At 36.7% G+C, this 61,724-nt stretch overlaps 3 protein-coding genes across 4 annotated transcripts; 1 reads left to right on the plus strand and 2 right to left on the minus strand.

The window, feature by feature from the left end:
- Positions 1-38,688: 38,688 nt before the first annotated feature.
- LOC109101271 (synaptosomal-associated protein 47-like) lies at positions 38,689-50,535 on the minus strand. Its single transcript, XM_042769695.1, is given in 6 exon segments — positions 38,689-38,976; positions 42,175-42,343; positions 45,158-45,273; positions 48,313-48,814; positions 49,313-49,856; positions 50,321-50,535. Coding segments are annotated over 4 exon segments (1,263 nt in total). The 5' UTR covers positions 49,811-49,856; positions 50,321-50,535; the 3' UTR covers positions 38,689-38,976; positions 42,175-42,196.
- A 162-nt stretch (positions 50,536-50,697) lies between these two features.
- On the plus strand, positions 50,698-56,568 carry LOC109056775 (2-oxoglutarate and iron-dependent oxygenase JMJD4). 2 transcript variants are annotated; one of them, XM_019073962.2, is made up of 6 exons: positions 50,698-51,387; positions 51,757-51,922; positions 52,084-52,179; positions 53,873-54,140; positions 55,870-56,016; positions 56,201-56,568. In XM_019073962.2, exons 1-6 carry the CDS (start codon positions 51,135-51,137, stop codon positions 56,507-56,509), a joined length of 1,239 nt encoding a protein of 412 aa, XP_018929507.1. In that variant the 5' UTR covers positions 50,698-51,134; the 3' UTR covers positions 56,510-56,568. The 2 variants fall into 2 exon arrangements, with proteins under 2 accessions (XP_018929507.1, XP_018929506.1); XM_019073961.2 differs by having other exon boundaries at positions 50,707-51,387; positions 52,084-52,209.
- A 493-nt stretch (positions 56,569-57,061) lies between these two features.
- LOC109056776 (putative transferase CAF17 homolog, mitochondrial) lies at positions 57,062-60,316 on the minus strand. Its single transcript, XM_042769685.1, has 3 exons — positions 59,579-60,316; positions 58,354-58,706; positions 57,062-57,626 (listed from the first exon to the last, which is right to left on the minus strand). Exons 1-3 carry the CDS (start codon positions 59,917-59,919, stop codon positions 57,238-57,240), a joined length of 1,083 nt encoding a protein of 360 aa, XP_042625619.1. The 5' UTR covers positions 59,920-60,316; the 3' UTR covers positions 57,062-57,237.
- Between the last annotated feature and the right edge of the window lie 1,408 nt (positions 60,317-61,724).

A 61,724-nucleotide genomic window follows, 5' to 3' on the forward strand; every position in this document is an offset into this window, starting at 1 on the left:
TGAGTAAAGCGGCATGGTGGTTCAGTAGGTAGCACTGCTGCCTCAATACAAGAAGGCCCGTGGTTTAAATCTTGGCTGAGCAAATAGCAGCTTGGAAAATTGGTGGATGGATATTGAGCATGTCCGATTTCAACTCTTTGACATCCTTTTGTTTTCCTTGACATCCTTGACCTCTGGTATAAAAAATAAAACAAAAAAGCTGCACCTAATGGCACTATTCTTACAAACATTTATCATAGTTACTACAGTAGTACTACTGTACACTGAAAAACATGAAATGACCATGTCATTTTATTTAAAGTACTTTTTTTTTTATAGTAGTTCAATCAAAAATCATGCTAGCTATAGTGTCTAGCTATAGTGACTGCAGAAATTATTGTGAGTTTTTTCCCAGTGCATATTACTACAACTGTGCAGAACATCAAATAATTAAATAAATAAATACATACAATGACAATAATAATTGATAATTATTAATTTAAAACAAAATTTTTCTAAACAAATTACATTTTTGTACACAAGTAAAGTATATTTTGTACACAAATGTTTATGCATTTACATGTTTAAGATTCTTGACATTAGTCACAAATATTATTGCACAGCTCTTTGCTATGGAGCCCCGCACATAGCATACAGGAAAAAAATAGTAGGCTAAATCATGTGCACGATTTACTAATTCGTTCCCTCGATTTATAAATTGTGCACACGATTTACTAATTCGTTCCCTCGATTTGCTAAATCGTGCACACAATTTATAAATCAAGAGTACGAATTAGTAAATTGTGAGCACCATTTAGTAAATTGAGGGAATGAATTAACAAATTGAGGGAACAAAACAGTAATCGCGTGCACGTTTTATTACACTGAGGAAACAAATTAGTAAATCGTGCAAACAATTTATTATTTCTGTACTTTGCAGATGCTGCATGTTGTAAATTCAGTTTACAGTATATCTGTACACTGGTTTAAATTCTATATGCATCTGGCGGTACATGACTGCTAGACCTATGATAATATCAGAGCTCATCAAACTTATTAAAGTATTAAAAAGACCAATATTGATACCAAGTTTTTTATTTTATTTATTTATTGAAATTTGTAATTTAGGCACAGAAATAGTCTAGGAAGACCAATGCTATCAAAGAAAGTAGAGTAAATTTGAAGAAGATCTTTGATTGCATCTTTTGTGTATATACAGATGTTTACAGCATTTTTTTTTTAGCATTCCCATTTACCTTGATGAGAGTGTCACCCTACATGCAGCCTAGCCAAACTTTGAACCCTTAAAATGAACAAATAATCAATACTTACATGAAAATAAAATTAAACATGAAAATAAAATGAATGCACTCAGCATTAATTTTCAAAGTAGAAGGGAATTAGAAACCATGGGATTCACACGCCACAGACAGAACAAATCATCTGTTGGAATATGATTGATTTCATTGAAATCAAGATGCTATTAAAGTTTATTCCTCACACGCCAGTATCACTTCCTTTATGGCAAACACAGTGCCTGTGGGAAATGCCACAGCAGACAGTTTCTCAGCTGCTCTTTCCAACATAAGGTTTTTCAGGAGACAGAAGGAAGGATTTTTTTTTTTTTTTACATAAAAACAACCACTTAATAAATCTAAAAGTGCCAGGAAACCTCATTTTTTAACCTCAATGCATCCATAATGGTCTGATGTCAAATTTGTTTTAAATGCTCTGTGTTTTAAGTGGTGATTTCCCACTGTGTATGTTGGAAATGAGCCTACTGTTCTATGTGTAGAGAGCTGGATATCTACACAAGCAGCTTCTCAATGGTTTCCTTAAGTGGCTTAAGAAAATATAAAACAATGTGAAAAAAAAAGAAGAAAAAAAAATTGGGGAAAGGATGGGCCACTGCATTTATATGGAGTCTCTGACATTAGGGGACAACATTTGCTGTCAAACAGACACCCAAATACGCACTTAGGCAAAGGTCCCTTGCCTGGTTTCCACAACCTATCATGGACAGCCTTGTGTTATCTGCAAAATATAATTCAATTTGATTTTAGAAAGGCTACAATATCATCTGTTTTACTCAATTTTGTCAAATGAAAATGAGTGCCATTTCACCAGAATCTTTCGACTGAAGCAACAGTCATCGACTCGCGTGCAGTCTTAAAGCATGGCAGCCTAATACTCACTCCCTTATCTCAGGGAGCCAAGGTTATTTTAGTAACCGGAGTGTTCCCTTTTGAACAGTCTCTCCTGTTGCATTGCTGATGCTTATGGGGAACGCATCCAATAGCACCATGCTATAAGCAAGTGCAGAACGAAGCCGCTCTGTAAGCTAAGCCCCGAATAGCTCGTATTGAGCTCTTCGTATTCATATTGGTTCCTATAAGTCCAAGCTAACAACGAGACCCAAGTTGCCTAGGCTGAGGACTACATAACAAAACCTTCTCCACTTACAATGGGGAATTTGGTAAACTTAAGTGGACAAAATTCATGCCTGCAGGGCAGGGGCATTCAAGTTAGGACCCTGCTCATCCTCTGAATTGGGAAGAGCTTGAAGGGTGGAGACTCGCGCTCTGAACAGAGTGGAGAGCACTTGAGGCACATAGCCGTGTCTTGGTTTGAGGGCGACTCTACAGCCGTTAGGCCCAAATTCAGACATGAAGCACTGACTGACAGTGCTTGCAGGTCACCCACTCACTTGACAAACACTAACAAAAGGAAGGCGGTTTTAAGTGACAGGTGCCACTCTAGATAAGTCCCCAGTCGGCACAGTATGAATTTTTTTATTGGCAGGTGTTGAATCTTGATGAGTAGGAAATTTATGCCGATTGACTGGTCAGCCATGAGAGAATGATTCACCGTGATGGCTGCCACATATACTTGGAGTGTGGAAGGGATTCAGAGGATGCTCAGCCACATGTCAGCCACATGTTATGTGATTCCTCTGTGATTGCTTTGGGTGCTGCTTTATATGGTGTTGGTCCAGTATTGGCTCAAAGCCCATGTCGCACCCCCCACTTGGCGCCTGGGACATTTTCATCTCAGGGTAACCCTCTGTTGCATAAGAGCTATGGACCCTTGATAAACCTCTCACCTGTTTCAATCAGACATCCCATTGGAACTGGCCTCCAGAAGTAAGGTAGTCATGACAGATGCCTCCAACTCAAGTTGGGGAGCTCTGTATGAGGGCAGAACGGTGTTCACCACCCAATGCCCTTGTCCAGTAGCTCTTGTAAAAAGGTTAGCACATGGGATGCATCACAAGAGGACAGGTCCTTGTTCCATGCTACCACAAGTCAGAAAAGACTAAATGGTATTAGTCATACTCGCATATCATTGTAAAGACTCCCGTCGAGGGGCCAAACATGAAGGCCCCACAGCTCTGGCTGGCAATGCCAAATCATGCCCCTCGCTCATGAGAGTAGGTCTGTCCTCAATAAAATCAGCAAGGGGGCTGCTGATAGCAGCTGAATCAACTTGGGGAACCACATCTGATTCCTCCAGAGTGGGGCTACCAGGTGGACCAAACATCCGACTTCCCTGACTCTTCTAATGAAGCAGGGCAACTGAGAGGGAAGTAATACAGGTGGGCACTGGGCCAATCGTGGGCCAAAGTAAATTGGGCAGTAAAAGTTGTCTTCTGAGGCAATGAGGTCCACCTTTGCCCCCCCAGAGACAGACAAGATCATTTAAACCATTTGGCGATGTAGTCTCCATTCTCCTGGAGCTACATTGCCCCTGGACAGCATGTCTGCTCCCTGGTTCAGTCTGCCTGGCACATAAACTGCTCTCAACAAGAGGATATGTATAATTTATATATTTTATTTTATTTGCATGTTTTATATGTATATTTTATGTGCCCATAAAAGTATGCATCGTGCCAACCTGTAAAGAGAGCGTGACCTGAGACTGTCTGTTTTATAAAGGGTATGGGGCGGGGTCACCTTCACTGAAGAAGGTGATCCACGAGTGAAGCAGGGCAAGACTCATGTTCTTGCAGTGAGAGCGGTCTGTCTCAGTGGTTGCAGCCTCAGCATGGGCATGGCTTAGGCAAGCAGCACGTTTGAATCTGAAGCTGTCAGCGATATGGAATCATCGGTAACAGCATTCTCCTCTGATCCACCTAAAAAGATCAAACCACTTGATGCCAATGAGGGGTCCTGATCCTCACATGTAAAACACACTGGCAGATCAAATTGCTGCAGGGAGAATGAAGCATTCGGGCCCTGTGCCAGCATGAGATCACTCAAGCCTGGTCACTCAGCCTGTGACTTCACTGTTTGTTCCACTGAGGCAGCTGGGAGGGGAGATACGTTAGAACGTTAGAGCGGGAGGGGTGGGGTAACCTTCATTGGAGAAAGCGATTCACAAGTGAAGCAGTGTAAGATTTATGCTCTCGCGATGAGTCTTAGTGAGTGCAGCTTCAGTGTGGGCCTGGCCCAGGCAAGTGGAGCACCCAAATCTGAAGCTGTCAGTGATATGGAATCATCAGTGACAGCATTTTCCTCTGATCTGCCTAAAAGGATCAAACTGCTCATTGCCAACGAGTACCGCTGATCATCACATGTAAAACACACCAGTGGATTAATTAGATTGCTGCGGGAAGAGTGAGCACACGGGACCTTTGCCGGCATGAGATCACTCAAGCTCAGTTACTCAGCCCCATGACTCCACTGTTTCTTTCTCCGAACTAGCTGAGAGGGTAGAAATGGGGCAGCGGGGCTGCCTTCATTGGAGGAGATCCAAAAGTGGAGTAAAAGCATTCTGTTTCAGTGAGTGCAGTCTCTGTGTGGGCAATGTCCCTGCATGAACCACACTCGCAGCGTGACATTTGCAACAATGTTGCTGGGAAATTTGCTCTAATAGATGATGGATAGCCACAGGGGAAGGCTTCTACTGATCTTCCGGTGTCGGGGCTTCTTCTCATGGCAGCAGGCTGAGCTTTTTTTGCTTTAGGTTCTTGCTTCAAAGTCCAGTGAACAGATGCTCTTCATCGCTGAAGGAAAAAAATGGCGCTCCAAGCCAACTATAGCAGTCAGCTCCACCCCTTTTGGCGGGCTGAAGCGCCATTGGTTCATGCAGCTACAGTACATGAACGTGATCAAATCAGGCTTCAGTATCAGAGTAAACAGGAGTTTCCCTATAAGCATCAGTGACGCAACGGGAGAGACTGTTTGAAAGGAAACTCTTGTGCATCACTGAGCAACACCCAGTGGTGATTCTTTTTTGAATGAATCTGTATTTTGAATGAATCAGGTGAACCAATGATTCAATGTCGTATTCATAAAGAAATTTATAAATAAAATTGATAGTTTACTCCAACTTAAATTTGGTTGCCAATGACTTTCATTGTATGAACCAAAATACAGCGATGTTTCTCCAAATTATCTTCTTTTACTCTATGTCCCATAGTTTATATTAGGCTGTTGTAGCCTAAATGTTTACATGTAATAAATTTATGTTGAATCAAATAAAATATTTATTTTAAAGTAGTTTATATATATTATTTTATATAGCTGTTTTTATATATATATATACATATATATATATATATTATGTTGAATCAAATAAAATATTTATTTTAAAGCTGTTTTTTTAATGTTTTAAATTATCTTTTGGGGGTATTTTCACAACCTAAATTGAATTTGTGATTAATTAGATTAATTAATTGCCAAATCAAGTAATTAATTAAACTATATATATATATATATATATATATATATATATATATATATATATATATATATATATAAACAAGATGAAACTATGGACTAAACGCTATTAGTTAATTTAAAATAAGAATTTTAAAACAAAACATGAGCCTTTCAATAACCCAAGTCCCATCTCAACTTACTTTTTCAATAAGAAATACAAGACGTAAAAAAGAAAAGGAAGACAAGAAAATCGAGTAGTTTAATCATTTGTATATCGCATGTAAAATTGATTTACTTCACTACTACAGCAGTATATAGTTATTTTGTTAAATGGATCAGTAAATCTATTAAACTATTTTGTAATCATTTGTTTATTAACTGAATCATTGATTTTCAGGGTTATGTTTAGAAATAGGGGATAGAAAATATACTTAGTGCAGTATAAACACCATTAGGTCCCCGTAAACCACATATACAAGTGTGTGTGTGTGTGTGTGTGTGTGTGTGTGTGAGAGAGACAGAGAAAGAGAGTGAGAGAAACCAAAGTACATTATTGTCATTACATAATTTACATATATATTAGAACATACAACAATGAATCTAAAAGTTGTCATGGCACAGCTGTACTACATTTTGAACTACTTTTGACATTAAACCATTTCTCATAAAGGAAATTTACTCTGAACTTTGAATTACTTGAATATATATACATGCTTAGTCAGTTCAAAGGGGTTCAAAGGGTAAGGGATTTATCTGTTTTGAATTCAAGTTAATTCATTGTTTGAATGATATCGTCAGACATTATTGGTTGGGTGGTGGTGGTGGGTGGTACAAAATGAGCTATTATTCTCAATTACAGGGCGTTCATTGTTTGGATTAGCTCTTATATCAGCTCATAGAGATAGAGCTCAAATGGTTCTATATCTATTAGATGTATCCTTACTTCACAGTAATAACACATCAACATTGTGATTTGGCACTTGGCACGTGGATCAAGTTTCTAGTGTTCAATTGCTGTTCCTTCCAAACAATGTACCTAATGAAAGAATACAGAACATTTTATTATGGCTTTCAAATATTATTAGTAAACATTTGCAGGCTGATAGTATCTGTCAGGACATCCCAGAATGACGAGAACAGGCTGTGGGAAAATGGTACAGAAGTGCTGATCCATCTGCTGATGGTCTGTAATTTCTGTTCCCTGAGCCCTCGCCCCCCCCCCCCATTCCCCTCTTATAGTGTCTCCCAGACAAATCAGAACTCAGGATTCTGCCACTTCCTATTTGCACATAATGACTGGAATGGCGTTCGAGGTCAGCAACAGACCCATCAAGCCCAATTCAGTGACAAGCGTCATTTGACGTCATTACAAAGATGGCAACAAACCAATGACTATCATACCCGGCACTGAGAAAGCAATATTATTGTTCTAACAATAAAAAAATATTCAAAAATTGTCAAGTCAATCCCAGGGTCCTATATGTGCCCCAGATTTATATGTCATGTTAAGAACACATGACTATGTTCCTTAGGCTCAAAGATTCAATTATTATACGATCTTGCATAATTTAGCCATCTGTCAGTACATTCATGAAAAAAAGAAAAAAAAACATACATACATACATACATACATATATATATATATATATATATATATATATATATATACATACATACACACACACACACACACACACACACACACAGTATTTTTTTAGCACCAATTAATGCAGAAAACCAACCAATTTCAGTGGTTCACATACCTTTTCTTGCCTTTTCTTCTTTTCTTGTATTATATACTTCTCTGTTAAAATATATATCTACTCGCCTTACAACAAAAGTAGAAGCAAAATGACTAAACATAAAAAATAAATTCAGTTATATCATCTTTGCAATCTGTCATGATCCCAGCCTGTATTCCCGTCTTGTGTTTTATACTTATTTTGAACTGTATTTCCCCATTGCTTCTGTGCTTTCTTCCTGTTTTAGTTTCCTGTGCTACCCTGTTCGTTGCTCTTGTTTCCCTCATTAGTTGCCATTGCAATTAATTGGCTCCTCCCCTTCTTGATACCTTGTTATCTTGTGTGTGTATAAATACCCCAGTGTTTGCCTTGTTCATTGTCAGTCATTGTTTTCTGTAGATGCCTGTGTTCTCTTGTTTCCTGGTTTTGCTCTTGTTTACTGGTTTCTCGTGTTGGTTTGGTTCTACTTTGTTAAAAAACAAAATTTTTTAAATTTTTGTAAATCTGCATGTGCATCCACCTCATCTCATTTTCATTAACCAGCATTGCAGAACGAGTGATCTGTACATGGATCCAGCAAAGGAAATCTTCGACAGAGGACCAACTCGATCAAGGACTACACTGGACAGTTCTGTGGCCTTTTGAACTGTTTAGACTGGAGTCTGGATTGACTGGATACAGTCTTTAAGGACCTGTATAGTTGTGACCTAAACAGCTCAGCTGTAAATATTATTAATGCCATCAATTTTGCCATACCAGTTTGAGTCAGATTCAGACCCTGAGAATGTTTAGAAACAAGAGGATCATGCAGAACATTGGCAAGCACAAATAAAGGGATTTTGGAACTGGGGTGGAAGAAATGAGTGACACTGGGCCTCATTTACGCAACGAATGTATGACAAGAAATTTGGCGTATGGTCATTTCAATGCAAAACTTGAAATGTATCAATATGGATGCAAGCGGTGGCTACAATCAAATCTCACGTCTGGTCTCAGCTCATGTACGCAAGTTTTTGAGTTACCTGAACTTGAACCTGGTAGTAAATATGGTGGAGAATTGTAGAATGACAGCATTTTGTTTATTTTTATTTTCCTGACCATCAAACGAAGCTCATTTGTCGATCGTTAACCAGAAGGGTTATAATGTTTTTTGTTTTTTTTTTGGTTTTATTCAGGGCTTTAGCTTAATGTGCATGAATAAATGCACCTGCAGTGCTTCTGTGAAAGGATAAAAACAGAAATTAAGTCTATAAAAGGAATAAATAATTAGGATCTCACAAAATATATAATAGGCTATAATATAAATAACAGATTAACAAAAGGAAGAAAAAAAAACACTGTGCAACAAGTATAGGCTACGCTAGTTTTTGTGACACTCAATGAATTTTTTTTCTTATATATCTTAATTTGATTAATTTAATCCATCTGATCACAAAGGCAGCTCACGCACATACAAACAGCATTTGTTCTACCGTTGCCTGACATTTCAGCCATTCATCATCAAACTAAAATGCAGTTAACCAAACATAAAAGTTACACTGTTTATTTTAAAAGGTCCACTGTGAAATCAGCGTGCAGTGCCCAAACAACAATTTTTGCGCACGTGAACGATTTTACACGGATATTAGAACATGAGTATAAAGTATAAAGTCATGTTTAGGCTACATAATGAATAATAGTTATGCAAACAAATGTTACAAATATGGCAAAATGGTAACATTTGGATTCTTGTGGCATGAGACAGACTTGTGAGCCCAATGCCAGGGGGTTTTTAGGGACGTGATATTCAAATAACGTTTGTTTTCTGCCACCACATTTATCAAAGTGAGGTCATTCGTACGATGAGATTTTCTTAAAAAGCGAATATATACTATACCTTTGTAACCTTTCAGATCTTTTTATGCTCAAACTTCAAAATTAAACGCTAACTAAAGCTTCAAAAGTGGAAGAAAAAAAAAAACATAACATGACCCTATTAAGAATTCTGTCTCAACACAATCGTTATTTTGGGTTTTCTGTTTGATGGCACTTACAGTGCAGAAATTAAACGCTGTGGCTTTAAGATTGAAACTGCAGCCTTTGTGTTAGTAGTCCAGACCCTACTCAACTTGATTTTAGGCATTTAATTTTATATGTATTTGGCTTCAGGTTTAGCCCCCTCCGTGGCAAGAGGTGTTAAACAAGTCCAGGAACCCTGATTAACATGACTGATTGTCTTTTAATGAAGATTTTGAAACTTTACTCTTATACATTGAATAAGTGTGTTGGCACTCTTGTTTAGTAAACACGCATTACAGATCACACATTAGATACTGGAACTTTCCCGTAGCGATCACTGCTATGTTTACACTGCCGCCCCTGTGAACAAGCGAGCCACACACAGACCTCTCTTACTTCAGCTGCAAACCCAATTGCTATCACAGCAGCCAAATGCCTGTGCTGACCTGACCATGAACCACAGTATCCCATGAGTCACCTGCGTTATTGGGCGCAACCCTCTCTACCTCAGTCTTTCCCCCAACACTTACAGAGACTCCAAAACAAGAAGACTCCCTCCTCTGTCTAGTGTCAAACCCAATGCTGTCAGGCCTGACTTCCATCTGGAGAGCTTGCAGAAGGTTCTTTCACCTTTCCACACCTCTTGGCCTGATTATTTTTGTTTATTTATGGAGTTAATTGACATGTATGAGAGTTATGACCATGAGGCACTGGGTGGAGTGATGGACAGGGAAAGGTACAAGTGACTCAAACTGCAACATGCAAGAAAGACAAACAAGAATGAGAACTGTTGGAAAACTTGTTTGTGTATTTTCTTTCCCAATTATTGGTTTGTTAGTTTGAATTGGCCCGCCAGTAGTAAGTTTAGGATATATCCAGAGAGAGAAGAACTGTGTCTTAGCATCAGCTGAAATTGTTGGCTTGTTTTCACTGCAAAACCTATACATGTATGTAGGACATAAATACATTCTTTAAAATTCCTTCTTTATGCACTGCAGAAGTATTTGACAATCCATGTCTCTGAAGCAAACCTTTTATCCTTTGTAGGGTCACAGGGATGCTAGAGCACATCCCAGAGAATTTGCATTATTCATAAAATATATTGATTCATCTGTAAATCTGTGGTAAATCATTACCGTCCTCTCTTTGATTAGTGTGCTGTGCATTTTCTGTAATTCATATCAGTACTGGAAGCCTGGGAACTGATGCAATTGGTGTCTCTTTTTTTTTTTAAACAACGGCAAATTTGCCATGATAAATATTTACACAGCAACAACAATTTAGTAAAGATTAACATTCCAAATGTTTCCCTTTACACTGAAATACACAGCAAGCCTGTTTGGGATCATCTGGGCAACATCTTATCACTAACTTGTCTACTAAACACATCGTCTCAAGGGTCTGTAAAGACATGATGAATCATGAACTCTGTGCAAAACTTGTTTGAAATTTTATCATTCTGCTGCACAGCTAATGACAATCTGGTAGCCAGCAAATGATCCCACCCACCTTAAAAGTGGTAAAATGATAAAATAAAATAAACTCAGTAATGATTTTTATTTATTTTATTTTTTAATTTAGTTACTTTAAAATCTGATAAGAGAAAGGCACAGAAATCTTCTTGCATGCTCTGTTCTCTTTAGTATCTGTTAAGGGTATTACATTACATTAATAAACTATGAGTGATGTAGATTTGCATTACAATGCCTTACATATAAATTGTTTAAAAACAATCTTAAAATACTCCTTTACATTTGTGGTGTTTTAATGATAATATCCTTAACATTTACTCTACAGTTTACATGAAACTTGCCAAAGCAAGTCTCCCAATGGCAAAATACTTTTTTATTACTTTATTAATGAGCTGTTTGTTGCAGATATTCAAGTAGAAATGTTATAAAATTAATACATTTTCATGAGGCAATAGTAGCAATAACTCGATGCCTCAGACACATTTAATCAGGATACATTTGAAAATGCTCTCCGTCCATACTAGCGTTTTCAAGCGTTTTCCAAAACTTTCTCATCCACACTGAAACATCGGAAAACGTTATATTCGCTTTACTGTTAATGCGTAAAGCCTCAAACAGCTCACTGGGACAATACAGATGGAGCAGACATAAGTTTTCATGCAATTCCTCTGGCAGGATAATTTTATTTATGAAAATATCTCACCATTCACTGACACATCCAGGTTGCACTCACTCACCATTATATGTGTGATTTAAAATGCAACTGTCTTCATGTTTTGCCAGAAAAAAGCAATCGCGAGTAAATTTTCTGTCATCTTTGCAGGACTATGATATGAAGAGTGTACAAAGTAACATATCTGTAGCAATAGTGTGAAAGGGAATTGCACATAACAGGCAAAATACTGGTATAAACATAGACATCTATCGGTATAATGTGCACCACATGACTAAACATGCATCGTTTTCAAAAGCCTAAATTTTCACAGGCCACACTACAACACGTTTTAAAATGTATCCACTTTGAAAAACTCCAAAAAACCTACTTGAATGACGAGATCTCATATCGATTACAAGTACAGTATGGAGTGCCACAAGACTCAGTACTAGGACCTTGCTTTTCACACTTTACATATTACCCTTGGGAGATATCATCAAGAAACATGGTGTTAGCGTTCACTGTTATGATGATGATTCTCAGCTCTATATTTTTTTGTGGCCTGATGAAACATACATCCGCAAAACTAACGGAATGTATAGTTGATATACAAAACTGGATGACTAGTATTTTCCTACTGCTAAAATTCTGAAAAAAAAAGAGGTTTTAATTATTAGACAAAAAACCTCCTCATTTAATAAGCTAAAACTCTGTCTAGCACTTGATGGCTGCTCTGTTAATTCTTCATCATCAGTTAGGAACTTAGGTGTGCTATTTGATAGCAATCTTTCCGTTGTCTTTCCTTTCCTTTGCCATGTCTCTAGCATTTGTAAAACTTAATTTTTCCATCTTAAAAAACATATTTAAATTATGACCTATGTTCTCATTGTCAAATGCAGAAACATTAATTCTAGGGGTGCAATGGATCTTATATGATCCGTACAGATCAGGCTGCACGGTTCGGCACGCATGTGATTCTAACTTTTAAGTTTAACCATCATAGAGTTAAAGTTTATCATTTGCACATGTTTTTCTTGCCAGTTTACACATTCAAGCAATTTTAACTTGCGTGCTGTTTTCTGTGCGCTCAGCAGCTGGCGCGCACACGCAGAGAGAGAGACACCGCGTGAACACTAAATTGATTCCTCTTTTACATACACACGAAGTTATGTTAAAATAACCATTTTGGCAAGTATTCTAGTAAACACAGTTGGTTATGTCTTAAGTGAACATAAACAGCTGAGAAAAAAATGGTTGTGTGTCAGTATCAGGTCCGTGCATTTGGTCTTAAAGAGACAGCAGCCAATAAATACCTGTTTCTGTCTGCTAATCAAATAACACCACAGCTCTAACAAAGATGAATTTGTTTTTTATTTGTGTAGTGTTCAGTGTTGAGTTTTTTTACACTTAATTATTAAATTTCTGCACCTGAATGCTACACTGACTTTATTTGTAACTGTGTTTTGTTGTATCTATGCTTGTAATTTGTGTAATTGTTCTTGTAACTTTATTAGTTAAGCTAGTAGTTTTTGCTGTGTTATAGAAGTACTCAAAATAACAATCAAGGGTTGTTTGTGGTTTTTTTTTTATTTATTTTTTTTGCTGATCTGAAAAATGATCCAATCCGTGACTCAAAATCAGTAATATGATCCGGACCGTGAATTTTGGTTCATTGCCACTGTTGCCTTTGGCTTGCTAAATTGGGGACGCTTGACTGACTGATTGCACAGACACTATTGGAAGAGAGCTGAAGTGAATGATGGCATTACTGGATCATCAATGAACTGACTTTAGCTGGAAAATTTACTCTTTGTTGTTGTCTTCTTGCATTATTGAACAACAATTTTCCTGTTAGATTGTAAAGCTGCTTTGACACAACCAGTACTGTATAAAGCGCTATATAAATAAAGGTAATAAGTGATAAGAGAAGCATACAAAATTTGCAGAGTGGAAGGTTGCAAAGATTTTAATTGAGAACCACTGATCTAGAACAGTGCTTCTCAATCCTGCCCTGGAGGACCCCCACCACTGCACATTTTGGACGTCTCCAAAGGTAGCCAGTGCAAAGTCTGTAGCATTGGGGTAATATGATCATATTTTCTTGACCTGGTAAGGACTCTAGCCGCTGCATTTTGGACTACCTGTAGCTTGTTTATTGAATATGCAGGACAACCACTTAGCAGTGCATTACAATAGTCCAGTCTAGAGGTCATGAATGCATGAACTAGTTTTTCTGCATCAGAAACAGGTAACATGTTTCGTAGCTTGGCAATGTTTCTAAGATAGAAGAATGCTGTTTTTGTAACATGGGAAATATGATTTTCAAAAGACAAGTTACTGTCTAACATAACACCCAGATTTTTGTCTGTAGAGGAAGTAACAGTACATTCATCTAGTTGCAAATTGTAATCTACGAGATTCTGTGTAATGTTTTTTTGGTCCAATAAGTAATATCTCTGTCTTATCTGAATTTAATAGAAAAGTATTGGTCATCCAATCTTTTACATTTTCAACACACACTTTTAGCTAATTCAGAAGTTTCATCTGGTCTTGTTGAGATATATAGTTGAGTATCATCAGTATAACAGTGGAAACTAATCCCGTATTTTCTAATAATATTACCAAGGGGCAACATGTATATTGAAAATAGCAGAGGACCTAGGACAGATCCTTGTGGCACTCCTATTTTACTGGTGATAAATGAGATGACTCCCCATTTAAATAAACAAAGTGGTAGCGATTGGACAGGTAGGATTCAAACCATCTTAAATTCTGCCCTTGAATACCTGTATAGTTTTGTAATCGTTCTATGAGTATGTCGTGATCTATGGTGTCAAACGCAGCACTAAGATCAAGTAAAACTGGCAATGAGATGCAGCCTTGGTCTGACGCAAGAAGCAAGTCATTTCTAATTTTAACAAGTGCAGTTTCTGTGTTATGGTGGGGCCTGATCTCTTCATAGAGATCTTTTTTTTTTTTTTGCAGGAAGGAGCACAATTGAGCAGACAACTTTTTCTAAAATTTTAGACATAAATGGAAGATTTGAAATGGGTCTGTAATTTGCCAGTTCACTAGGATCTAGTTGTGGTTTCTTAATAAGAGGCTTAATAACTGCCAGCTTGAATGGTTTTGGGACATGACCTAAAGGTAACAACGAGTTAATAATATTCATTCAACTCATTCAACTAATGTAATTTGTCATCAGGGGTATATTTTAACAGCCATAATAGCCATAATATCTATTATAATCTCTGTTCTTAAAGACTTAATTCTGAATCTATAATTTCTTGAAATTCTGTGTTTTGTGAAATTTTATTCATCTCACTGTGTTGTATAAACAGTCTTTTTGGAGTTTGAGTGGAAAAAATGGTGACAGAAAATATTTGAATTGTACTGTATCTGGAAAACGTATATTATTACAGTCTGCAATATATAAGAAGATGTGCAACTCTATAGCCTTTATGTAAACATATAATGTGCTGCATCTGTCCAGTTAATGAGACTTACACCGCAAATATGAAAATAAATATGTTAACCCAAGGTTTTGGAATGTACAGCATGAAACTCTAGTTTATAAACACCCAGGATAAATTGGTAACCCAGATTAAAATATGAGCAGTGTGAAATGTGAAGCTAGATAAATTATGTTACATAACCATACTGAGCAAAACTCATAGGCTTTGTTTAGACAAAGCAGCAAAGGTCTGATTTTTTGGTATATGTTCAACTGAAATGTTTTGTAGTACTTCAGAAAACAATAAACAAAATGAGATTTTTACAAACCAGATTCAAAATCACATTTATGTGTGGTTTGATTAGATTTTTATAAATGAACCGACAAATGATATTCAGAATGTCAAATCTGATTTTAAGTGGCTTTTTTGGGGCATTAAAGACACTACATGTATTCACATCATCCGCATAGAATCAAGATGTCATAATAGCATGAGCAGAGTCAGTATTTCCAGTTTTCTGTCCTCTCTTTCCACAATGACAGCTAACTGGGTTGTTGTAAAGGAAAGCAAAACTTGATGCTGAGTTGATACTTAGGTCATTACTATGGCAACCAGTGTAAATATCAGATACAAATGGCAGTGCAGACAGACAGTGCCATTTTTATTATTTTTTTTTTGGATGGGGGCAATTAACTAATATTTTAGCTTATGTTTGATATATGGTTTAAGCAATGGCCCAAAACCATAAACGTCTGTTGTTGGTGGTTTCCTCAAGATTTGGATGTTAGGTAGTTAACCATTTTTATTTTACTATTAAATCAGTCTGTCATTTGGAAGGATTTGAGAACCACTGGTCTAGAGCAGGGGTGCCCAATCCTGTTACTGGAGATCTATATTCCTGCAGAGTGCAGCGCAAACCCTGCTCTGTAATTATCAAGTGCTCCTGATTCTTAATTAAGGTGACCATACTTCCTCTATTCCCCGGACATGTCCTGGCCAGAATTTCTAAATTGATGGGTTTTGACTTTGTGATGCCATTGTTTTCATAGCTGCCAAAGGTAATGACTGAAAAAGAGGTTTGACCAATAAAGTGCAGGCATAATTAACCAATAGCTTTCGGTCAATGCAATGCATATATATACATAATTTATGAGGACTGTAGAGAGCATAGGTGTGTTTGACTTGAAGCGGAGCTGCTCAGACCGAACTGTGTATGACATCAAAGTACCTCAAGAGCAGAGCAGATGGCTCCTTATGCTTACGAATTGCTCTGGCAGTACTTCAAATCGAACACACCTGACATCAATAGTAAAAAAGCCAAAAATGCAGACATCTTAGGCAGTTTAGAAGTCCTAGCCAGGACATGTCTGGGAAAAAGAGGAAGTATGATCACCCTATCTTAATTAGCTGGATCACGTGTGTGTGATTAGGGTTGGAGCTGAACTTTGACGGAAGGCAGATCTCCAGGAACAGAATTGGACACCCCTGGTCTAGAGTATAAATTTAATGTTGAGATTCATTGAATCTTTTTCTTTTTTGACAAACCAGTCAACATGTTTCCACAACAGTTACAGATAAACTGCTACACTGCCCACCATTGGCAAACCTGCATCATTACAGTCATCAGGCCTTATACCCACCACAAGGCCCAAGGGTGCTCTTACGGGCCTGCATCTGGTGCTCATCAGTGTTGAGAGAACAAATTGCTTGGGGACCATGGAGTTGACATGCATGGCACGTTCCCTACTAACCCCCCTTGCTGAGTGCGACCGCACTCAATGCAGCATTCCCTGAGCGGGGCTGGCAATCTAGTCTGAATTCGTTGGGCAGCAGCTTGGGCTAGGTTATTAGATCCAGATGGGCCCAGGCTCTGTCTTACAAGCTCAGAGTAGAGAGAAAAAACACACACTCTTTCTCATTGGCTTCTCTCAGGCCTTCTCTGGGGGAGCTGAGAGTTGCTGGTCCACCCATTTCCTTTCCTTGCCCTTCCCAGGCATGTCAGAGCGGAGCCTAGCCAAAACAAATCAGACCTGCCGTGGCTTCTGGACAGGTTTTGGCCTTCACCAATATAGAAATTTTACACAGTGTGTAAGGAAAGGTCTACGCTATAGAGGGGGCGAGGGAGCATCCTATGCTAAGAGTTTCCAAGAAATTTAAAAGTTGAAGAAAATAAATAGAATTTTCAAAAGTCAGGGTTGACTGCAACTTTATCTGTTTATATGAGGACTCTCAATGGCTTTGAACAAGAGTGGAGTTTGTAAGCTTTTGAGGAGGTTAATCTATATTTATATCTTAAGTCTTCATTGTGCCCATGTATGTTGCATGTATACAAAAATGTATTGCGGCAAGTTGTTTACATTTGCAGTAAGTCTGTGGAAAAAGAATGTAAAGATTCTTTACTCCAGTTGCATGAGTAGCATTGCTTCCTTGAATTCCTTGAACTAAATTGGTATTCACTCAGAGGCTTTGGCCATACAAATGTTTGTGGTTGACTGTCTGAGGTCTGGTGTTTCCTCCATTTCTCCTGTTTCATTGAAGGCAGATTTTAGTTAAGTCAGGGTAGAATTAACAGGTAAGTGTTTCAGGAGTTGTGTCATAATGAAGAGCCCCTGACGGTTTAGATGTACAGAAAAACAAGACTTTATAATAATTATTTTCACAGTTTACAGTAAAAATTTACTAGCCATGTTTAAATAACAATATGTGCAGGCATACTGTGAAGATTATGGAGATGGAGATCTCATAAAAAATAGGGTAACACTAATGTGTAAAACTCAGATTTAAATTGTATTCCAATCTATTCTATTTATACCACAATCACTCAAACCAATCTAACATAATTTTTGAGATACAGACAGAATGAATGAACGAAGGACCAACCACTGTTGTGGGTACAACAGTGACAGCTCATGAAACCTTGTGGGCATCAAACCGACAACCTTCCAGTTATGTGTTAGAGAGTTACATCCACCTATGAAACTTTTTCAAAAAGAACAAGCATGTGTATTGTGAAAGTAAATAAGGTCAATTCTGACTTTGTGTTGACTTTAAAAGTGACCAGATTTGAGAAGGAAAAACCCTTGAAACAAGTTTAATAGAACACTTTCTCCTATTCCAGCTTAAGCCATTTGCTAGCTCATTCCTCTGAAAACAATGCTACATTTTCATCTCTGAAAATAATTTGTTCAAGTTTATAAAAACAAACTAAAAATGTGTGTGGTGAATACATATAACTGGTAGTTTACATTAAACTGTTTGTATGAAACTATTTTGCGCTATTTTATAAAAATAACCATAACTCCTAAACATCATAAATAGGCATGTGTGAACATGAGACTGGTGTTATAGAATGGTTATAATTTCACAGAAATGTTACTCTATATCCAATTTTTGAATTTCATGTCATAACAGCCAAGATATCAAGACAAGATGTGATGCAAGTATTCATAAGCCACCTAATAATTAAGCAAAACAAAACTCCAGCTGTAGGAATTATGTCAGACACTGATTCACCTAAAACAGTACAGCCCCTTGTTAAAAGAATGATTTAGACAACTTCATAAATATTTTTGTATCGAATGAATCATGCTTTAACAAAAAAATACAATCTTCATATTTCTTTTTCTTTTTTTTCTTTTTTTTACATATTTCCCCTATAGAGATTACTGCAGACAAGTTTTATATTACAATACAACAATACAAGATGTATCGTATTGTGTTGTATTGCTGAACATACAAGCCTGATTAATCATATTGTTTCTTTTAACTATCAGCTTGTTTTTATTAGTCATTTGACAAGCAATTAAACATGATTTATGTTGGCAAAATCCAACATTTCTTGTATGGTGACAAATATTATCCCATGTCATTAGTAGGTGTGTTCTTGGTGAATTTGACATTGACTGTAAACATGATGTAAAATAACACAAATGGTTAGCAGAGATCTGTTGGAATGATTCATTCTGCCCAGAAGGAGCAATCAGCATAAGCAAATGTTCTATATTTAATAGCTGCCTCCTTTATGATTCTACACAGAGACCAAGTGGATGAAAGACATTTCCAAACAGGTGGAGAAATTTACAAGCCTGTTTAAATTTCCTGAGACGGGGAATAAAACACAACAGGAACTTGGACATAAGCTGAGGCATGTTTTTTTCTGTGTTTGCAGGAATGCTATGGAGTGTTGTAATGTTGCACAGTTTTGTTTGGGTGGCCCTGTGCTTTTAGAGGAAAAGAGGGAGAGCAAAAGGTAAAAACAGTACAGTTTTTTCCACTCCTTATGATTTTAATGACATAGTTGAGAGATGAGTGTTTCAGAGAAAGAGTTCACACACATACTCTATTAATTTGTCAGAGAGTGGGCCCTTTTTGAGGTGCCAAATAGGACCACTGATGCCAAACCAGGGCTATAAAACTATATTAAAAGGACAGTTAAATAATTAGTAAAGGCATAAATCTCCATAAAAAGAAAAATTTTTCATCTTATCCAAGGCCAGACTGAGACCAGGAAAAAAATAGATTTAGATTAGAGAGTACAGATAAAGACACAGTCTCATAATTCAGTCAAAATGTGGCAAAATTTGTTCATTATTATTTTGCTCTATGCTTTGACTCTATGTTAGTTTAAATAAAAACATTGCCAGCTAAGCAGGTGACCACTGTCTTTATGAATGGGTCGTTGAATCAATGACTTGATTCATTCAAAAACGCTGAATTGTTCAACAACAAAACACCACTGTTTTGCTGGGAGATGCAAATGTTCTGCTTTGTTTGGAACAATTTTTGTTGAAAACAGAGCAAAAGCAGTCAAAATATAATTATCTTATTGCTAATTGAACTGCTTTACAACTGTTATAAAAAATAACTATCCCATTACCAATTGTGCTGATATTTGGGAAAATAACACTCTTGCTTGTGTGACAGGCTCACTTCATTCAGGAAGGCAGCCAATCTGTAAATTTAACCTTGGTAACCAGTTATCGGCAGATGGCTCAAGCGCCAACCAAACAAATTAAATGGCATTTCATAAGGACACCCATGACATTCATCTTAGTCTTTATGAAGGAAAGCATAGTAGCAATGAAGGAGCATGGCAGGCTATGCAGCATCTCGTTTCCTATTCAGGGAACCATGGTTACATACATAACTGAGATGGTTCCCTTTCATATATTCACTAGATGGCCTATACCACAACACCATGTTACAAGTGACCACCATGGACTGGCCCGTGCCTCAACACAGACCATAAGTCCTGCACTGACCACTGTTCCAACAGAGAACTCTTGAAACTCTTGAGTAGCATCCATGTCTAAGTATAAATCCTGATTAACATATATAGGGAAGCCCAACCTGCTGCAAAATAAACTTCTTCCATCAACACACCCTTAAGAGAGGAAACACCAGGAGGGAAACCAGGTTCACAAACCAGATTTTGGTTGGCTAAAACAGCGCTACAAACAGATGTCCAGGAACTCCATTTTCCTAGACTCTCACCAACTGTGCCAATATTAACTTGGGAACAGTGGAAAGGCACAGAGTCATGTTTTCAGCCACACATGTGGCAAGACATCTATCCCAGAGGCACAGAAGGTGACTGACAAGGAAAACAACAGGGGACAATAAATCATATTGCTTGAGTTAAACAAATCCACCCCCGCCCAGCTGATGCATTGCCAAATCAAAATTGTCCTCTTTTTTATTTTTATCTGCCATCTCTCGCTATCTGTCCGCTAATATCTGTCCTGTGCACTGAGTGCTCTCTTCTCCCGATCATTACTAGACATGGCCCTTACTGCTGATCGGCTGTGAGTTTGTTTTGGGACTCGGTTCAGCACAGTAGTCAAAAGCATTTTTCAAAAATAGTTTAGTGCATTATTTTACAAACACATCAGTATATCATTATGAAACTCTGTATATGTCCTCAGCACCACTCCCTAAAGGTATGCAAATAGTTTTGGGACAGCACTATCTTGTGGTCGAAAATTATAATGAAAATTATAGAAATGCTAATAAGTTTTTTGATTAGTTTCTCCTATTTTCATGAGACTGGTCTTGGTAGATTCCTTGGATAATATCAAGAAGTTTAATTCCAATTATTTCATAGTTGGTCGAATTTCCTGTCCTGCTTTTTGATCGTCTTTGATTACATACTTTCCTCGAACTCCTCCTAGTGGTCCAATTTTCATCAAATTCAACTCATATCATGTTCAGAACATGCCAGCAAAAAGTTATAAACTTTGTGTTGATAGACAAACAGTTTTTATTTAATGCATCAACAAATTTGATGTCATTAGGGCAAAGACTAATCTGAGGCTTTACCTCTGCAAAGCTTTGACATATTGACACCAAACTTTGTGTTTTTTTAACCCCACACTGATTACACCAGATCAGTTTGTCAGTAGTGCCACCTATTAGCCTGATGCTTCCTGCCATGCTTAGCTCATCACTTTGCCTCTGTTGTACATAGGGGTGAGCTCATTTGGCCTGGCATGCAGCCAATAACTAATGATACACCTACTTTGTAGCTGTCTTAGCAAAACATTACAGCATCCTAGCAAACATTCCACAGACTTTCACTGAAAAAGGATGAGAGAGATATCTCTGGATATGAACACTGTACAGACAAAACTATAGACAAATTACATTGTACAGACAAAACTTCCAAAAATCCCAAAGATTAACACTGATGCAATGTTCAATTGAGCCATGTCTGTTCAAATTCAAACTGTCCAAAATACAAACCAAAACACACCGAAGCACTTTAAACTTCCAATCTTGCTAACATATTTATCTGAAATATTGAAATAATTTTGCCTGTGCACTTTGGAAACTGTGGGTTTCCACACACACATGCACACATTAGCGTATCTTCAGCATGGGAAGACTTTCTTTGACAGAGTAGGGCATGGTCTCAAAATGAAAGGTAAATGAGGCATAATTCCAGAAATGGTCACTCGATAAATAAATAATAAAGACGTAATTTGTTTCAGACAGTTTAGTCTGATTTGGTGAACTCATCCATCCACTTCACTAAAAAGAACCGGTTCAAAAGAATGGTTTGTTCATCAACTGCACATCATTCCAGACCGTTTGCCTGAGGATATGGATTACAGGTAATAATGTTGTAAATAATGTTCAGTTTCTTGCACAGACCAATTGTTTCGCTTCATAAGACCTCAATGTATCATCAGGTACCACAGGTATTCATTGTGTGTTGCCTGATTTTCACCTTTTTTTGATGATGGTAGCCGTGGACTTGCATTTTATAAATCACCAAGGTTTCAGATAAAAGCCTACTGTACTGTTCTATTGCAGATAAAAGTTGCCTACTACATCTTGGATGGCCTGAGGGTGAGTAAATTAACAAAAAATGAAATTTGTGGATAAACTATCCTTTTAATCACCTCCATCTGCAAAAAATCAAAACCAAATCAAGGACTGCTTAAAAGCTCACAAGTTACTCCCAAACAATGTCTGGTTTCTCAAGCGAGCATGCCGCTCTCCATAATAATGTTCATCTACTGCTGCCGCCACAACTGCAGTCATCATCTTTTTTTTTTTTTTTTTTTTTTCTCCATTTACCACTACTCTGCGATCGGCATGCATTGTCATCCCACTGTTGTGTTTTTATCTTCAGTTGTAATTCAGTTCAGTTAAGTATACTCACCTCTGTGCAATAAAATCCTGCTGTTGGGTTCATCACCATCCTCATGTCTGTTTCATTATTTCTCACTTTACATTCACAGATATTAAAGTAGAATTTTTGCTTGTAGTAGTAATAATAACAATATGGTACACTGTAGCCCCTCTTTTCTTGTAACCCCTAAAGCATTATAAAGAAACTTATGAATGGCATATTTTAATGTTTTGCCTGATGGAGTTAGTTCCTATGCTTTTATGTTTTTGTTTTTCTTGAGACCTGAAGCCTTTTAGTCTGAAGTGTGATGCTGTTTCATCAAATTGCTGAGGTCTGAGGATGTATTGATAAGGAAACTGTGTTGGTTGGATGTGTCTTCCCTGAAAATCCCCAAGAGGAAATGAATTCCCCATCCTGATGAATTGGAAGGTACAACTTTGCTTTGTTTCTGATCATGTCTTTTTAAGAAGCCAAATGAAACTCCCTGTTCAACTGTCTGAAAATAAATACAATTCATATGGCACTAGGATTGATACAATTTCTTTTGACATATTTGGTTCTGATTTAAACGTGTTTGGTAGCAGTCACCCCCATAATATTCCATTCTCAAATAATGAGCATCTGATATTGTAATATGACAGGATATCATTTCCCTATAAATCTACCTCTGACAATTTTGGAAAGGTCTCCAGATAATGATTATTGTGGTTATTAATAAGAAGTCTTGTTGTTGATCAGACTGGAGTTAAGCATTACACTGGAGATTTGGACAAGAGGATTTGAGCCTAAAGCAGAATGTTACTATAGAAACTCACATGAGGACAATTGGTGAAGTCTTTCACCAATGTGCTCAGGGATCTCAAGCAGCTGAAATTTTGCAAGGCAATCAACCTTCATTGTGATTTTCCCCATATGTATTCTAGCTGAAATACATTACATTCTAAATTACTCTAGTGGGAAAGATCTTGACAATAACAAATTTAGCAATGTTTCATTGTCCTGAGAGGGTATATAGTCAATTAAATGTTTATGAATTACATAATTAATGCTTTTTAATGCAGAAACATTGAGTGATTGCAGGACTGTAAATCAAAACTAGCAGGGATACTGACGCCTACCACAGCATCTTGGGCCACAGGCAGGGAACATTCTGGATGGATGGGCAGTCCATTATAGGGATCACACACAGACATACACACTCACTCACTCACTCACTCACATCTACAGGCAATTTATTGTGTCCAGTTCACCTATGGTGCATGTCTTTTGGATTAAAGAGGTGTGTAAATTTACATTGTCAAACACTGTAATATGCTTTGGTCCCTTGCCTGCTTAATGTGGTGATGAGATACATACGTAGACTGTCATCACTGAATGGCAAGATGTCTTAAGTGGTGCCCGCAGAATAAGTTTTGTAGACAACTAGACATGTTTCTGAGGTAGAACTGATCTGTTAAAAAGAGGAGGTCTTTTTAACCTGAGGTGGTGCTGCTGTTTTTTTCTAGAAATCTGGCACATAGAAATAGTGTTGGTACTTGACAGGGGCCCAGGTCAGGATGCAGACAAATAAATCTCAGCACACAGTGACTCTGTCACCTAGATATCATACTATAGAGACTAAAAGTAGCTTTTTTTTCAGAAAAATAAGTATGTGAACTTATCATGTTTAGACATATTATGTTATTTTTATGTTTAAGTACAATAAAAAAAATACATACAGCACCTTTAAAGATACATTATGTAAATTATGGCTGTCTAGCACTTAAAATACGAAACTGCGTGCATTTTGCGGAAGAACATTGTTTTGGATGTGCTTCGGTTCTGCAGATAAATGTGGTCCATGGCACACTGCTCTAATTCCACTGACTAAAAACTCATTGGAATGCCCAAAATATATCAATGTCCATATATTGTGTGATTTAAATAGTACTTCAACTGCACTAGGAGAAATCAAATGTAATATTCTGAGTCAGATCCAACTGAAGATAATGATGGTAGAGGAGGCAGTTGTGTTCTGCCTGCAGTGGAATTCATTTGTTCATAAAATTATTCAGTACTAAGCTTAAGAGATATATCCAATTTAAATAGAAAGGATCTCAACTAAAGTTAGCTATACCCATTAATTGACACAGCACTTACTTGAAAATAAATTCCAGCACAGCGCTACAACAACCCATAATGAAATGACCCTTCACAAATAGATAATGCTTTACAATGAACTCTCCCTTTTGAAAAAAAATATAGTTTTTAGTGGTTTTAACAAATCACCAATAAAAGGCGAACCCAGAGGGACCACTAAAGTTTCCATTAAAACCAATACCATTCCCTTTATAATCTGTAAAACCATGAAAAATTCTGTGATGGTTTTTATTTATTTATTTATTTATTTTTGTTTGTTTGTTTGTTTTTCAGCAGAACTATATCGCAGTTTATAAAATATCGCACTCACCTCTTTAGTAATAAAAACACCATCTTTCCATCGTTTTTACAGTATTTCAAATCCCTCAGTTCTCGCCATCTCCGAAAAGCCAATCTAATGTTGATTCCTGTTTTATTACAAGCTTCGTCATGTTCTCTTTTGCCAGCAGACTCTCCTCTGTCCAGCGTGTTTTTTTTTTTTTAAAGAATGTGATTCCCTGGAGGTTAAAGATTCAAGCCTGGGACACACTAGACGATTTTCAAATCTTAACCAATTTTAAAACCACAGGAGACCATGGTGTGGTCCCCCCTTGGTAGAAATTGTGGTCTGGGGGCACCTAGATCGGATGGAAAGGCACTGGCAATTAAAGGGCAGGGGTGATGGGTGATGGAAACATAGCTATTGGCTCTGTTATTGAACTGAACTGAATCAACACTGAACTGACTTAAGCTAAATAATGAGACTATTGTCTTCTGTAGAGCAGCTTGTAACTGAACTAATTTCATAATTGTTATATCATGCCTCCACATTAGAAATAACAGATCCAGCCTTATACGCCAGATCCTGTCAGAAAATATCTGTTTTATCTGGTAACAGAACAACTAGTCGGCAAAATGGTCTAATACCCAAAACCACAAGTCTTGTTTGGTACCCAAAACGGTTGACTGAGAAAAGCCAGTGAAGAGCAGAATCATGAGATGAAGTGATGATGATCAAAAAAAGGAGCAGAGTTTATTGTATAATCTTAGTTGGTTATGCTTCAGCGCTCAGATTTCATCTGACCAGCACAAATCCAACGAGTGTTATTAAACCACAAGCAATAGCAATGGAAAATTACTTCTGCACAACAACATGCCATGACATGAGACATTCCCTTATCTCTTAGTCATGAACACAAATATCCAATGACACCACACAATCATAAGACTAAACAACAATAGAAAAAGAATATAAAAAACAATAATAATATAAATCACCCTTTAATGAATAAATGAATGAAATTAGTATAAAGTTTAAAATGATGATTATAAATGATTATATGATCAAATGGAATAATAAAATGATTAAATGTTAATATAAAATGATACATTATTAAAAATGCATGAATGAATGAAGAATAAATGAATATGAAAGAAAGTAAAACACAACACAAAGTTATGATTGTACAGATTGCTCTCTTGAAGCAAAACACACAGTTTGCATTTTATGATCCTTAGATAACACAGTTATTAGCCTGAACTGAATCAACACTAAACCGACTTGATCTGATTAATGACACTATTTTTTTGTAGAAAATGTTTTACTGTATATTTGATAAAGTTTCTGTTATTGTCCTATTTATTACTGTGTTTTGAAACAATCTGTGTTGTATAAAGTGATATAAATAAAGGTGACTTGACTCGACTTGTGGGGGAAACTGAAGCGCTCAGAAGAAACCCACACCAACACTGGGAGAACATGCCAACAGGCCAAGCTGTTGATGTGTAAATGGGACAGTAATTAGCAATAATTCCAGACTGTTGTTTTGCAACTTACTGTAGTTTCAATAAATGGTCTTTATGAGCTGGTGAGGAAGTTTTGAATTCTAAATGTTATGTAACATTACAACCTTTTTTTTTTTTTTTCAAAAGATCAAGGAACAATTATATCAATTTAATGGTGATATTAGTGCATTTGCAATTATCCCATCATTAACAATCCCAAAGTGTAAAAATGAAACTCAGCTGAGAGTCAAAACATGGTTATGGAGAAATTGCTCTACACAGGTGTGATACCATATACGCCAATATTACCAATACATAAGGATATTCTGCTGTGCAAACATTCACTGCCCAGTGCGCACAACTCCAGATGTAACACATTTTTCATTCAATGTTAGTTTTTCATTATCATTCAAAGCTTCTACAGTTTTGGACTCTTCAGCGTACTGTTGATCATAAATTACATTATGTTTTGAAAGTGATGTCAACTGTGATTTTCAGTAATAATTTTTAACTAAACTGTCTCTTGCCAACGATGAGCATTCCCATTTTGATAACTTTTCATATTTCTTCCCTTTATAATGTACCCAGAGAGTAATCTTTGGGGACATTTGTTGTCATTCAAACACACTGCTGTAACTGTTTCAACTGTTAGACTCCAAGGTTATGACTTACACTGGAAAAGTCATTGTTCATACCTAGGTTACTGAATCCAAGTTATGTCTAAAAATCAGCTGTCGGGACAAATGTTTCATTGGGTGTGCATTTCAATTCCAGGAAGACATTGTAGTTCTTCTGGCATTAAACGGCAAATTAGTTGTACTATTAAGTCTTACACCTTATTTCCACTGTGGTTCTAAAGCGTATTGTAGTGGATTGAATTGCCAAAAAATCGGTTTCCTAATCTGTTTTCCCATGAGCAACTCCAGGAATATTTTCAGTCTGCTGAGGTGATACCAGCTGGAGCAGACAAGAGACAAATAATTGTGGTACCATTGGAGTTTGAACTGAACAGATGTTTTAGCATGCTTTACCGAGACAAATTCCTCGTACATGTATACATATTAATTTATTGGCAATAAACATGATTTTTATTCTGATTCTGATTTGTTGCACCACCAGTGTTGAGGAAAGTTACTTTTAAAAGTAATATACTACAATGTAATGTTACTCCATAAAACTGATTGTGTTACTTAGTTACTTTATATGGAAAGTAATGTGTTACTTTCGCATTACTTTTTGTCACCTGAGATGGGCTTGCTTATTTATTTTTAAATTTCATTATTTTTTAAAAATGAAATTATTTAGCTTCAGCCTAAAGGAAGTGCCTCTGCACCTCACTCCTGATTTCTCTCAACAAGGGGACAGGAGATGTGTAAGTGAACAAATGGGAAAACAAAGAAGCTTGCATTACTTATTTCAGCCTCACTTGTCATTCCCTAACCCTAACCCTAACCCTAACCTTAAATAAGTAAATAACAATAATAATGAATGCAATAAACCTGCTGTCAAGTAAATTACCACATACAAAGTTTAAACTTACCACTGAGAAACGTCCTGATCAAGTCATGCTTGCAGTGGAGTTTCTGGTTGCGCGACTGCATCAGTATCATCCTCGGTCTCGGGTTCGAATCGATAAGGTTATATTGATGCCATTTTTGTAACCTTATAGCATATCTGTTTACAAGTAACCCTCCGGAGCATATAATTAATTATGGTAATGGAAGTTTCGTTTCCAATACTCATTGCATACCACTCACAACAGACTTGGCCAGCTGACCAATCAGAGAAGAGTAGGCCTATGGAAGGGAGGAGTTTACAGACCTTAAGCTCAGAACTGCTTCGAATGAATCGTTTGGAAATCATTGAAGAATGATTCTAATATTAAATGTATATTCTGAGAAAATTACACAGTTTTCTGACCTTAGATGCATTTAAACCTGTTGTTTAAACAATCACACATTAAACACAAGTCTCCTCATATCAAGCTCAAAGGACTTTGCACAGGGCCAAATCTACACTTAAGAGCTCTGTGAGAATACCACCTCCACCCTTGGAGAGGAAGACATGCCCTGAAACCTTATCTCCACCCTGCCGCTGATAACCATGCAGCCCCCTCCCAGCCACATGCTCCTGAACGCTCCTTAATGACTCACCCTGTGGCCCGGCAGAGGTGGAGAGCCCTGTGTGCGCTATGGCATCACTGAGGCTGGATAATTTATTGTGGGAGCTAAGTGTTTCTATTTGCAGCCAGGGCCACTAAAAACAAGCAGGATCAAGATTTATGGACGGCCCTCTCATAAAATCAAATATGGAGGTATAGGTCTATGAAAGCAGTCGAAAATCAATCAGTTTCAAGGTTTTTGTTTTGTTTTGTTTGTTTGTTTGTTTCTTGAAGAACACAAAAGTGTCTTGAATTACATTATATAATCATATACATTGATTCCACATGAATCAAGTAATTAAGTGTGAGTGTGAAAAGTGTGAAAGTGTGACGTGACATACAGCCAAGTATGGTGACCCATTTAACCCATCCAAAGTGCACACACACACACACCATGTACACACACTCGGAGCAGTGGGCAGCCATTTATGCTGCGGCACCTGGGGAGCAGTTGGAGGTTCGGTGCCTTGTTTAAGGGCACCTCAGTCGTGGTATTGCCGGACCGAGACTCAAACCCCGACCTTAGGGTTAGGAGTCAAACTCTCTAACCACTAGGCCAAGACTTCTCCCTATAATTTATTCATATGTCTCCCAAATCATCGAATTAAGTTATTTTGAAGTAACCAAATTAAGTAGCCGAAATTTATTTTTTATGGTTCCCAGATGAGATTTAATTCAATTTTATATACACGTACTGTATATACATCATATAACTGAATTGTGAGATAGTACTAATTAGTTAACAAATTTTTAGTTGGCAAAAGCACATTTTAGTATGATGCTAAATGCTAAGTCTGTTCCTTAAGCAAAGTAGCATTGAGACTATTTTTTATTGCCTTTTCCCCCGTCACATTTTTAATAATCATAATAACTTAGATATCATTCGAAAGCTTAAATACTCAAAATGTTCCATTCGGAAGGGCTCATCCCTATGCCCTAATCCCTTCAAAGGGTTTACCCTCTAAAGTGATGACCTTCGTCGCACATTTTGTATGCTGGTTGACCCCCAAACGTCTTTTACATTAAATATCATGTATATTTGTATATGCAATGTAATGTAATATGATTTGTAATGTATATTGTGTCTCTAAAGTGATGACCTTCGTCATCCAAAATGTTTTGTAATGTATATTGTGTATATTTATTATGTATATTTGACACACATTTGATATAAGGAACTGTTATGTAAATATATAATGTATATACATGTAAATATTTCTAAATATTATAATTTTATGTGTGTGTATGTACATAATAAATTTACCCTGACACATACATATATTATGTAAACAAAACTTTTATTTTGGATGTGTGATTAATATTTGAACATTTGAATGGACTGGATATGGGTCATTTTACCATAATAAAGTCTATTAGAATGTATTTGAAACATTTGAATGGACTGGTAGCTGTAGTTTGTACAATGTCATTTTGAATATAGTCCCTGTGCAAAGGATCATGGGAGCCCGAAGTGTCCATCAGTTGTACCCTTCGAAATCCATTCCAAAGGGCCCTTTGAAGTGGCCAGTTTGAGCACTTCGGTTTGACCTTCAATATGGCGGCCATGATTGTTTTCACTCCGAAGTGCCCATCAGAGGGCGATATATTCCGTTTGGAATGCACCGTCAGTCTATTAAAAACATTTAGAATGCTCCCAAAATGCAAGATATAGTGGCAGAAAATTTATATATTTATATCATTTCATATAGTTAATATGACATGAAGATTGTCATTTTTTTTCTCCAAAATCAGCATGATTACAAATGTGATATTGATTTTATAACAGTACAATAAACAAGAAGTTAATATTAAGAGACTTACATTTTAGACACCATATTGCCATATTGTTTTTGCTCCATTTCGCCAACAAAAAATAGCTCCAAACAAAGCCACAGCACTGTTTTGCGTCTCTGAGCAACATGACGGTGTTTCGTTCCTGAATGAATCACCCGTTTGAATGAATCGTTTCAATCACAATGACTCACATATTTACAGTGGTTTGCTGCAACCTACTGGCGGTTGTAATTTCACATTTAATGTATCTTTTCATTTCATTCATAAACTTTTCAAATTTTTATGATTAAAATATCAAAACATTATGCAGTTTTAACTGCAGCTTAATTTCATGCAGGTGCATTCATGTCCCTCTGAGCTGCGTTAAACAGTGTAAATACATCTAATTGTTACTTCAGTGTTTGCTCCACATTGCAAAGGTGAATTTTGTTGATAATGATTTTATTTGTTTGGAAAAAGCCAAATGTCTTATTATTGTAATTGACCTAAAAGAATTTGACACAAAGATAATGCACACTTTTAGAAAATAAAAAAAAATGTTTTTATTATATATTTATTTATATTTATTTTTAGAATGTATTTTAAAATTATATATATATATATATATATATAGTGTATATATATTATATATATTATATATATATATATTATTATTATTATTATTATTATTATTATCAAAGTAAAACTGCCCATAAAGGATAAAAATCTATTTAAACTTTATTGGAGAAACGCACCCCTACTTATGGCTTTGATAGCAAATTTTTTAAATATTTATTTTATATAAAATAAAAAAATAGTATTATTATTTATTTATTTATTTTATAATAAACCTAAACTTTTTTAAACTTTGAAGAATGACACAAGCATTTCCACCTAATTATAAGTAACTTCCATATGAACTAAAGTCATATAATTCATAAAACTGTGTGTAATATCATAGCAAATAAAAAACTTGGCTACTCTAAGATGAATGGATATCGAGGGGAAAGCATTTTAAGGCAACTGAGACTTTCCTAGATTGATTGCTTCCACTTTTAAAATATATTTCTGGGAAGGTGCTTTGTCAGTACTCAATGAATGGTCATAGGAGGTGTTCTGGCAGAAATGGATCGTAAGTCTTGCAGAGAATGAGTGAGTATTTCACAAGAGCCATGAAAGTTGGAAATTTGTTTTCATTTTGAAGTCATACAGCGTGTATTGTATGATAGATCCATGCATTGGTATAAAAATAAATGGTAATGACATCTCATGGTGAAGTCTGCTGGACCTGTGAAGTATTTGCTCTTAATTTAGAGAAAGAAAAAAATGATTTAAGGACAGTGTTGCGGTTCAGAGCAGTGGAGGACTGCTAAGTTACATTATATTTTCTATGCATAGTGTGATAATAGAGAGAATTTAAATCATTATTTAATTATAATGCATGACACAGTAAGGAATACATTGGTTCTACAATGTTTTTATCTAAATAAATTGTGATCTACTGTACACTGTATCTTAACATAGAGGTGGACATTACTGTTTGTTAGTCTTGTTCCACTTCAGCTTAGCTGATCTACATGCAGAACAAGTGTTCAGTATTTCTAAATAAACAAAAAAAGACCCATTCGTGGCCAAAGGAATAATAACAATAATATTTGCAGGAGGCTGATGATATCGGATTCATCTCTGCATGAACCTTCAGTGTTAAGGCATTTACATTACAGTCACATTGAGGACAATCATGCTGAGACGGATCTTTGCAAAGTGTTACTTCCCACTGAAGTATGAAAATGCTGTAGTCTAATCATCTTAAATCTTTGTTGCCTTTATGCCACATGCCATGGATTGTGCTGGAATGTTATGAATTACATATGAAATCAAAAAACATGAAAAGCAAAACATGATTAAAAAAATGTTCCCTCATTCCCACTGACCCATACAGAAAGTGCATTATAAGGAATTTTACTACCACCTGGGTCAGTTCATGGTGTGAGATGCAATGCAATGGCCAAAGATGTGCCTGATGCATGCATGCATAAACCAACAACTGATCTGGTGTGGACTGTAGGCCAGTGACAGACTTGTGCTCAGTTATATGGAAATAAAACAAATTACACATTCCTGTTCCTACAAGTTACAAAAACCATGCTGAAGGCCTTTTGGGGCTGATACTGTATGTGTTGGTACTTTTTAATATGCAGCTCTGCAAATAAAGGCATTTTAAATATTGCATTGACATGGAATTTTGTTTCTCTCATGAGAAAGGATCCACTTAGAATTGTGTAAAACAAATGACTAACAAAAAAATAAATACATGAATGAAATGACATGAAATAATTAAAAATAGAAGGATTTGATAAATTATATATATATATATATATATATATATATATATATATATATAATATATATATATATATATATATATATATATATTATCAAATCCTTCTAGTAGATCAGGAATGGGCAACTTTGATAGTTACGAGGGCAGCATTTTTCTCCTTTATACCAAGAGACCAGATTTCTAATCCACATCCACACGTTTTACACCGTCTTACTCAATTCCCTTTTAGTGAAGGAATTCAAAGTATAATCAATGTAATTTGTTTTTAAAGTTATTATTAACTTCAAAACTTCTGCAGTTATGCTAATTCAAATTAGAAACTTTGTTATCAGTGCACAAGCAATATTACCCTAACAAGCAAATGTAAACTTCTCAATTTAATTGTCTGTAAATTTGCATGTTTGATTAGTAGTCTTTAGAACATTTTCAACACATTATGTTAATTCTAGAAAGAGAGAAAGTGATTATTGTGAAAAATTAATGTTTGAAAAAAATGTTACATACTATAAGAACATTATTTAGTTAATGCTGGTGGATAGTGGCGTCTTCTGGTTGGAGTTGGTATTAACATCATAAACTGCAAGCAATCTTTCCGTGACTTACTTTTCAAATGTTTTAAAATTGATCATCCAAGTATAATTGTTACTTAATGTGGTACAATAGAAACTCTCACAATGAGGAATAATTCTAGGAGACAGACTTTAATCACAAAATGTTCGGGAAACGGGTACAACGCAGGAGAAAAACACAGTACTACAAACAAGAATGGACAGAGACTAAGGGAGAACTGAAGGCTTAAGTTCACAGAGCAAACAAAGCACCTAATGAGTTAATTAACAAGACACAGGTGAACATAATGACGAATAAGAGAACTCAGGAAAACTAGATCACAGAGAAACTTATCATAAACAATGGGAAAACATGACAGAACCAAAACCTCAAGGAAATAGAGAACACACATTACAGTTCACCCCTCCTAAAAAGGCACGTCCTCATACCATAATAAACAGTCCAACTGAGGAGGGAAGGCGGGGGCTCTGGAGGAGGGTGTGGAGCAGGAGAGGAGCAAAACCAAAATATGTCCAAATAAATAAATCCAAGGGGAGTGGAGGGTGGGAGGAGCAGTAGGAGCCAGGAGCAGTAGGAGCCAGATGTTGGTCCAGAGACCAGCCAGGACAAGGTCCCAGGGTGGAGTAGAGGGAGGAGCCACCTTCTGTGTTGACTTGGCAGATGACACCCTAGAGATGAGCAATGGAGATGGAGCCGCTGGAGATGCAGGGTGACACACAAGGTCCAGAGGGCCAAGGCGAAGCTGATGGCTCATGTGAGCGAGGTGGAGACAGGGAACTGGAAGACCACGGGGGAGCATTGGTGATGAGCAGGACAAACGTAGAGCCGGAGGGAAGGAGGAGCCAGGAACAGAGCCAAGGCGAAGCTGATGGATGGTGTGGTCGGGGTGGAGGAATGGAAATGGAGGAGGAAGGTCAACGACTGACCAAGGCAGAGCCGGAGGGACAAGGGGGGCCCGGTGGAACTAGTGGGATGACCGGCCACAGTGAAGACAAGGGTGCAAGGAACCAAGACAGAGCCAATGGGTCGGAGGGCCGAGATGGAGTGTGGGGGTTGTTGGATTTTGACAGGGGTTTTTTTTGTGTATGTGTGTGGGAGGCCCAAGGTGGTGCTGCACAACAGGATGGATCAGACTGAGGATGAGCTGAGGGACTGACAGGAACCAGCGGAGGCATGGCTGAGGAACTGGCTGGTTTTAGGACAGGATGCGGGAGAGGGAGGCTGGGAGGGAACACAGGACAACATGAGCTGGATGGAAAACCAGCGGAGACTCAGGAGACGAAGGTATTACCTCCCCAAACCAATCTATTAAATCAAAATCAAAAATGTCCCTAAGTCTCCCAGCTCCGGAGCCCAGACTCAACTCACTTACAGGGGTGGGAGTGTGGGCGGGGCTTCCCTTTTAGTCGATCTGCACTAATACTACTTCTAAGATCTGCTGTGTTGCCATCTCGTGCATCTGGTCAGACACTGTCAGAGGTTCTGGGGCGATGTCCTCACATTTCCTCTCCTCAGGTTCAGGCTTGTGCATCGCAACAGTCCGGTCACCACAGTCTGCAGTGGGCTCGTACAACATCTCCGTCAAGATGCTCACTGGTGGTGGATGGATGGTCTCTGATGGTGTGCTGAACTGGATGATGACATCAATGAATCATCAATGAACTGACTTTAACTGGAAAAAAGACTCTTTGTTATTGTCTTCTTGCATTATTGACAAACTATTTTCCTGTTTGACACTGTGTATTGTATAAAGCGCTATGCAAATAAAGGTGACTTGATGTGTGTTTGGAGTGGGGCTTGTGACGATGTCATCCTCAGTGGGGCCAATGGTGTAGGCTGGATCGCATTTCACCAATACAAACTCCACGAACTCTGCTAATGATCCTCAAGGATGTACACCAGGCAGGCCAGACATTGTGCACTCATTCAAGCTGACAAAATAAAAAGCGCACAGGGAGCAGTCTGGGTAGTTCATAAGTAATCCACTTGAGGCAAAGCAGCAGCACAGCAGGTGAGTCCATGCTCTTTCAGTTTTGGTCCATTCTTCTGTTACGTAACGTGGTATAATAGAAAATCTCATGATGAGGGATAATTCAAGGAAACAGACGTTTTTTGTTTTTATTTTTATTTATTTATAATTTTTCTTTTGTTTGTTTGTACTTTTTTTTACTTTATCGAAATGGTACGAAACTTCCTAAAGGTATTGGTACTGTAGTCCTGAAAAAAAAAAATAGTCACACTTGTACTGATGATGAATGGGAAGCAAATTTCATCTAGTAGAAACTTTTGGTACTGCACGCAAACAAAATCTTACTGAAAGCTTATTTCAGAATAAAACCTTTTTGAAAATATATATTAAAATATATAATTTAGAAATAGTATTTTGTGCATTTTTCATAATAATAAACAAACATTCTATAACTTTTTTTGTCTCACTGTTTTAACTTTTGTCACTGGCAATAATCGGCCTAGTGCCTTCTTTAATAAGAGACCAACAAAGTCTGTGCTCCAAAACATTCAAGATTTACAACCGTTTAAGTTGGAAACTTCATTTCCAGGTCTATGCTCAAAAAGTGCTTAACAGGTAATAAATTGATCATAACTAATCCATTAATATAAATTATTCCATAAAATTACAAAATATAAAAACATTATCAAACTAAAATACAGTGCATTCATTTAGTTGCCGATAAATAAATAAATAAAAATCACTCAATTTTGACTGCCACATGAAAAAAGCCAGAGCGTTAAAGGGCATTTGGAACCAATTTGGGATTTAGCAGATAACTTCCCATTTAAACCGCAGACAGGGACATCTGCAGATTTCTTGGGGTAGGTTTCTTACTCATGGGCACAAGGGCAAACCCCTCAACCAGCCAAGATCTGTAACTAGCCCCTAAAGGCTGTAAGGCCTCAATGGAGTGATGAAAAAGACATTTGTTCCAAAGGATCTAAACCTTGATTCACGGACAATTTGGAAAGATCTTCTGCAGTCAATAAATAAGTAGAGTATTTGGTCAAACGAACCACGTCTAAATAAATGTATTAGCTAGCTACTTAAAGATGAAGTATCAAATGGAAGAGAAAAATAATAAATAACCAGCTGCCAGAAGCAAGATGCAGCTAATCAAACCAGGCATTTTAGAAACAACGTGTTTACAGCCAGCCTTATCTTTTTTTTTTCCAGAATTCACTGTACAAATGGCACCTTCCACAAGTTTTTTTGCTCTCTTCACTGAGGTAAAACATAAAACAACAAAGCTGATTTCCTGTAACCCAAGCCTCTCATAGCAAACCAGAGTGAGAGTGAGAAAGACCTGCAGCAAGCCTGGGGCAGCCAACACATGAGTCAGGTTCCTCATTCAGACATGTTCTAATTGGGCTGTTCTCATGTGCAAGCTATGTATGTATATTTGCACGAGTTAGAGCCACAGACAAAAATAAATGTCACAGACTTTGGAGATCGGTTTTTAGTGGGCCTTACTAGATTTTTACATTTTCTGAAGAAAACCCCACCACCACAATGCTAAGGTTATTCTGAATGTTCTTTAGCACACATTGTCATGATTTGAGGTGTCATTCCTGTCTGTAACATTCTTAATAGTCCTAAATATCTTCCACCATATGTCATATTAATGCATGGAAATACATGTGGTTGTCTTCAAGGATAAGGATCACTTAAACAAAACTAGCTGGCAATGATATCCAAGTTTATTCTTGACTTGTTTGGTAATAACAAGCATATTTGGAGGTCATAGTTACTTATGCAGAAAAAGCAACTCAACAAGCACAAATTTATAACCAGCAGTACTCAATTTCATAGTCATCCTACCCAAACTGTACACTGGAAACAAGCAAAACCACTCTACAGGATCAAAGTCTATGCCCTCATCAACCTTTTCCCATAACTGAGGCTGAAACTGATTGATTTACCATCAATAGAGACACCCATCTCCCCAGAGTTGCCCACCCCGAGTCCACCATGTAAACAGACCAGTAAGTCAAGGCCAGTAAAAATCACTAGCGTCTCCGCACCATCCGCTGCAAGGCAGAGCCGGATCTCAAGTACAGTGACTGTGGTTGGGCCAGACCGCCGCCACTTCCTCACATTGCATGGCTGCTTCTAACCACACCAGTATGTATTCATTCTCTCCATGTCTTCAGGCTACCCAATCCAAGTAGCTGAAAGTTACGTGTAAAGAGTTTACACAGAAAATCCCAAAAGAGAGTGCTGTTTATCACGCAGTGGAGAGGAGAGCAGTCAAGCGGAGTATCCTTGGGTTTGATGCTCGTCAATGTGCCTAGATTTTACTCAACAAAAGTGAAACACACAAACAAAACACTACACTTAGCTTAAACTGGATATACACTAACTGTACAAAAAGGAATATTTAGCAGGCTAAACATGTGGATGCTATGTCCAAAATTTAATACTTCCCTATGAAAAATAGTATGCCGAATTCATAGTATTCCAAAAACTGTAAGCAAAAAGTATCTGAGTTACTTACTACTTCCACTGGGATTATGAAGTGCGCATTTGATGGACACTTTACTATCCCATGAGGCCACAGGAGAGGATTTATGAATGGCATTTACACGACACTGGTTTCAACTAAAAACTGAAAATGTTTTATGCATTTTGGCATAACGAGCAAACTTTTGGAAATGGGTTTGAAAGCGCAAGTTTTTTAAAACAATACCATTATTGTCTCTGATTTTGTAAACTACAGAAATGTGAATTTGTAAAAATGGTGACATCATGCACATGCACATTACTTTTTCAGTCTGTATATATACGCGCAGGCATGCAGTGTTTCTTTACAAAGAAAGAAAAAAAAAAAAAAAAAAAAAAACCTACTGGCCTGGCATAAATAATCCTGCATTTTTAGTCGTTTTCAAGGTTCCGTGTGAAAAGGGATTGTTTTGACGTTGTCATCTATACTTTAAACTTTTCAAAAATGCAAATAAAAAACTTTTTTGGCCTTTTTTAACATTTTTTGTTGTTTTTTGTTGTTTAAATATATTGTATATTGAGTAAACTGTATTGTGATTTGTGATGAGACTATTGTGTCTTTTGTAGTTTTTATATCTGCTTTATCGCTAAATTGATTTTGTTTCATAATTGATTAACTTTGCAACATTGACACAGTTATTGAACTACACTGAATAAACATTGAACTAAATGGTTGAATACTGACATTGTCTTCTGTAGAGTAAACATTAACACTTATATTTTTCTGTTTATTAATGTAAAGCTGCTTTAAAACCATTTTTATTGTATAGTTAAACTCATTTATCAACAAATCAATCCCCTCACATAAGAGTGACAACAAACAGTGACAATAAATAGTGTCTGAGTTTATTTTACACTTCCCTTGATCACAAAACAAGTAAATAAATATAGCATTATGAGTTTACACTCATAAAAAAAAGTGCACACATGAAACAATAACAATAAATCAGGATTACTGTTAAAGGGTTGACAATGTACAGAATCTTGTGAAATTTTGAAATGTCACAATTTACACAACAACAGTAAATTGATTACAGTTACAGTTGTTTCTTTCCAGTCTGGTGAAGGTGCTAAGCCACGCAAAATGACACTGGTTGCAGATCTATGATGACCTGAGGAGAAAAATAAAAACATTCAATAGAGCTCAACAGTCACATTATGGAAGTAAAACTAGCAATCAAAACTCTATAGGAATAAAAGTGATAACACATAAATCTTCTGAGACAGACCTACTATGAGCTCAGAGACTGTTTAACAATAGTATGTTACCTTAGATATGATTTTAACTTGATCCAGCATTTAGACAATGTCAGACATGGCAATCTAAACAGATATGAGTGAAAACTAACTAGGTAATTATTACAATTATTACATATTGTATTATTACATTTTAATAATAATACAAATTATATATCTCTGTTTTATTTTACTTTTAAAATATACGTTTTTGCTGTGTTTTGGGGAATTTGTGGTACTTGTTTTTTTACCTATTTACTACAAAATTACTTAACTACACTATTAGTCTGCACATTAAATATTGCATATAAAAACACTTCAATGATGATCTAAATTAATGAGAGGGGTTTCTGGATATTGAAAGTGTTTGGGGCAGAATACTGCCATCTGCTTGTTAGAGAAAAACCTGTTAGAATTACTCTTTCAGAAAGTAAGTGTCATTGTAGCGTTTAGAGACTTAGACAAGACAAAGAGAGGATCTAAGTGCAGATGAATTTTAATAAATAATAATAACGAAGATAAATGAAACACAAGAACCAAGGAACAGGACTAAGTAACCTCAACAAAAAATGGAAGGTTACGTCCAGCCAATGACCACTGGACACACTGGGGCTTAAATACACACAGAACAAACAGGGCAATAACACACAGTGTAGAAATATCGATGGAAACCAAAAGAACTTTAAAAGAACTTAAGACTAGTACAGGAAACCAAACAACTTCAACCTAAGTCCAAAACAACTCTTTAACCCTTCAAGAAGCAGATTCCAGATGCACCACATCAAAAAAAAAAAAAAATTCTAGGAGGGTGGTGGAGTGGAGGAGGACAAGGGGGAAGGATGGCAGCCAAGGCTTGTAAGAAGAAAACTTGGAGATCAAGGCAGAGCTGGGAACCAGCATGGAGCCAGAGACCAAGGCGGATCCAGTGGAGATGGAGAGCACCAGGGTGGTGCCAGCGTAGATGACCACCACTGCGGAGCCGTTTGGAGACCATGGCAGGGCCAGAGGATGTGGAGTCCCTGGTGGGGCTAGGAGAGCAGGAAGTCAAATCAAAGCCAGCAGAGTGGGAAGCCATGGCAAAGCAAGGGACCATTACAGCCAAGTCAAGGACTTTCACAGAGTCGGTGCAACAGGGTACCATGGGGATCTAGGGTCCATGGCGGAACAGAGACAAGGATCACAGGGATTTCAAGGTCGCTTCTGAGGCCCTAGCGGAACCATCAGAGAGCACAGAGTGTTTAAAGACAGCCTTCATGACGACGACAGTTCTGACAGGGAGCACAGAGAGTTCAGGACTGGCCTTCATGCCCATAGTGGAGCCGACAGGGAGCACAGAGAGTTCAGGGACGACCTCAGTAGCCACAGCGGAGCCGACCCGGACCACAGAGAGTTCAGGAATGACCTTCGTGGCCATGGCAGAGAGCACAGAGAGTTCAAGGACAGCCTGGCCATAATGGAGCTGATAGGGAGGGTTCAGGATTGGCCTCTGTGGCTGTAGAGGAGCAGGCAGGGAGCACAGAGAGTTTAGGGAAATTCTCCATGGCCATGACAGAGAGCATAGAGAGTGCAAGGGTAGCCCCGTCGCCTTAAACCCAACAGGGAGCACTTAGAGTTCAGGGACAGATTCTGTGTCTTTGACTAAGCGAGAAGACAGCTCAGGGGATGCTGTAGCAGTGTGTGCGCCCCAAACGCACAAGATGGCGGTTGTCATTACAGGAAGTACAGCTGACAGTGGAGGGACTACCAGACTTGGGACCTCTGGACTTGGGGCCTCCAGGATCACCAGACTGGGGAACTCAGAGACCACCACACTTGGAAACATTGGGACCACTAGACTTGGGAGCTCTGGAATCACGGGAAGGCTGAGATCTTAAGGCCAAGTCAATGTATTGTTCTAAGGTCAAGTCACATCTACCTTTTGGCAGACATAACTTGACCGACTTATTAAGTCCACATAGTAGGCCAGAGCTTTGAATTATTTAATGTAGGCCTCTATGGCACAATTACCTTGCCAGAAGCCTACTAGTTGATCTGCTATTTTTAATTGTTCTGGTCTTTTGTAACACTGAGGAACTCACAGATGACAGAGAAGAGGATCCAAGTGCAGATCTTAATAAATAATAATAACAAAGATAAACAAAACACAAGGACCAAGAAACAGAACCTAGTAACCATAAAAAAAAAACAAAAAAAAAAAAACACATGGAAGGATAAGACCAGACAATGAACACTGGGAACAATGGGGCTTAAATACACACAGAGCAAACAGGGTAATAAGACACATGAGTGAACACTGAGGGACCTTCAGAACACACCTTCAGAACAAACAACCCTTATCAAGCCCACTTTTTTATTTTCCTTTCTTTCTTTCTTTCTTTATTTTTTGGTGTGTGCATGTTTGTGTATAGATAGATAACATCACAACAGTCACAAAATCTGATGCCATTGAAATGAAGGGAACCAGTTTTTTTTTAAATGAAGGTAACATCAAAAGGACCCTAAGGGTAAATATTTCTTCATGTTTTTCATGTTATTATTCAAGTAAACAGTAAAAGAAACAAATTAAGGGCAGGTTTCTGTTGTTCTTGCCAATAGCACCAATTAATTAATGACATAATAAATAAAAGCATTTATTAGGTATCTATTAGGCTTATGATAAAGTCTAATGTACAGATCTGAAGGGCTTTATGTCCAAGACGTTTATTTGACTCTACACGCACAGTTGCATAACCATAAGTGCTATTCACAAATACATGTGATATTCAAAAATTTGCGAATACACATGTGAGCATTCAAAACTACCAGTACTACAAATATTATATAACACTCCACTTATGAGAATGCATGTTTATATTTAGCCTATAAAATGCATAGCTTTTAACCAAAAGCGTTTTAGCTGTTATTGCTATCATATGCCATCATGATCAGACATCCATCCTGAACCACATTTGTTTTCTCAGCTCTACAGCTTTCTAAATAGCCAAACCTTACTCATATAGATGAAATGATTTTTTTTTCATGTACAAACAGTGCTCTATTGAGATTTTTTTTGTGTATACCTGTGCATATCTTACCATTAATCTAGCGATTTTAAGTTCACAGTAGTTTCCTCATGCGGCGAGTGTGTCTGTTAATGTTCATGGTGGTGCGGTCAGCAGAACAGCTCAACACATCCAGAGCCTCGTCTTGACGCTCCAGCTCTGTCTCAGCCTCCAGGGCTAGCGTCTTCAGCTGCTGGAGCATCTAAACAAACACAGCAGACAAAATAATCATGTGGATAATGAATACTTGGGGTTGGGGTCCTAAATATAGATATAATACAGGCATTGAGGGTTGACTGCTTAATTTAAGCAAAGTTTCCATTTTTTACTAATTATTTTGGCACAGTGGTTGATTGACAGATGAGTCTGCAGTCTAGATGCTGGTGTTCAGCAGACATCAAGGCGAATAAGTGATTCAGTCCCATGTGCATCTAGCCACCTCTAATTGGTTTGAATGAAGAAATCACAAATTAGTGCTTAGTGTTGTCCATCTGTGATCATATCACCCAATCTGGATTTCAATACAATGCGTAAATGTGATGAAAGTGACAATAAGCCTAATCTATTTTGGTACTCCTAGACACAATACCACATATCCTTAAATCTAATACCACTTCATCAATTGTAAAAATCCATCTACAATTTGGCTAGTTAACGTAGCGTTAACACCAGTGGAACAAGACAAATATTTTAAAATATCTAAATATGTTTTCTTGTATAGTGTATTCTTGATTATTCAGATTCATTTAAAGGCATCACAGAACTTTGCTTTTGTTTCTTTTCATAAGGCCAATAATTTCAGTGATGGAGGATGTGGGGTGAAAGCAAAATAATATAATACATATCTTCATACAACAGGAAGACACTATTAATATATCATTATGAATAAATAGGTCTGTGTGTGTAGAATAATAATAAAAAATAAAAATAAAAAAAGTTACAATAAAAAGTTAAAATGCTATGTTGCTAACTTAAATTAAAATGTTATGTTTTGATTGTCTCTTGATATGGCCACAGTAAATCTGAACACTTTAAATATTTTTTTTATGTTCTCCTTAAATCCTATTGTGGAGAGTGACATTTTTTGCATTATTATAAACAGTCTGTGCCGAGTCCATGCATTACGACAAGTGGCCCTGCCTCATTCCTTAAAAACTTATTTTCCATCTCCTCATGGCATTTTAACATGTTTGTTTTTAGTGTTTCTCAACCCCAAAACCATCCTGAAAAGTGATATCTGTGATGGTTGACCAACCATCAATTATCTCTGGTCATAGCAATAATATTGTGTTTTGAAATGGTTCAACACGAAGAGCAGCATTCCGCACATCCCCATTATAATGCACTCAATGAAAAACGGTAACAGTGTTTATGTCTGGTTGCTGTGTAGCATGCAGCACCTCGGCGGGGCACTGAGAGGGTTTTAGAGCTGGCACTGCGGCCGTCTGACGATGATGGCACTGAGACCTTATATCTTTGTGTGGTGGGGAATGCCTAGAGTTAACTTCCCACTCCTGTCTCATAAAAAATACAAGCCACAGACACGTCACACTAGTTTAAGTATGCTCGCTCAGTTTTTTGTCAAAATTCTAATTTTAACAAACCCCTAAGCCTGTTAAATGTTACTTGTCCCAACCTGTTGATACTACAGACATAAATAAATGTTACTTGTCCCAACCTGTTGATATATTGTTAAATTTTATAATAAATGTTTTCTATGTGAACATCTGTCAAACTGTATTGATTGCTGTGATGCGCAGCTGTATTTTCAGCATCATTACTTCAGTCTTCAGTGTCACATGATCCTTCAGAAATCATTCTAATATGCTGATTTGCTGCTCTGTTATGATTATTAGTGCTCCATCATTAATAACAGTTATTATTATCAATATGGAAATTTTTTTCTGCTTAATATTTTTGTGTAAATCATGATAGATTTTACTTTCAGCATAAATATCATAAATTTCAGCATAAATAATATTTCAGATGAAACAGCATGTATTTGAAATAACATCTTTTGTAACGTAAATGTCTTTACTGTCACTTTTGAACAATTTATTTTTTCCTTGTTGAACAAAAGTATTTATATAAAAAAAAAAAAAAAAAGCACATCTAGTTTTTTCTATATTGATAATCATATAATGGTTTCTTGAACAAAGCGAATCAGCAAAAAAAAGAATTTCACATCTGAAGACTGGGATTGATGATGCTGAAAAGTTTTTTGAGCAGCAAATCACGAGAATAAATTACATTTTAAAATGTATTCACATAAAAAAACTGTTATTATAAATTGAAATAATATTCCACAATAGTACTGTTTTTATTGTATTTTTGATCAAATAAATGTAGCCTAAATGTTTTTGTTTTTATTGTATTTTTTTTTAAATTGATGTAGTATAATGCTACAATGATGTAATGCTACAATGTAGTAATCCAATGATGATAATCTTGGATAATGTTTTATTGTATTTTTGATCAAATAAATGTAGCCTAATGCTACAATGATGTAATGCTACAATGTAGTAATTTTTATTGTATTTTTGATCAAATAAATGTAGCCAGTTTAAGATTTTTAAAGTTTTTTTTTTTAAACTAAGAAAAGGCAAATTTTTCTCATTTTTTTCCTAATCTAATAAAAATGTTTGCATTATCTTCCATATCAAATTCTTACATTTCATTAAGGAATTTACATTTCAAAATTACAGCTGCATGAATAATGTTAAAAGCTTTGAAATAGAAGAGCTTTGAACATGACCTCACCTGTATATTGACACCTAGAAGTGTAGATGCAGCTAAACCCAAAGTTACAGTTATCAAGGCCATTGAAGAAATGCTTAAAGCCTGATTCATCAATTCCATGAATGAAAGTGCCTAATAATAAACGGTTACCAAGATCGATAGAGCAGTATTTAACTAATCGTGTGATCTCAACATTTCTTCCCCCACGAGGTCATATCCTTCTATTGTTGAAAACGATGTTTGTTTGTGTAAAACGGAAACCAAACTTATCTCAAACCTGTTTTAGCTCCTGTGCCTCTGCTTCAGTTACAGTGGGCTGAAGCACATGAAGCTGCAGTTGCGTCAGTTCACCAGCAGGCAGCTCCACTGTCCCCTCCGGATCCTGCCCATGACCTGAAGCCACACAGAATGTGGTCTTATATTTCCTTGAATTTGTTGTTGAGATCAGAAGAAAATGTTGGTAAACATTAACCAAGCAGCCTACAATGGGAACTCTCTGGTCTTTTAATGACCTGTAGTAGATGTTGGAGCGTGACTGCCACCACGTGGTAGAAACACTTTATGACTTACAGTGTAACATCTATCCACTGTCAAAAATATCACAACCGTAAAATGTCATGGATTAAGCTTTATTTAGTTTATGGGTCTGTAGTTTCATATTAAAGGGATCCTCCACCCCAAAATGAAAATTTTGTCATTAATCACTTAAAAAAGTGAAAAAGCTCTGTTCGTCTTCAGAACACAATTTAAGATATTTTGGATGAAAACCTGGAGGCTTGTGACTGTCCCATAGACTGCCAAATAAATAACAGTGTCAAGGTCCAGGAAAGATATGAAAGTCTTCGTCAGAATACTCCATCTGACATCAGACGTGCAATCTGGGTTATATGAAGCGATGGGAACACTTTTTGTAAGCGAAGAAAACAAAAATAATGACTTTATTCAACAATTCCTTTGTCAACAGTCTTCTCTGTGTCTCTCATTATCACCGTATGCTCTTGTGTATCAGCCGCGCCACAAGGATGCGCTGTTTCTACGTGTATTTAGCTTTGATTTGAAAGAAAACAGCACATCCTTGTGGCGCAGATGACACAGAAGAGCATACGCAGTATACAGTGATATATGGAGAGACACAGAGGAGACCGTTGACAAAGGAATTGTTGAATAAAGTCGTTATTTTTGTTTTCTTCTCTTACAAAAAGTGTTCCCATCGCTTCATATAACCCAGTTTGGATGTTTGATGGGAGATGGAGTATTCTGACCACGACTTTCATTCTTTTCTGGACCTTGACACTGTTATTTATTTGGCAGTCTATGGGACAGTCACAAGGCTCCCGGTTTCCATCCAAAATATCTTAAATTGTGTTCTGAAGACGAACTGAGTTTTTATTTTTTTGGTTTGGAATGGGGGTAAGTGACTAATGACAAAATTTTATTTTTGGGGTGGAGTATCCCTTTAAATTTATTATGTGTAGATGTAGTTGCTGTGCATGCAATGTATTTATATTTAAAATATTCTCATAATTTTTTAATCTAAATCTCTTACCCTAAGACACTTGGGTCATTCAGTGTCAAATCAACCAAATATCAGAAACTTACACAGGTACAATGTTTGATTTTGTTACTAAATATACTACATACAAATAATCGTTTGTGGGAAATTTCTTAGCCAGATCTGATGTGTGATTAATATGCAATTAATTTGATTAATTAATCACCACAAAGTGTAATTAATTAGATTTAAAATTTAATTGATTGACAGCCCTAATTTATAGTAAAATTTTCAGTATTACTCAAAGGTCTGGTTTCAAGGTCAATTTATTTGAAGGGATGGTGTTTTATATAATGTTATTTAGTATAAACGATAAATCCCTTTTGACATTTGTACAAGCCACCACAATGATTTTCTATCTGAGTTAGTGCTGGCTGTAGTTAAAGTCTTAATTGTTGGTTATATTAACATCCATGTAGGATTTACTGGGGATTAAACGACTGATACGACTGAGACTTTAGACTTAATTTGTAACATATTGAAGACACTGAAATTCTGCTGCAGAGAAATGATTCTTTGCTCCCTTTCCATTCATAACCCATTCATAATTTTAATAGAAATTTTATTTTTCATGCTGCTAAGTACACAGTGCAAAGTTTTGGGAGTGAGTCTGGACTTCTGGTGGAGTTGACAGGAAATGACCCACAAATGGCAAGAAAGGAGAAGAATACAATGTGCAAAGAAACAAAGATTCATGATCACCTGCAATCGGAGGATCACTATTCGAAAATTTGAAGAATACACTGATTAGAATTAAAATTGTAATTAACTGTAATATTTGACCGGTTTAATCAATGCATGCTTGACTAATAATAAAAGTATACAGTACAGACCAAAAGTTTGGAAACATTACTATTTTTAATGTTTTTGAAAGAAGTCTCTTCTTCTCATCAAGCCTGCATTTATTTGATCAAAAATACAGAAAAAACAGTGATATTGTGAAATATTATTACAACTTAAAATAATAGTTTTCTATTTGAATATACTTTAAATAAATAAATAAATAAATAAATAATTTATACCTGTGATGCAAAGCTGAATTTTCAGCATCATTACTCCAGCCTTCAGTGTCACATGTAACATCCAGTCTATCACATGATCATTTTAGAAATCATTCTAATATTCTGATTTATTATGAGTGTTGGGGAAACAGTTTCTGCTGTCTAATATATTTGATGAATCAAAAGGTTAAAAAGAACTGCATTTATTCAAAATAAAAAAAAAAATTCTAATAATATATATTCTAATAATATACTACTATCACTTTTTATCAATTTAACACATCCTTGCTGAATAAAAGTATGATTTTATTTGAAAAAAAATTACTGACCCCGAAATTACTGACAGTAGTGTATATTGTTATTACAAAATATTTATATTTTAAAAACATAGAATCTTTTTTTTTTTTTTTTTTACTTTTTATTCATCAAAGTATTCCTAAAAAAGGTCACTCTGAAAAAAATTTAAGCAGCAGAACTGTTTCAAAACTTTGATAATGTCATATTAGAATGATTTCTAAAGGATCATGTGATAATGATCCTAAAAAATTCAGCTTTATCACAGAAATAAATGATCATTTTAAAGACAATTATTTTAAACTGTAATAATATTTCACAATATTCCATTTTTTTCTGTATTTTTGATCAAATAAATGCAGGCTTGATGAGCAGAAGAAACTTCTTTCAAAAACATTAAAAATAGTAATGTTTCCAAACTTTTGGTCTGTACTGTACATTTTGCAGTGCCTGACATAGGACTATTATTTTAGGTCAAATGTCTTAAGTTATATCCCGTGTTATATGATTTACTTTTGTTTAGATTCAAATAAAAGCTGGCACTGAAGTTCTAACAATGAAATAAGACTGTCAAAACAAGTGTACCTGCACTCCAAATGTTTCCTCCACCTTCTGGGCTTCCTGATGTGGTTGCCGAAGTTGCCTGAAATGCTGCATAGTCACGTGTGATCACAACTTTCTTCTTATACTGCATCTCCAGTACAGATAAAGCTTCAGTCATCCTGGCAGAGAGAATTCGGAAACAGATGTCAGGTTTCCCGATGAAGCGCTGCCGAACGCTGATCTCGTAGGGGCTGTGCACATAGACATCATCCACCTCTTCCTTCTCGAAGCAGTGGAGGAGCTGTCCGTTTGCATCTCGAACCTCCAGAGAGGAGACCAACACTATCAAGCTACCTGGTTTCAGGTTTCCAGAGCTTCCAACATGGGAGATGATAGCTGGAATGCTGGTTATGACTTTTTGGCCTTTGCCTGAACCTTTAGCACACGCCGCTTTGGCCGCTGCCTCAGACTTGGCCTCCTGGTGGCTCTTCCATGGCAGTTTGCCAAAAGGCCACCAAGAAGGACACTCAAGTTCAGAGAGAAGCTTCACAAAAGAGAAAAAAAAGGCATCATTTAATAAAGTCATTATTAAGTAAATCAATCAGTGGGTGTTCTTGACTTCCCAATGAATATAATTTACATGCATTAATTTAGCAGACACTTGATTGATTACAAATGAATAATGCAACAAACTAAACTTTGAAATGACTAAATTACACAAGGCCACAGTACTGAGAAGCTCTGAGATTATTGGACCGGTTTATTTCCTATTTTCCTACTTTATGTCATAAACCAATGACAAACCGTTCCGGTTTATGTCCATATGTAAAAAAAAAATATCTGCACAGGACTTTTTGAAGAAAAAACACATCAGTGCGACAAAGAAACATGGATGAATTAGAAGGTATAGAGTGGGACATGCTTGACATTAAAAGGAGTTATCAAAAGCACAATATGCTGTTAAAGATCGAATTAAAATTTGAAGTATCATTCATGTCTCTAGTACAAGTTATGTATCACAGTTTCTGAATCGGAGAAAAACCTACTTATCTGCCACGCTCAGGTCTGATTCGATATTGTCCAGGCCCTGGATCATGTTGTCAAACTGCTCTCCCTGATGGTTCAGGACCTTCCCAGTGTCCTCCAGCCTCCGCTGGGCTCCAGATATCAGGCCGATCAGCTCCTGGCCCTTACTGAGAGGAGCCTCGGCTCCACGGGGCTCTGTGGGTGACAGCAGCCGCTCCCTCCAGAAGTGCTCCAGCACGTGATAAACGGCAGTACGGCACGGCTTGAGAGACCCAAACCAGTGCTTGATGTTCCCCTGCTCCAGCACGGTAAGAGCACTGAAAATGAAGCCGGAGGTCTCCATCTTGATCTCCATGATGCGGGAGAGCCTCAGGCTAATCAGGTTCTCCTGATTCTGCTCCGAGTTGAAGCGTAGGGTGGTGCGGGTTAAGCAGAGGATGCCGCTGGCCCAGCGTTTCTCGCTGTTGATGTAATAAGAGCCGGGCCAGATATGGATGGATGCCTCCTGGCTCATCTTTTTGGGATGATTTGGCACAACTGCCCTGACTTACGGAGCCCACCTGCCAAGTGAGTGGTGTAAATATAAAATTAGTAAGCAGTCATCAGCCGCTTTTATTTACATCAACAGTATACTCATTTTTTTTCTCAACCTCATGTTGCTACAAACCGGTACAAGTGTCTTTCAATAGAGGAACACCAAAACAGAAAGCACAGACAAATTCTAAGGGAGCCAGTGGATACACACACACACACACACACACACACACACACACACACACACACACACACACAATCTAAATCCAAATTGAAATCATGCTTCATTTCTTTCGTTTTTATTGAAGAACATGTATTTCATGAATCTCCTGGAATCACAAACGGTGCTCAATTAATCCAATTTCTGATTTAAAACATTATTTGAAGACCCTTTACATTTATTTTTCACGTGGTTCTGTATGCGCAGTAACAGCAGATGCATTACATGACAACGCAAAACAAACACCGCGGAGATCATTTAATGTCATACCTTTTAGGATGATGTTGACTTCCAAGTGACAGCTACAGGAGGGTGGGACGGATTTCACGCATTAAAATAATAGTTTCTCTTCGCATCGTAGTCAGTTGCGAGACATTTATTGTTCCAGCTCAGTGTTTCCCGTTAAAGTTTAATACAACGCCCTCGATAAAAACATCAGACATCGCGTCGCAGCGATGTAAACAACGCTGAACCAAACACTGAACGCATGCGCAGCGGTGATTTATTTTAGTGCGCTCATGTTTACACTCCGATGTGCAAAAATAACTAAAAATAAATGGTTCCGCTAATGTGGCGGTGTCACATTACATATGTCTAGTTAAGGACACCGTCTCTTATTTTTAGTTACAGCTGATTTATTGAGATTTAATTGTGTTAGACAGCTCATTCTTTACGCACGAAGAGGAGCAAATCATTGAGTTGGTTGGTGTGCACACGTTTCTTTTCCGGTGGGCAACTGGGTAACGTAGACATGTTCCAAAGTCGGCGCAGAAAAGCGCGATTATTTTCGATTTATAAGCATATAGAAAAAAATAATCGCCTCGTATTTTAATAACACGTAAGCGTGACGCTGATCCGTCGATATATTAACTTAGTTGCGCTGTTGCAGGTTTAAAATAAGTAACGTTACGCAAAGCTGCCTTCATCAGAGAAGCATGAGGCTGTTAAAATGTGTTGCAGCTGTCGACTACAGGTTACTATTAAGACAACAATATTGAGGTTTAATTAAAATTTTGATTTATCAAGCATGGAATAACGTGCGGAAACTTCATGTTAGAGAATAAGCAAGGCTGTGCTCCATGCCATGGATAGGGAAACCTTTCATAACTGCTGCAGTTTGGTCAAAATGCCCAGGCAGAGCCACCAACAGCACTGCTCCTCGCACTTCATTGAGTACATAGAGAGAGAAATACCCTACTCCAAATTCTTCAAGAACTACCTGATCCCGAATCAGCCCTGCATGTTTTCCAAGAAATTCACAGAAGACTGGAATTGCAGGAAAAACTGGGTCACGGCCGATGGCAAACCCAACTTCCAAAGACTTCTGCATGAATTTGGTGAGCAGAGAATGCATTTTTACATTATACTTGCATCAACGTGTCATGCATTATAAGTTAAAAAATATAAATCGGGCCTGCTTCAGCTCTAAAACCTAGATAGAAGAAATAAATGTGATAGCTGCACATTACAGAAGTGTAACATTTTCCTTTCAGCTCCTCTAAGGCACATTTGAAACGTGTTTCTTGCATTGCTGGATTAAAAATTAACTAACTTAGAAAGTGTAAGATCATTTTGTTGTGTATTGATGAAAAGCATTATTTTTTTTTTTATGAAGTTGACCACTTGCTAAAATAGTGATAAAAAAACTAAATCTAAATGTATACTCAATATGTTATATCCATAAATAGCCTAGTTTTATTATGCAGATGAGACTCCTGTTCCTGTTGCAAACTGCAGTGCAAAAGAATACAACTCCAACCCGAAGCAGATCATGCCTTTTAAGGAGTTTATCCAGTACTGGAGAGAGTTCATTCAGAACGGGCATTCTTCACCCAGAGGATGTCTTTACTTAAAGGACTGGCATATGCAAAGGTACAGCTCTACCAAAGCCTGTAGCATGGGTTATTGTACAATAGCTTTGAATGTGATGCATAAGATTAGCTTGGAAACGCTGTAGTAAAATAAAGGAAGAATAGATGTATAAAAGGCTTTTATACTCTACATAATGTCAAGTGTGTTTATGTGCATTTTAGGAACTTCCCTGAACATAATACTTACAAGACCCCAGTTTACTTCTCCTCTGATTGGCTGAATGAATACTGGGACACAATTGAAGTGGATGATTATCGGTTTGTCTACATGGGTCCTAAGGGGTCATGGTACCGTGTCATATACATTTGTCATATACAGTACAGTTGGGTGTAAAAGTCTGTATCCACATTTAAGTCTTTGAATTTTGAAAAAATGTACAACAAAGGAACATGATGATATAAAATGAAGAAATATGCATTATTAGACATGTCATTTGCACAAAATGTTCTTTTGGAAAACACAGGATAGCTCTTTCGTGCATTCTTAAATAATGCTGAATAATGTGTGTCATTGAAGCAAAAGAGGACATACTAAATGCTAAGAAATGATGGTATGCATGTCTACAGTCGTGGCCAAAATATATTGAGAATTACATATATATAGTTTTATATAGTTTATATACTGCTTATAGATATATATCAGTTATATATATATACAGAACATATAATTAAAGGCCCTTTGGAAAGGCTTTTACTATTTTTACATGACATTTTTGAAAGAAGTTTCAGTGTTCTGCTTTTTCAAGCCTGCAATTTATTTGCTCTCAATCAAATACTGGAAAACTGATAGTAATATTATCTTTCAATAATTATTACAATTTCAGAAATAATTGTTTTTAAATGTATTGAGGATTACTTTAAATTATCATTTATTTCTGTGATGCAAAGCTGGGAATTTTTAGGATCATTATCACATGATCAACTTTAGAAATCATTCTAATATGATGCCTTATCATTATCAAAGTGCTGGAAAACAGTTTCTGTTGTTGGAGGAGAAGCTTAATGGATTTTTTCAGAACATGTGCATACTTGTTTTTGGGATACTTTGATGAGCCCATAAAAAGTAAAAAAAAAAAAAAAAATGCTTTACTGTTGGGATGACACAGGCTATGTTTTTAAAATCTCCGGGACAAGCCTTTTTGTAGATAACAATACATACAGGGGCTTCTACTGGACAATATTTTTTTTTTTTCTTTCTTTTTTTTTTAAATAAAATTCACAATACTTTTATGCAGCAGATCAATGTGTTGATGTTTATTAAAAAGTGAGAGTAAAGAAAATATATTATTAGAATATATCTTATTAGGCCATCTTTTTTTTTTGCGTGCAGATGCGCTCACACCTTTGAGCAAGCTCTGCACTGGTGGCAAATGCAGTTCTTTTTAACCTTTTATTCATCAAATATATTAGATAGCAGAACTGTTTCCAACAACTCATAATAAATCAGAATATTAGAATGATGTCTAAATGAACATGTGATAGACTGGATTCTTTTACATGGTGACACTGAAGGCTGGATTTAAGCATGATGCTGAAAATTCAGCTGCGCATCACAGGGAATAATGATTAGCCTTGTTTTTAAAGTATATTCAAATAGAAAACTATTATTTTAAATTGACAATAATATTTCACAATATTACTGTTTTTCTGTCATTTTTGATCAAATATGCAATGCAGGCTTGATGAGCAGAAGAAACTTCTTTCAAAAACATTAAAAATAGTAATGTTTCCAAACTTTTGACCTGTACTGTATATACATACATACATTTGTAATAAAGTGTTGTATTAAACTAGAACATAATAAAAGCATTCTCACATGTGGCCTCAGATTTTGAACCCCAATGTAATATATTAATATAATTTGAGCACAGAAATATGTCCCAAGGTTGTCCATATTAAATACTCGTCACTCCTTTGAATGTCATGTCAACATTTTTGTTCTTGCCTCTAGGACACCTTTCCATGCAGACGTGTTTCGCTCTTACAGTTGGTCTGCCAACATCTGTGGATGTAAGAAATGGCTCCTGTACCCTCCAGGCCAAGAGGAGTTCCTTCGGGACTGTCATGGCAACCTAGCTTATGATGTAACAGCACCCGTACTTCAAGACAAGGGTCTGTATCCACAGTTTGAAGAGGCCTGTCAGCCTTTAGAGATCATTCAAGAGGCTGGGGAGATAATCTTTGTACCTAGTGGTTGGCATCATCAAGTTTACAATTTGGTAAGCAGTAATAGTCTAATGGTGTCCACGTATGATGTCCTAAACAGGGGTGTCCGATCCTGCTCCTGGAGGACCAATGCCCAAACACACATGCTTGATAGTTTTCTACAGAAAAGCTCTATTCTAGCTTGTTAAAGAGAAGGGGAAAAAAACTATAAAATGTATGAGAAATGTAATCATTTCTATCTGTTTTTATTGTGTTAGGGGTCAATTTAACCTACATTTTTACATTAAAAATTAGCTACACACAATTTTTTTTTTTTTGACTACACTTAGGTGCAAATAACTACAAGTAAATACAAATAGTATCTATTATCTCTACTTAATTTAAGTACTATTTATTGCTATTTATACTTCCTCTGCCTTTTTGTTTCTCAAATGCTGGTAAGGGTAAAATGGGTTTTTCACATTTCTTTCAGTGCTGCAACAGCAAATAACTAATAACCAGAAACAATCTTTGCCAGATTTTTTTTGGCTGTGCAACTCAACTAGATAATAAAACTGAATTTTCCTTGGACGATTCAGAAAATGAGCTTCAATTTCAAGTAAACATTAAGTCTTAAATTTCATTAAGTTGTCTTGCATTTTCAAAACACATCAATGTGTTGAAAATTTGCATGCACATTTGTGACCAAAAATGAAAATTATTCACAAAATTTTAAGAAGAAATAAATTGTTTAACCAATATTTTGAGCAGTCTGAAAATTGAGTGGATGTCAAATTGACCCCAACACAACAGGAGGGTTAAGAAATATCCAGAAGCACTGTTTTAGATCTCATTTACAATAAGTTGATCTGTGTCAATCATAAACATAGTTACTGTAAAATATGGTTTATTTATACAGTATTATTTTGAGTGGTCACATTACATGTTAATTTCTCAAAACACATACATAACATTTTATTCCCCCGTTTTTCCACAGATTTCCACTATCCCTAGTTCTGTAACCACAGCAGAATCTTAAACTCATAATTTTTACAGTGGAATGCTGCCATAGAGGACTTTTATCTTTGAAAATTTCAAGTTCCTGTCTGGTTGGTCCCCCACCAGAGATAATCAACCTGAAAGTGAGGGAAATCATTTAAACACTGCACTTGCTGACCCTAGAAGTGGAACTTTGAGCAATCCTGATCAATACATTTGGTCTTAAATTCTAAGTATAAGGAAAAAGAATGTGCTAAATGTTTTAATATGTACATGTGCCGTGTAATGTGCACTTGAGGTCAGATTTGCTTCAAGGAGCTAGGATCTGAGCTGAAATATTGAGGTTTCCTTAAATGTTGAGTCTATCCAAAAAAAAAAAAAAACTGTTGTGGGCCACGCCACAAGGATGGTTAAACATCAGCAGTTAAACAAAGTAACATTTGAAATAAAAACAGATGGTTTTGCAATTCCAATACATAGAAGTTATCACTCAAAAAATCTGGAAAACCAAAAATGAACCACTTGAGATAGATTGACCCAAAAGCAATGTGGAGCACAGTCTTGTAATCATGAAGACCTTAATTAGTTTGTGTGTTTGATAAAGTTTGGAACTAAACTGGACTGGACTGGACACCCCTGTACTAGACGTTCTCTTTCTGACATTTTTATTGAAGTCTGTAGTATCAAGCTCTTTTGGTACTGGAGAAAACTAGGATAATTTCTCCAGCCCGTATTTCAATATGAGAAAAATCTTCCTTGATAAACTTGCCAACTCAATTTCGGTAATGCATCTCTTAATAATAGGAGGACACCATTTCCATCAATCATAACTGGCTGAATGGCTGTAATCTGGATATCATGTGGCAGTTTCTGCAAGAAGAACTTTCTTCTGTCCAGAGAGAAATTGAGGAATGGCGTGATACTATGGATACCTGGCATCAGCATTGTCAGGTAACTCTATTTTTCACATCAAGCATCACGGTTTCCAGGTTCAACAAATACACCAACAAACTGTGTTAATAATCACTCACATGTGCTGTAGTACTACTACTACTACTACAGAAAAATAATAATCCTGTAAACATAACTTTTATATTCCTGTGACATATTTATTCTATTATATATTCTATTTCAGGTGATCATGAAATCGTGTACAGGAATCGATTATGGAGAGTTTGCCTCTTTCCTCAAGACTATTGCAAGTAATCGAATGTCCTTTTTGAATTCGTGTCCCAGAAATGCAGATGATTGCCAAGACCTCCTTGCCAAAAGTCTGTTTGCTTTAGGCCCTCAGCATGCGGCCTTTGACCTTCAGAGAGTATTGCATATATTTGAGAGCATGCTTAGCAATGAAGACTTTAAGAGACTTGACCCTTCAGCTCTGAGCTTCAAACCTGAGGAACTGCTTCAGGAGATCAGAGAGGCTGTTCGAACTATTGTATAAAACCTATACTGTATGTGAAAATTCAGCTATGACAAATGCTAATAAATTCTTTTAACATATTTGCATTATTTAACTGTTGTTTATGCAGTCATGATACTTTTAAAAGTAATGCATTACAATATTGCGTTACTCCATTAAAAAAGTAACTAATTGTGTTACTTAGTTTGGACAGTAATGCATTACGTTATTTTGTATTATGCCTACTTTTTGTCACCTGGACTGGGCTTGCTTATTTGTTTTTAAATGGCAAAAACCCCAAAAGTTATATTTTTGGCAACTGTAAAGGTGCTTTCACACCAAAAGTGAAATTAATAAGCCTCTATCTCTGCACCTCACTCCTAACTCAGGAGAGCTGTCAGTGAATAAATGGAAAAACAAAGTAACTGGCGTTAATTGTTTGAAAAAGTAACTATTTTATTGTAAATTTAAAAGTAATGCATTACTAATTACTTAAAAGTAATCTGATAACGTAACTCGCATTACTCGAATGCGTTCTCTCTTAACACTGATGACAAATATTAGGTCATGAGCACATAAACTTGGACTTCTCTGTTAAAGTTGTAGCAATTTTTGAAACATTTTATTTCAAGGTGTCAACTAATACATTATCAACAGACTTCTGTGTAAAAGTTATAGTTTTCATTTTTTAAGTTAACTAAATAAATATTATCTGCATTACAATTACATCATTCAGGTGGGCCTTTGACCTTTCTAGTGTTGCGGATTCATTAATCTTTACTGTTTTTTGGCCACCAGTCAGGTACAGTAGCCTGTAAAGTCACTGGCACAGCGTCAGGGGATTTGATTTTTAGTGGCTCTCTGGCATGAGCCAAGCGTATGAGGCTCAGTCCCAGCTTGTCGATTCCTGCCCTGTGTTTCCCTGCTGGTTTGCCCCCCTCAGTCTCAAGAGCAGCGCCTTGGTCCAGGGTCTCCGCCGGAGCAGACATGGTAACAGGCATTAGACGCTTCCTGATCACACCAGTGTGGTGAGTTCTGGCAGTCAGCTCCTGTCCGATGTAGCATCCCTTGCTGAAGCTAATTCCCTGCATGTAGACAAGATTAGACTCCAGCGGAAGGGCCTCACCTGGCGGAAGATCTTTGACTCCTTCAGGTACTCCTAGAGATTTGAAATAAAGCACGGGACTGATGATAAGAAATGATGATATCACAAAGGATGTGCTGACTCTTCAATACCATTTTAGTGCATTTGAATTGTAAGCATTTAAAAGGAAAAAATATTATTATTATTGCCAAACAAGATCCACATACACTTTGATGATGGCTATTGATTAAGATTATTATTATATATATATTTTTTTAAACATCAGGTAAATTAAACTACAAGTCAAATGTTTAGACACACTTGACTAATTAATGCTTTCAATGATCTTAAAAACTTTTAACTTAAAATCTTATGCTTGAAGGCTTGAAATTAGTTTTATAGACAATATAAACCGTGCCTACATATGAATTTCTTAAAAAAAAAAAACTTTGTATATATATATATATATAATAAGATTCTCAGATCATTTTACTTTATGAAGCTGGTTGAGAAAAACCTAATCTAGACAAAAGGTGGCTGCTTTGAAGAAGCTAAAATATTAGATCTGTAAAAATGTTAGATTTTTGTCACAGCTTCTCACTATTAGTGTATGTATGAGGGAAAGTGTATATTTTAGGTTTTCTGCCTGATCTTTTTATATTATATACACATATATAATTTCATAAGACAGAGAGTTAGTGCATGTTTAAATCCAAAACAATGTAGACTAACAATGATCAACAAATGCATCTAGTTAAGCTTGTAGGTCTGTTTATAAGTAATTATAGGAATCATTTAATACCAATTTCATAGCGATGTCTGTGGTATTCTTCAGTGTTGCTCTCTTGACAAACGGAGATGATCTCATGTGGATTATTCTGACAGCTAGTGATCATTCTCCAGCCCATGAGTTCAGTTCTCGGGTCTTGCTCCAGTACTACTACTTTATCTGCTGCAGTAACATCCGGCTTTGACTTGCCCAACACTGCAGTTTTATTTTGAGGTAACAGAGCCCATAGTGAGAGGCCGGGACACAAGCTGAAGTTCACTTTACGGCGTATCTTGTAAACTTTCAGAAGCTGCATAATGGAGTCCTGTACAGTGCTGTCACACTCCAGAAGCACATCATTCAGTCCGTCTGGGGGTCCTTTTAAACTGCAGAACAACAACAAGAAAGTTCCAGTAATGAATGTTGTTGTTTTTTTTTAATGCTTAGCACTGTTACTGTAATCAAACCTTCTCAGTGATGAACTTAAAAAAAATCTAAATATGGATCTTAATATTTGGAGGTTTCGCTTTTGGAGAAGCTTCTTGTTTTCATCATGTAGAGAGTGTTCACTTATATGACAGGCTAAACATAACACATCCTGAAACTAGATGAGGGAAACTGAACCATGCACACGAGTGGATATGCTCTTGATTTGCGCTAAAGTTCTAGAATTCTGATTAAATGAACAAATTAAAATCCTCAAATGACAATTATCATGATTAAATATTGTGATTATCAGATTAACCGTTATCATGCAGCCCTAAAGTAAATGGTAAAATTTTGACGCTTCTTCAAAATAATAAATTAATCTGTGCATATTTCTCTCCTGATTCAGATGAGATGACTTTTCACTGGAGTACAATAGCAAACTCTATTTGACTTCTGTAAGGTAAAACGGCACCCATAAGATGTTCTGATGGACTGAAGTGGTGGTGGATTATTGTGATTGTGATTTTATCAGCTGCTTGGGCTGATTCTGCACTCTTCACTGAGGTTACGTAGAGGATACATTAGTGGGCATTGCTCTTATGATGTTCAAGCTAGCTTTAATGACATGCAGAAGAACAGAGCAGAAGAACTACATATCAGTGGTAGTCCAGGGTGGGACAGTGAGATAATGCTGAGGCCACGCCCACAACTCACTAGCCTTGTTATTTACAAAACTCCAGCTCCTCCAAAATCACATTAATATGACATTCCGTGTGTCTACTTTACAATTACAATTCTAATGAAATATTAAACCAATGCAGTATATTACCTGTAAAGGATGATGTCATACAGTGTCCTGCCTTGAACACTGAGAATGTGAGCATACATTGCACGCAGTGCATCCTCTCCCAGGAGAGTCATGTCATTGGTTATTATTCCTTGCAGGAATGAGCTCGTGTCTTGTCCGGACACACTGATGAGAGCCCTGTGTGGTAGGCTGTAACAGCTAAAGTGCACTGTATTGTTGGTAGGCTGATCTTGAGAGTGTTTTCTAATCGGAGTCCTGCACGCATTCTCGTGTCTCGTGCAGCGCGAACAGTGCGCGTGAAGTCCGCCTGATCCTGTCGCGATCGCTCTGAAAGCACTGCCGAACAAAATCACCCTCTGCATTGTGTCGTGTCCTGAAGCGCAGCTATTAAAGCTCAAAGTTCCTCAAGACAACACAAGTTCGCCTTATTTTGTCTCCCACCTTCCTTTTCATTCCCATACTGCATTGCGCGTGCGTTTGTTGGTGGTGTTCTGAACACGAATCCTACTATGGCGAAGGTTTACCTCATGAATATTGATTCCTAGCCTTTCCAATGAGTTAAACGTGTTTTATAAATATTTATGAGCTAATACTGCGCCATAGTAATCGGCTCGTTTGTAGTGAAAGCCAAAGGCGTCGATATGTGTGTGTATTCTATCGCAGTTTGTTTGAAACACCCATTTATAAACGCAGTGCGATGCTAAAATAAGACCATCACGCGCCGGTGTTACATTTGGTTCCTGAAATTTGGTTCCACTGGGCGGTGCTTACTTGAATATTCTTAACATTTCTCGATTGTGGGCGTGTCCTTTAGACAACGTGCAAATGAATGGAACTGAAAATATCAGCGCACGCATCTCAAATCAGAACTGATTTTATTGGATTATTTCGAAAAGGTAATAAAGTTTCATACTAATTTTGTCACTGTTTTTGTCACTTTTGTAGTAGGAAAGGATGCAGCCCATGAGTCTCAGCTCCCTGCCTTTCCTTGTTCCTTATTTTTAGTAAACCTAAAACTGAACTTCTCAATGATGTGTTGGAACTTCGTGAAAAAGTCCTATTTAATTAAAGTCCTACTTTGTTTGTTTGTTTTTCTCCTGATGACTTGATCCATAATTTTTCTCCTCTCCATGTCTGCAGGGAAAGGCATAGGCTACTCCTTTTTGGGTGTGATTGGAGAATTATCATTCAGTACAGCACACCATGATGGAAACTAAGGACAACATGCTATTCAGTTTATTAGAGATTTATTTATAATTTAATTATAAATTGCTGTAGATAAGTGCATAGCAAAAGTCGATATACATAAAATATAGTAATCATACTTAATCCAGTGGTAGAGCCATGGACTCTGTTATTCCTCAAAGCCATAACACCTCCACTTGCTTGTTTTAGTGTGCAACTGCATATTAAGCTATTTAATTTTGTAGATCATACTAAAAATAATGTAATTTTGTTTTGGTCTAAATATTTTATACATTACTGTACATTAAGAGCAAAGCAATGAGCATCATTGTAAGTGTAAGTCCAAGACCAGACCAGACTGAAATATGATGAAGGATGCAGTGGCAAAGAAGAGAGAGAGAGAGAGAGAGAGAGAGAGAGAGAGAGAGAGAAAATATATACTATAATCACTCTAAATCTATAAATGGACAAATATTTCTGGGATGTGTGCATTCAAACATGTGTCTGTGTTTCTGTTTGTGAAACAATCTTTTAATATTTACATTGTAACATTTTCTTAAATCTTAATTCTACATGGCCATAGAAATAATATAAAATAATAAATAAACATGCCTACAGTTTTTGTTTTGATGGCATAATTCTGCAGATTTGCGAGTCAGTGTTTACTGGTTTAACAGTAACTAGTTTTACTGCCTTTGTCATTCAACACTGTCTATTCCAAATTTATACTGAATGCAGTTTAGAAGAAAATAAAACATTTGAACTTGCAACATTACAAAATAAAGGAAACATCAAATCAAGAAATCAATAATTACAAAAATGAGTGATGTTTGAGAGGTAACATCTTATCAATAATAATAAAATAGTTTTGCATATCACCAAAAAATGTTTGTCCCAGCACATGCATCACAATCAGCACATGCAAACTAGAGACAGGGCTGCGGGAATTCTTTTTACATTTTCTGAGAAATTGGGTTTATTA

The sequence above is a fragment of the Cyprinus carpio genome, chromosome A2 (assembly GCF_018340385.1).
Source record: "Cyprinus carpio isolate SPL01 chromosome A2, ASM1834038v1, whole genome shotgun sequence".
NCBI lineage: Eukaryota > Metazoa > Chordata > Actinopteri > Cypriniformes > Cyprinidae > Cyprinus > Cyprinus carpio.

Bases quoted from the DNA above. Each gene is read 5' to 3' on its own strand.
- LOC109056775 (XM_019073961.2), top strand. From the start codon at position 51,135: ATGGATAGGGAAACCTTTCATAACTGCTGCAGTTTGGTCAAAATGCCC. The intron at 51,388-51,756 runs GTGAGCAGAGAA...TTTATTATGCAG, and splicing joins AAGACTTCTGCATGAATTTG to ATGAGACTCCTGTTCCTGTT. The intron at 54,141-55,869 runs GTAAGCAGTAAT...TCTTAATAATAG, and splicing joins ATCATCAAGTTTACAATTTG to GAGGACACCATTTCCATCAA.
- LOC109056776 (XM_042769685.1), bottom strand. From the start codon at position 59,919: ATGCAGAGGGTGATTTTGTTCGGCAGTGCTTTCAGAGCGATCGCGACA. The intron at 58,707-59,578 runs GTAATATACTGC...GTTGTTCTGCAG, and splicing joins TATGACATCATCCTTTACAG to TTTAAAAGGACCCCCAGACG. The intron at 57,627-58,353 runs GTATTAAATGAT...TCAAATCTCTAG, and splicing joins CAGACATCGCTATGAAATTG to GAGTACCTGAAGGAGTCAAA.